At 41.3% G+C, this 69,452-nt stretch overlaps 1 protein-coding gene and 1 long non-coding RNA gene across 7 annotated transcripts; one reads left to right on the top strand and one right to left on the bottom strand.

Annotated features, from left to right (window-relative positions):
• Positions 1-10,987: 10,987 nt before the first annotated feature.
• Positions 10,988-36,983, bottom strand: LOC134347109 (uncharacterized). Of its 5 annotated transcripts, none has more exons than XR_010018079.1 (5): positions 36,526-36,983; positions 31,675-32,474; positions 28,955-29,128; positions 23,890-24,903; positions 10,988-19,304 (listed from the first exon to the last, which is right to left on the bottom strand). It is a non-coding gene; the product is annotated as an uncharacterized LOC134347109 (long non-coding RNA). The 5 variants fall into 5 exon arrangements; XR_010018078.1 differs by lacking the exon at positions 36,526-36,983 and adding an exon at positions 34,796-34,862 and having other exon boundaries at positions 24,104-24,903; XR_010018077.1 differs by lacking the exon at positions 36,526-36,983 and adding an exon at positions 34,796-34,862.
• A 295-nt stretch (positions 36,984-37,278) lies between these two features.
• LOC134347112 (gastrula zinc finger protein XlCGF57.1-like) lies at positions 37,279-52,480 on the top strand. 2 transcript variants are annotated; one of them, XM_063049259.1, is made up of 2 exons: positions 37,279-37,372; positions 48,372-52,480. In XM_063049259.1, the coding sequence occupies exon 2, from the start codon at positions 48,696-48,698 to the stop codon at positions 50,220-50,222; it is 1,527 nt and encodes a 508-aa protein (XP_062905329.1). In that variant the 5' UTR covers positions 37,279-37,372; positions 48,372-48,695; the 3' UTR covers positions 50,223-52,480. The 2 variants fall into 2 exon arrangements, with proteins under 2 accessions (XP_062905329.1, XP_062905330.1); XM_063049260.1 differs by lacking the exon at positions 37,279-37,372 and adding an exon at positions 44,382-44,397.
• Positions 52,481-69,452: the final 16,972 nt, after the last annotated feature.

Here is a 69,452-nt window from a genome sequence, read left to right on the forward strand (position 1 = left end):
TAATTCTTACCATCTCTGTCACGTAGCACTGGCAGCAATCCTGAGAACGTCACCCTTGAGGTCCTGTTCTTCAGCCTTCTGCCTAATTCCCGAAACTCACACTTCAGGACCTCATCCCTTTTCCTGCCTATGTCGTTGGTCCCAACATGTATCACGACTTCTGGTTGCTTTCCCTCTCATACCAGGATGTTGTGCACCCGGTCAGAGACATCCCGGACCCTGGCACTCGGGAGGCAACAAACCATGCGGGTGTCCTTCTCACGTCCACAAAATCTTCTGTCTGCTCCCCTGACTATAGAGTCTCCAATGACAACAGCTCTCCTCTTCTCCGTCCCACCCTTCTGCACCACAGGGTCAGACTCAGTGCCGGAGGCCCTGCCACCGTGGCTCACACCTGGTCGGTCATCCCCACCAACAGTATCCAGGATGGTAAACTTATTATTCAGGGGAATGGCGATAGGGGTGCTCTGCACTACATGTCTGCTCACCTTCGCTTTCCCCTCTCTGACTGTCACCCAACGACCTGCTTCCGACAGCCTAGGTGTGACTACCTCCCTGTAGCTCTCATCTATGACTGCCTCATTCTCCCTTATGAGTCGAAGGTCATCCAGCTGCTGCTCCAGATTCCTTACACGGTCTTCCAGATCGCCCAGCCGTATGCACTTCTGGCAGATATGACTCTGTGGGAGAGGGGAGATCCCCCAAGACTGCCACATCGCACATGAGAGGCACATCACCATCTCAGGAGACATTGTAAAAACTAACTGCGAGCTAGCTTGTCCTCCGCCTCTTCTCGTCGAAGCCTCTCGAGTCAAAGCCTCAAAGCTCCACTCCTTCACTGGCCCACTCACGCTCTGGCCGCTTCGCTTGAGCTATCCCTCTATTTATCTGTTTGAGCTTTTCAAAATGTTTGGTCACCTGACCTCGATTGCCCAATCAGCTGCTTTCTGCTGAGTCTGAGCTTATTCAAATCTTGATTGTCTAATTAACGACTTACTGCTGATCTATTCAAATCTTGATTGACTTGATTGCACAGACCAACTGTCAAAATTGCCAGAATCTCTCGAGTCAAAGCCTCAAAGCTCCACTCCTTCACTGGCCCACTCACGCTCTGGCCGCTTTCCACTGGCCGCTTCGCTTGAGCTATCCCTCTATTTATCTGTTTGAGCTTTTCAAAATGTTTGGTTTTGGTGTATTTGAAGATACTGTATGCGCGGGGTTTGGGGGCAGAAGGCGGGAGATCAAGACAGAGGATGGACGAGGTGCTGTGAGTCCGCTAACGGGGTCGGACCCCGAGCGGGACGTTCGGCGAGGAGACGGAGATGGACTAGTGTGGAGTGTCTGGTCGACCACCGTTGTTGGTCCCAGGCGGCCGGTCGAGGTGGTCCAAGGGGTCGCAGAGTGAAGAAGGTCTTTGAGCTCCAACTGTTTTGTGCACGAAGAGGTTGAACTTTGATAAGTGTGGCGCCTTTTATTTTCCTTATATGTTTTATTCTCTTTTAATTATATAGTTCCAGTAATATCTATAAACTGTATATCATTTAATTGCATCTGGTGTATTGTCTGTTATTTGGGCGGGGTAGGGTACCTCACACAGCATCCACACAAACGAATTACCCAGTTTGCCGGGGCCAAGGCTGTTTCCCTGGATGACAGCGAGCCGAGCGACCCTGAGGGTGGCCGCGGGGGGCGGGGGCGGTTACAGGTCATAGTAAGGACTAGGTCATAAGCCACAGTGTTGACTGTTGGTAGTAGCCCAGGGGGAGACGTTGGAGTTGGGTGCTCCATGAAGCGCAGGAGATGGTGTGGCATGGCACCCAGGCTGGAGTCAGTGCTGTGCCCCAGTGTTCGCTCAGCAGAAGATAAGTTGTGTTGTGTTCGACTGCAGACTGCTGCGACATACACGGACTCAGGGACTTGGATTATATTTCTTTTGTGTGATGCATGGTGGAGCTCAAATCTTGAACTTGTCTGTCACTCACGTGCTGGACCCTTGGTCTGAGTGAAAGCACACACCACCTTCCGAAGATCACTTGAAATCCATCTTGAACCAATGGGCTCTCTCATGGGACCATTGGTCCTTCCTCCTTGAAGCCATTCACCTGCACAAACCACCTTGTGCAACAGGGATGGCATCCTCCACCATCTTCTCTCCTGTCTTCTCCCAGCTCTCGCCAACCAAGACCTCTCTGCCCCACGTTCTCTAGAACCTCCCAATTCTACCATCCTGATTGGCTGACACCACATTTCTAAGTTGAAAAGCAAAGCCTCTTATCTCAGCTCAAATCCAAACAAGCTGAAAGCAGAATGGACTGCTCTTACAGAACTGCTGAAATGAAATACCTACAGCATAGCAGTAAAAATCATAACCAAGGCATTACACTTATATGTGCTTGCTACCTTATATGTACTATGTGTGCCGTGTGCTGTGTGTGACTATTGGTACTGCATTTTGTACTTTGGCCCTGGAGTAATGCTGTTTTAGTTGGCTGTATTCATGGGTTTTCAAGGACACTTGAATGATAATTAAACTTGAACTTGAACTATTATAGTGCCAGAGACACGGGTTCGGTTCCTGTTACTCAAAGGGCCTGTTACTGTACTCTAACTCTAAATAAACAATTATAATAAACTAATAATGACAATCACTAATGACAATAATAAACCTGTTTGTCCAGATGCAGCACCCAGAAGAGCCAGCAGATTGTTGGAAGGTGTTCTTCAGTTAAGAATTTGTTTGTCCAGGTGTATTTTCAGGTAGGTGCATGTGAGATTACTGTTCCTAGCAGAGTAGCTGAGATGTAAGTGAGGACGGCAGCAGGCCCTCCAGTAGGATGTGGGAGATCAGGAAGGTGTCCAATGCCCCTGATGAATATACCAATTGGAAGTTCACCAGATGCAGTTTGTTCCTGCCTTACTGAGTGAAGGAATTAGAAATAGAGCTGAATACACTTAGGATTGTCTGGGCTGAGGCATCATAGACAAGTGTTTAAGTGAGGTGCCCCCACCTAAGGTTTAGGCTGCAGATAGTCGGGGACCATCAGGAGAAGTAAGGGAAAGTTCAGCATGCTCCTGTGGCCATTCCTCTCAGCAACAAGTATTTCCCTATGGATATCACTGAGGGAGATGACCCATCAAGGCAGCAAAGTCAATGGAACTGTGGCCAGCTCTGAGGCTCAGAGAGAAAAACAAATAATAATAATAAATAAAATAAAACAACAATAAATAAACAAGTAAATCAATTACGTATATTGAATAGATTTAAAAGAATGTGCAAAAACAGAAATACTGTATATTAAAAAAAGTGAGTTAGTGTCCAAACATTCAATGTCCATTTACAAATTGGATGGCAGAGGGGAAGAAGCTGTTCCTGAATCACTGAGTGTGTGCCTTTAGGCTTCTGTATTTTCTACTTGATGGTAGTCATGAGAAAAGGGCATGCCCTGGGTGCTGGAGGTCCTTAATAATGGATGCTGCCTTTCTGAGACACCGCTCCCTAAAGAAGTCCTGAGTACTTTGTGGGCTAGTGCCCAAGATGGAGCTGACTAGATTTACAACCTTTTGCAGCTTCTTTCAGTCCTGTGCAGTAGCCCCTCCATACCAGACAGTGATGCAGCCTGTCAGAATGGTCTCCACAGTACAAATATAGAAGTTTTTCAGTGTATCTGTTGACATGCCAAATCTCTTCAAACTCCTAATAAAATATAGCCGCTGTCTTGCCTTCTTTATAACTACAAACGTTTTACATCAATATGTTGGGAGCAGGTTAGATCCTCAGCGATCTTGATACCGAGGAACTTGAAGCTGCTCACTCTCTCCACTTCTGATCCCTCTGAGGATTGGCATGTGTTCCTGCATCATAACCTTCCTGAAGTCCACAATCAGCTCTTTTGTCTTACTGACGTTGAGTGCCAGGTTGTTGCTGCGGCACCACTCCACTAGTTGGCATATCTCACTCCTGTACGCCCTCTTGTCACCACCTGAGATTCTACCAACAGTGGTTGTATCGTCAGCAAATTTGTCGATGGTATTTGAGTTATGCTAGTCCACACAGTCATGTGTATACAGAGAGTAGAGCAGTGGGCTCAGCACACACTGATGAATATATGGCTGAAGAGCTGGTGCAAGGGGCAGGTTGCTGGTTTTAAATCATTGGAAACTCTTCTGGTACAGGGGTGACCTGTTCAAAAGGGACACACTGTCTTAACTGGAGAGGAACAAGTATCCTGGCTGGAAAGTTCATTTGTGCTACTTAGAGGAGTTTAAACTACTTTGGCAGGGGGATGGAAACCAGAGAACCAGGCCAGAAGCTGGACGAATTGAGAGGAAGGGAGAGGTCAATAGACAATAGCTGCAGGAGTAGGCCATTCAGCCCTTCGAGTCAGCACCGTCATTCCCTGTGACCATGGCTGATCATCCACAATCAGTACCCCGTTCCTGCCTTCTCCACATATCCCTTGACTCTGCTATCTTTAAGAGCTCTATCTAACTTTCTTGAAAGCATCCAGAGATTTGGCCTCCACTGCCTTCTGAGGCAGAGCATTCCACAGATCCACAACTCTCTGGGTGAAAAAGTTTTTCCACAACTCCATTCTAAATGGCCCACCCCTTATTCTTAAATTGTGGCCTCTGGTTCTGGACTCCCCCAACATCGGGAACATGTTTCCTGCTTCTCGCGTGTCCAATCCCTTAATAATCTAATATGTTTCAATTACATCCCCTCTCATCCTTCTAAATTCCAGTGTATACAAGCCCAGTCGCTCCAACCTTTCAACATATGACAGTCCCGCCATCATGAGAATTAACCTCATGAACCTATGCTACACTCCCTCAATAGCAAGAATGTCTTTCCTCAAATTTGGAGACCGCAATTGCACACAATACTCCAGGTGTGGTCTCACCAGGGCCCGGTACAACTGCAGGAGGACCTCTTTGCTCCTATACTCAACTCCCCCTGTTATGAAGGCTAACATGCCTTTCTTTACTGCCTGCTGTACTTGCATGCTTACTTTCAGTGACTGATGAACAAGGACACCTAGATCTCGTTGTACTTCCCCTGTTCCTAACTTGACACCATTCAGATAGTAATCTGCCTTCCTGTTCTTGCCACCAAAGTGGATAACCTCACATTTATCCACATTAAACTGCATCTGCCATGCATCTGCCCACTCACACAACCTGTCCAATTCACCCTGCGTTCTCATAAAATCCTCCTCACATTTCACACTTCCACCCAGCTTTGTGTCATCTGCAAATTTGCTAATGTTACCTTTAATCCCTTCATCTAAATCATTAATGTCCTAGCACCAAGCCTTGCGGTACCCCATTAGTCACTGCCTGCCATTCTGAAAGGGACCTGTTAATCCCTACTCTTTGTTTCCTGTCTGCCAACTAATTTTCTATCCATGTTAGTACCCTACCCCCAATACCATGTGGTCTAATTTTGCCTACTAATCTCCTACGTGGGACCTTATCAAAGGCTTTCTGAAAGTCCAGGTACACTACATCCACCAGCTCTCCCTTGTCCATTTTCATAGTTACATCCTCAAAAAATTCCAGAAGATTAGTCAAGCATGATTTCCCCTTCGTAAATCCATGCTGACTCGGACCAATCCTGTTACTACTATCCAAATGTGCTGCTATTTCATCTTTTATAATTGACTCCAACATCTTCCCCACCACTGAAGTCAGGCTAACTGGTCTATAATTCCCTGCTTACACTTTTCCTCTTTTCTTAAAAAGTGGGATAACATTAGCTAACCTCCAATCCTCAGGAACTGATCCTGAATCTATAGAACATTGGAAAATGATTACCAATGCGTCCACGATTTCTAGACTCACCTCCTTAAGTACCCTGGGATGCAGACCACCAGGCCCTGAGGATTTATCAGCCTTCAGTCCCATCAGTCTACCCAACACCATTTTCTGCTTAATGTGAATTTCCTTCAGTTCCTCCGTTACCCTAGGTCCTCCGGCCACTATTACATCTGGGAGATTGTTTGTGTCTTCCCTAGTGAAGACAGATCCAAAGTACCTGTTCAACTCATCTGCCATTTCCTTGTTCCCCATAATAATTTCACCTGCTTATGTCTTCAAGGGCCCAACTTTGGTCTTATCTAATTTTTTCCTCTTCACATACCCAAAGAAACTTTTACTATCCTCCTTTATATTCTTGGCTAGCTTACCTTCGTGTCTCATCTTTTCTCCCTGTATTGCCTTTTCAGTTATCTTCTGTTGCTCTTTAAACGTTTCCCAATCTCCTGGCTTCTCGCTCATCTTTGCTATGTTATCCTTCCTCTCTTTTATTTTTATACTGTCCTTGACTTCCCTCGTCAGCCACAGTCACCCCTTACTCCCCTTAGAATCTTTCTTCCTCTTTGGAATGAACTGATCCTGCACCTTCTTTATTATTCCCAGAAATAACTGCCATTGTTGTTCCACTGTCATCCCTCCTCCCTCATAGCTCCATAGTTCCCTTTGTTCAACTGTAATACTAACACTTCTGATTTTCCCTTCTCCCTCTCAAATTGTAGATTAAAACTTATCATATTATGGTCACTACCTCCTAATGGCTCCTTTACCTTGAGTTCTCTTATCAAATCCAGTTCATTATGCAACGCTAAATCCAGAATTGCCTTCTCCCTAGTAGGCTCCAGTACAAGCTGCTCTAAGAATCCATCTCTGAGGCGCTCCACAAACTCCTTTTCTTGGAGTCCAGTACCAACCTGATTTTCCCAGTCTATCTGCATGTTGAAATCCCCCATAACAACTGTAGCATTACCTTTGCTACATGCGAATTTTAACTCTTGTTTCAACTTGCACCCTATATCCAGGCTACTGTTTGGGGGCCTGTAGATAACTCCCATTAGGGTCGTTTTGCCCTTACAATTTCTCAGTTCTATCCAAACTGACTCTACATCTCCTGATTCTATGTCGCCCGTCACAAGGGAATGAATTTCATTCCTCACCAACAAAGCCACCTCACCCCCTCTGACCATCAGTCTGTCCTTTTGATAGGACATATACCTTTGAATATTCATTTCCCAGCCCTGGTCCTCTTGCAGCATGTCTCTGTTATTCCTACAACATCATACTTGCCAATTTCCAACTCAGCCTCAAGCTCATCCACTTTATTTCTTGTACTTCATGCATTCATGTATAAGGAAGGAGAAGATGGCGGCGTGACACAACTCGCAGTGGCCACTCCGGTGGTGATGTCTGTTATTTGTCAAGTAGGGTGCCATGCACAATCCTGATTTGATGGAGACTGACGTGAGAGCACAGAGGAACGTCTGGTGAAACTTCCAAAATGCCTGCTTCACTGCTGCTGCTACTGTGTGGTCCAGAATCTCCGGAGGAGAAGGCCCTGGGTCCTCAGCTTTGCTTGTTGCTCAGCGGCTGGGATGGGGTCGAAACGCTCGGCAGAGGATGGTGCTCGGAGAGGCTGTGTCGGAGGGGCTGGTCGGAGGCTCAAAGTTTTCAGACGGACTCAGAGTCCGCTGCGGTCGGGTGCTTCCAATGGTGCTGCATCGGCAAGTTTGCGGCACTCGGGGGTTCATGGTGGGGAGGGTTCCTCCTTTCTGCCGCCTGCATGAGATGATGAGTCTATCGGGACTTTGAGACTTTTTTTTACTGTGCCCATGGTCTGCTCTTTATCAAATTATGGTATTGCTTTGCACTGTTGTAACTATGTTATAATTATGTGGTTTTGTCAGTTTTAATCTTGGTTTGTCCAGTGTTTTCTTGTGATATCATTCTGGATGAACGTTTTATTATTTTTTAATGCATGCATTTCTAAATGACAATAAACGAGGACTCAGTGTTCTCATAATCTAATCAAATACTTTTAATCCATTACTCCCCTCACCTTTCACATCGCTTCCTATTGCACTTGGCCATACTCTCCGATCCCTTCCTGAGCTTTCTGCCCCGTTAATTCTGTCTTTCTTATCTTTCCTTATTCTCTCTTTCCCTTTAACTCCATCCTTGTATTTCCTCTCCTCCCCCCCCCCACTACTTAGTTTAAGCACACCCATGTAGCAGTGGCAAGCCTGCCTGCCAGAATGCTGGTCCCCCACCTGTTAAGATGCAACCCATCCCTTTTGTACAATTCATCCTTACCCCAAAACAGATCGTAGTGGTCTAAGAATCTAAATCCCTGCTTCCTGCACCAGCTCCTCAGCCACACATTCAGATCCCTTGCCTCCCTGTTCCTGCCCTCACCAGCACAAGGAACTGGAAGCAAACCAGAGATAACCACCCTGGAGGTCCCTGTTTTTCGGCCTTCTTCTGTGTTCTCTGAAGTCATGCTGCAGAATTTCTTTCCTCTTCTTCCCGACGTCATTTGTGCTGACATGTACTACCACTTCCGGCTGTTCACCTTCACCCTTGAGGATGCCCTGCAATCGGTCCATGACGTTCTGGATCCTGGCACCAGGGAGGCAACACACCATCCTTAAATCCCACCTCTTGCCGCAGATTCCCCTTTCTGTACCTCTCACTATGGAGTCTCCTACTACCACGGCTCTGCCTGACTTCTGTCTCCTCAGTTTTGTTTTAGAGCCAATTTTTGACTCGCAGACCTGTCCGCCTCTCAGACTGGCAGTGTCTTCTGTCCCGACAGCTTCCAAGAGGGTGAACTTGTTTTCAAGTGGTACATCCACCGGGGTCTCCTGTACTCCAAGCATCCATCCCTTCCTCATCGTTGCCCCCTTTCTCTCTGCCGGTGTCTTCGGTGTAATGATCTCGCTGTAGGTCCTGTCCAGAAAACTCTTGTTTTCCCGGAGGTCATCCAGTTGCTTCTCCAGTGCCCTAACACGGCCCTTCAGGAGCTGAACCTGGACACACTTTTCACAGTTATAGCAGCCAGAGGCACCATCAGTATCCATGACCATCATGCAAGCATCACACTGAATCAGCCTACCTGTCATTTCTTCACTACTTCTCACCCTCTCCAACTGTGGTGTAGTCTCCTCCCTCAGCCTCCTCGCTGAAGATAATCGAGACAAAGGCACAAGGCACTTCTCTCACAAAGCACTTCCCTCGACAAGGCCGCTCCCCTAGAGCAAACCTTGCTTGTATTGGCTGATAAATTGACTAATTTGTTTCACTTGCCGCACCTCTGCCGACCTTGAAGGTATGTCTTGCAGGCTGGTCCCGACCAGTTTTTATATCAACTGCTCCTGAAAACAACAGAAAAAAAGACTCCCAAGAGCTTATCTTCTTAGCCAATCCCCGCACTCGCTCCTTCACTTGCCAAACCTCTGCTGACCTTGAAGGTCACGAACGGGAAGAACTAAAATAATAGACACAAAGGGATGGACAGGTTGAAGTATATGCTAGGAATGTTATTGGTAAGGGTGAAAAACCACATCAGGAAGGATGTCAAGGCTCTGGAGAGGGTGTATTAGAATTTACCAACATACTACCTGGATTAGAGAGCAAATACTATACGGAGAAGTGGGACAGACTTAGGTTGTTTTCTCTGAAGAGACAGGGGCCGCAAGGAGATTTGATAGAGGTTTATAAGAACTTCTGGTATCTTTTTCCCAGGGTTGAAATGTCTAATACCAGAGAGCACGCACTTAAGGTGAGAAGGAATAAATTCAAAGGAAATGTGTGGGGCAAATTTCTTTCTATAGAGCATAGTGGTCAGTGTGGCCTGTATATCTTGGGGCATCAGAGTTCGGAGTCCGAGCCTAGTGTCCTCTGTGAGGAGTCTCTGTGCGCCCTCCCCATGGGTTTTCTCTGGGTGCACCGGTTTCCTCCCACAGTCCAACGATGTACCGGGTAGGTTATTTGGTCATTGTAAATTGTCCCGTGATTAGGTTAGGGTTGAATCAGGGTTGTCGGGGTTTGCTAGGGCGGCCGGAAGAAGGGTCAGAAAGGCCTACTCTGTGCTAGATAAAAAGAGAGAGAGGCGGGTGACTAGAACGTGCTACCTGGGGTGGTTCTGGAGACAAGCATGACAGATGAGTTCAAGAGACTCTTAGATCAGCACATGAATACACAGCAAATGCAAGAATACGGACATTGTGTACGCACCAAGGCCAGGCCTAGTAAGGGGAAAAAGCCCCATTCCCTTCTGCTGGGAAAGGCCAAAAGGATAAATACACTTCTCAACTAAGAGAAAATCTGCAGCTGCTTGAAATCCGAGCAACACACACAAAATGCTGGAGGAACTCAGCAGGTCAGGCAGCATCAATGGAGAAAAGTACAGTCGACGTTTCAGGCTGAAACCCTTCAGCAGGGCTGGAGAAAAAAAAGCTGAGGAGTAGATTTAAAAGGTGGGGGCAGGGGAGAGGGGAGAGAGAAGCACAAGGTAATAGGTGAAACCTGAAGGGGGAGGGATGAAATAAAGAGCTGGGAAGTAAATTGGTGAAAGAGAATATGGAAGAAAGAGGGGAGGAGCACCAGAAGGAGGCAATGGGTGGGCAAGGAGATAAGGTGAGAGGGAAAAGGTGAGGAGAGGGGGTGGGGTGGGGGGCATTACCAGAAGTTCGAGAAATCAATGTACATGTCAAGCCAAATATAAAGTGTTGTTCCTCCAACCTAAATGTGGCCTTATCATGACAGTGGAGGTGACCATGGATAGACATACTGGAATGGGAATGGGAAATGGAATTAAAATTCTGATTCACTGGAGAACAGAGGAGAGTGAGTAATTACTTGCTCCACAGCGATGAAGACTATTCCACATATTCGTCGACTGCTTCACAGAACATGCTTAGAAACCTCTGAGTTTGAAGCAATAATCATACCTCCAACACACTTTCACTGATCGTGATCTCCCTGGCTGGTACAGAGAGGGGCTGCACTTGCTGGAGTTAATGAACAAACTGGTGAATTATTTGACTCAGTGAGTATGTCACCAGTCTCTCAGTCACCAACACAGAAAGTTATTTAAAAAGGTGTATTTTGTCAATTGAGAATTATTGATCTGGAATAATATTTACATTACTGAGCAATCAAACATGAATAACTGGGGTTACGTGCATTTATTGGGTAGGGCCGGTGTAGTAGGAGTAAATGGGAAAAAGTGAATGATTGAATTACAGCATTCTTACTTCATATACCTAAAGCTAAACATCCCCTTCATAGTTCTCATTCCCCTTTCTTTCAGTTTTTTTTTCTGATTATTTAAAACAGTGCTTTTAAAATCAAAAACAATTCCATAACAGCACATGCTGAATCATATTTTGCCTTTCCTTAACTTTATATAAAATACTCCCTCCTCTCCTGGTGTTACCTTTAGCTCGGCTGAGAACCCGGTACTGCTGTCTGGGAGCAGGCCTCACTGGTTGTCCAGACCATTTTGACCCTTTATGAAGAACTTTGTGTTGTGCAGGAAGGATCGCTGGTTAGTAAAGAATCCCAGCTAACAATTCTGTCAATGTACTTCTTTTGCCCCACAGGAAGCATGGTGCACTGATGGAGAAATGGCACTAGGTACTAAAGAGAGTAAGAGAAATCTCTTCCAAACTTTTCTTCTGTAATTTGTAATCAGCTTCTTACCAATGACCAAACTTTAGAATTCTTCTCAATACTACCTTTTGATTTGAATGAAAGAGGAACTAATGATCAAAGTAGCAGCTTCCTGCACCCACTAAGTTCCCTCTCAGAGTGTTTTAATAATATACTTGCTGAAACAATGAACTTGCTATCTAGTTACATTAATGACCTAAAAATCAAAAAGGAAAAAAAAACTAGACAGTGAAAATCTGAAATGAAGCATAAAGTGGTTGACACGACGAATTCTGCAGATGCTGGAAATTCAAGCAACACACATCAAAGTTGCTGGTGAACGCAGCAGGGCAGGCAGCATCTCTAGGAAGAGGTACAGTCGACGTTACGGGCTGAGACCCTTCGTCAGGACTAACTGAAGGAAGAGCTAGTAAGAGGTTTGAAAGTGGGAGGGGTAGGGGGAGGGGGAGAGGGAGATCCAAAATGATAGGAGAAGACAGGAGGGGGAGGGATGGAGCCAAGAGCTGGACAGGTGACTGGCAAAAGGAATATGAGAGGATCATGTCACTTACTTTGTGGTTGACTTACTTTTCCCTCTCAATCCTATTCAAAGTTCAATATACATTTATTATAAAAGTACATATATTTCACTGTATACTAACCAGAGATTCATTTTTCTGAAGGCATTCACAGTAGAGAGGAATACAATAGAACCAATTAAAAACTACACACAATGTAACATTGACAACCAAGCAATGTGCAAAAGAAGTCAAACTGTGCTAACACAAAAAACAACAAATTTAATAACAATAAATACACAGAACATGAATTGGAGAGTTCTTGAAAGTAAGTGCATAGGTTGTGGAATCAGTTCAGTGTTGAAGTGAGTGAAGTTATCCATGCTCGTTCAGGGGCCTAATGGTTGAATGGTAACAACTGTCTCTGAACATGGTGTGACCTAAAGCGAGAAGGAATATGGCCTGAATGGTGGGAACTCTTGATGACAATGGTGGCATTCTTTGTAGATGTGGTCAATAGAGGGGAGGTCTTTTTCTGTGATGGACTGGGCTTTTCTGTCTTCTCCCTGTAACCTTTGACAGCCTTACTAATCAGAAACCTACCAACTGCCACTTTAGTATACCCAGTGATTTGGCCTCCACAGCTGTCAGTGACAATGAATTCCATAGATTCACCATCCTCTTACAAAGAAATTCCTCATCACCTCTGTTCTAATGGGACATCCTTTCATCCTGAAGCTGTGCCCTCTTTTCCTACACTCTTTCATGACTAGAAACATCCACTTCATGCCCTCTTTATCCAGGCTTTCAATATTCTGTAAACCTTTGAAACTCCAGTGAGTACAGGCCCAGAGCCATTAAACACTCCTCACGCGTTAAGCAATGGAGCTTATTTCAACAGAACGTGAAGAACAACATTTTTCTCCTATCTCTGCACATTAAGACCCCAGGATTCAACACTGAAGTCAATAAAGGGCTTGTTCCCATGTTGCATAACACTATGACTCTGGTGTTGGTTGAAAACAGGATGTATTCTTAGCAAACATGAGGAATTCTGCAGATGCTGGAATCTCTTATTGGGGCTTTTGAGCAGCTGCAAAACTTTGTATCTTAGTTCCAGCACTGTTCCTTTGCTTTGCCCCCTGTCCACTGGATTCCCATCTCCTCCGGATGGATCAACTGTCATTAGCAAGTCTTCACCTTCTCCTTGAGGCCTCACCAACACCATTTGTGTCATGGATCACTCCTGGTCTTTAATCCAACATAGAGATTCCCTTTTCTCTCTCCATGGTCTCTTTTTTTTGCCATTTAAAATAGATTAGATTTCTACCTTTTGCCTGCCTCTGATTATTTGAACTAAAACATTTGATCTCACCAGGTTTCACTCCCAGATGAGCTCAATGCTGTTTATGTTCACTTTGAACATCAACACATGGAGACACCTTCATGAACTCCCACAGCCACTGTGTTTTCATTCTCTGAGCCTAACGTGAGAGCATTCTTTAGGAGGGTGAACCCACTGAAAGAATCTGCCCCAGACAGGGTACTTGGTTGAATACTAAGTTTTGAGATGATCAGCTGGCTGGAGGGTTCACTTGTATCTTTAAACTCTCACTTAGGCAATCTGGTTCATGCAGGCTTCAATTATATAGTGCCTAAGAAGAATGTGGCAATCTGTCTCAATGACTATCATCCAGTAACACTCACTGTGACATAACACTTTCAGAGGTTGGTGATGAAACGTATCAATTCCTGCCTGAGAAGTGACTTGGATCGGCTCCAGATTGCTTAACATCACAACAGGTTAACAGCAGATGCCATTTCATTGACTCTTCACTCAACCCTGGAACATTTGGACGGTGAAGATACAAACATAGAGACATAGAAACAGAGAAAACCTTTAGCACAATACAGGCCTTTCGGCCCACAAAGCTGTGCCGAACATGTCCCTACCTTAGAACTACCTAGGCTTTATCCATAGCCCTCTGCTTTTCTAAGCTCCATGTAGCCATCAAGGAGTCTCTTAAAAGACCTTACTGTTTCCGCCTCCTCCACTGCCGCCGGCAGCCCATTACAGGCACTCACCACTCTCCGCGTAAAAAACTTAACCCCTGACATCTCTTCTGTACCTACTTCCAAACATCATAAAACTATGCCCTCTCGTGCTAGCCATTTCAACCCTGGGGAAAAGTCTCTGACTATCCACACGATCAATGCCTCTCATTATCTTGAACATCTCAATCAGGACACCTCTCATCCTCCGTCACTCCAAGAAGAAAAGGCTGAGTTCACTCAACCTATTCTCAAAAGGCATGCTCCCCAATCCAGGCAACATCCTTGTAAATCTCCTCTGCACCCTTTCTCTGGTTCCCATGTCCTTCCTGTAGTGAGGCGACCAGAGTTGAGCACAGTACTCCAAGTGGGGTCTGACCAGGGTCCTATATAGTGGCAAGAATACCTCTCGGCTCTTAAACTCAGTCCCACGATTGATGAAGGCCAATGCACCATATGCCTTCTTAACCACAGAGTCAACCTGCATAGCAGCTTTGAGTGTCCCATGGACTCGGACCTCAAGATCCCTCTGATCCTCCACACTGCCAACAGTCTCATCATTAATGCTATATTCTGCCATCATATTTGAAATGAACGACCAAAATGAGCCACCTCACACTTATCTGGGTTGAAGTCCATCTGCCACTTCTCAGTCCAGTTTTGCACCCTATCATTGACCCGCTGTAACCTCCCACAGGCCTATACACTATCCACAACACCCCAAACCTTCGTGCCATCGACAAATTTACTAACCCATCCCTCCACTTCCTCATCCAGGTCGTTTATAAATATCACAAAGTGTAGGGGTCGCAGAGCAGATCCCTGAGGCACATAACTGGTCACTGACCTCCATGCAGAATATGACCCGTCTACATCCACTCTTTGCCTTCTGTGGACAAGCCAGTTCTGAATCCACAAAGCAATGTCCCCTTGGATCCTATGCCTCCTTACTTTCTCAATAAGCCTTGCATGGGGTACCTTATCAAATGCCTTGCTAAAATCCATATACACTACATCTACTGCTCTTCCTTCATCAATGTGTTTAGTCACATCCTCAAAAAATTCAATCAGGCTCATAAGGCATGACCTGCCTTTGACAAAGCCATGCTAACTATTCCTAATCACATTACGCCTCTCCAAATGTTCATAAATCCTGCCTCTCAGGATCTTCTCCATCAACTTACCAACCACTGAAGTACGACTCACTGGCCTGTAACTTCCTGGGCTAACCTTACTCCCTGGGCTAACCTTACTCCCTTTCCTGAATAAGGGAACAACGTCCGCAACCCTCCAATCCTCCGGAACCTCTCCCGTCCTCATTGATGATGCAAAGATCATTGCTAGAGACTCAGCAATCTCCTCCCTCATTTCCCCTGGTCCCGGTGACTTATCCAACTTGATGCTTTCCAAAAGCTCCAGCACATCCTCTTCCTTAATATCTACATGCTCAAGCTTTTTAGTCCACTGCAAGTCATCCCTACAATCGCCAAGATCTTTTTCTGTAGTGAATACTGAAACAAAGTGTTCATTAAATACCTCCGCTATTTCCTCCGGTTCCATACACACTCTTCCACTGTCACTTGATTGGTCCTATTCTCTCATGTCTTATCCTTTTGCTCTTCACGTACTTGTAGAATGCCTTGGGGTTTTCTTTAATCCTGTCCGCCAATGCCATCTCATGGCCCCTTCTGGCTCTCCTAATTTCATTCTTAAGCTCCTTCCTGCTTGCCTTATAATCTTCTAGATTCATATCATTACCTAGTTTTTTGAACCTTTCATAAGCTCTTCTTTACTTCTTGACTAGATTTACAACAGCCTTTCTACACCACGGATCTTCTACCCTAGCATCCTTTCCAAGTCTCATTTGGAACGTACCTACTCAGAACCCCATGCAAATATCCCCTGAACATTTGCCACGTTTCTTCTGTACGTTTCCCTGAGAACATCTGTTTCCAATTTATGCTTCCAAGTTCCTGCCTGATAGCCTCATATTTCCCCTTACTCCAATTAAACATTTCCCTAACTTGTCTGTTCCTATCCCTCTCCAATGTTACGGTAAAGGAGATAGAATTGTGATCACTACCTCCAAAATGCTCTCTACTGAGAGACTTGACACCTGTCCAGGTTCATTTCCCAATACCAGATCAAGCACAGCCTCTCCTTTTGTAGGCTTATCTACATATTGTGTCAAGAAACCTTCCTGAACACACCTAACAAACTTTACCCCATATAAACCCCCCACTCTAGAGATGCCAATCAATATTTGGGAAATTAAAATGTCCCACCGTAACAACCCTGTTATTATTGCTCCTTTCCAGAATCTGTCTCCCTGTCTGCTCCTCGATGTCCCTGTTACTATTGGGTGGTCTATAAAAAACACTCAGTAGAGTGATTGACCCCTTCCTATTCCTAACTTCCACCTACAGAGACTCCGTAGATGCTCTTCATTGACTACTGCTGGGCATTCAATGTTATCATCTCCTCAAAACTAATCAATAAATTTCAAGGCCTAGTCCTCAATACCTTCTTGTGCAACTGAATCCTCGCTTTCCTCACTTGCAGACTTCACTCAGTTTGTATTGGGAACTATAACTCCTCCGCAATCTCCATCAGCATGGGTGGACCACAAGGCTGTGTGCTTATCCTCCTGCTCTACTCACTTTATACTTATGACTGTGAGGCTAAGCCTTATTTAAGTTCACTGACACCTCAGTCAGCTGAATCAAAGGTGGTGACAAATCAGCATGTAGGAGAGAGATTGAAAATCTGGCTACAACAACACCTCACTCACTGTCAGCAAGACCAAGGAGATGTCTATTGACTACAGGAGGTGAAAACCAGAGGTCCATAACCCAGTCCTCATCTGGGGATCAGAGGTGGAGAGGGTCAGCAACTCTAAGTTCCTCTGTGTTATCATTTCAGAGGGTGTGTCCTGGATCCACCACATAAGTGGCAGTATGAAGAAAGCATTGGAACATCCCTACTTTGCAAGAATTATCCGAAGATCCGGCAAACTTCCATAGATGTGCACTGGAGAGTATATTGAGTGGTTGTACTGTACCACGGACTGGTATGGAAATGCCAATGCCCTTGAATTTAAAAGTCTGCAAAAAGTAGTGGATACAGCTCAGTCCATCATGGGTAAAGCCCTCCCCACCATTGACCACATCTACAGAGCACTGTTGCAGGAAAGCAGCATCCACCATCAAGGACGCCCACCATCCATACCTTGCTCTCTTCTTGTTGCTGCCATCAGGAAGAAAGTACAGGAGCCTTAGGACCCACGCCACCAGGTTCAGGAATAGTTATTACTCCTCAGCCATCTGGGTCTTAAACCAGAGCGGATAAATATACTCACTTTTACTCGTCCAACATTGAACTGTTCCCACAATCTACAGACTCACTTTCAAGGACTCTGCAGATTATGTTCTCAATATTTATTGTTTAGTTATTTATTATTAATATTTTGTTTTGTTTTTCTTGTTTTGTATTTGCACAGTTTGTTGTTTGTTGGCTGATGTCCATTTTATTGGTGGTGTCTTTCATTGAATCTATTGGGTTTCTTGAATTTACAGTGAATGCCTGCAAGGAAATGAATCTCAGGGTGACATACATGTACTTTAATAAAAGCCCAAAGGTCAATCAGAAGTCCAGAAGCTGAAGCTCAATGGCCGAAGCCCTGGGTCTACGAGTCTGAAGTCCTCTAGGGAAGTCAGAGGCTCATTGTCTGCAAGTCTGCGGGAAGCCTGGAGTCCTGCCCTGGGGCTGGAGGGCTGTCTGTGTGGGTGAAAGGGAGGGAGGAACGGGGCTTGTTTTGCTGTTGTCATTTTATTGCTTGTTGTGTTCTGCCAAGCATTGTGGGCATGCTATGTTGGTGCGGGAATGTGTAGGGGCTGCCCCCAGCATATCCTTAGGTCGTGCTGGTTGTTAACACAAACGATGCATTTTACTCTATGTTTTGATGTATATGTGATAAATAAATTGATCTGAATCCGAATCCTTTTAGTGCTGCAGAGGTTCAGAGTTAAATGGAAGGTACATTTTATGTGGAGATGGTATACACATTTCTGCAGGGTCTGAAATCTTTGTCACAGTGACTAGTGTATTACCTTGGAACCAGACTGACTGGATGAGTGCTCCACTCCCACATTTCTGCAAACACTCCCCTCTGTAAAATACTCCTGGCAATAGCTTTCCTGGCACTTGGCCCTCTGATATGTGATAAACTGTACTGGAAATTGCACGAAACAACTTGGCATCACAAATTGCTAATACAAATTCAGAATGCAGACACCATCAAATTAAGGCTATATGCGACACAAGGGAAAATCTGGGAAAATACATTGATAAACTAATAACAATGATTCCTGGGAAACCCATTTATACCTCACTACATCATTTGTTTTCTGGTCATGTGCAAGCTTTTATATACAAACATGTTGTCCTATATCTCTGAAAGCTGACTGTAAATATTATTTATTTAGAACGATTTATTTATTGAAATATGAAATGTCACTTAGCAATACTGTATGTCTTCTACCATCTCCTATTTATAATGTATGCTCTGGATGCACAGTAAAGACTGTTGTAACAAGCACTTCAATATATTTTTGATATACATTTCAGAGAGATAAAAATGCTCTCTCGTTTAAGATTTTCTGAATATTTAATGGCCCGGCATTCAAATGTATGCATTTTTTGGAAGTGAGTCACTTTACAATAAAGGGCATGGTACGCATTTTCAGTCTGTTTGCATCTCTCAATGACTCTCTGGATCTTAATCCTTAACAACCAGGAGAGTGAGCCGGAAGTGAACCACAAATTTAAATTTGTCAGTAGAGCCTACTGAAAGAAAGTATTTGATGCTAATGTTGCAATATGTCTATACAGGTAAAAAATTGCAGGTATTTTTACCGATCCCTGAAGTATAACATATACTTCCTCTGCTCTGTTATTGTTATTCTGATGTGCTGAAAATTAAATTGAGTCAAGTCTACATCCAATTTTTCTCCATCCATCAGAATGTTCAGTGTGTTTGGAAATGAAAATACAGTATACTTATGATACTCTGCAAGCAGAAGGAAACAATGGCTTCCACTTAAATCCAGGGGATACTTGAACTAGATGGACGCCTTTGACATCCCTGGAGAATGAGTCATATTTCCCTTCAACTGGGCGTAGTGAAGATTGCTTTCAGAACCTGGTCATTTCCTCTGCATCCTCAGCTCTGATTCTCTTCTTTTCTTCCTTTTTCAATATTCTTATTGATTTCTATATAGAAGAGTACAGAGTCCAAGAGAATACATATTATAAAATAGAAAAATATAATAATACCAGATACAGTATATTGAATCACATTAACGAACTACTTACTCTATATTCATATAGATTAGATTAATTCATATATTAGAATATAAACAATTTTATAAAAAAAATCTACACCCACTACCAAAGTCGAAGCTGTTTGGGAAAAACACCTTATCTGATAATAAAATATACTATTAACCAACTTCTGTACTTTAACGAGAAGTCAAAGATTATGAAAATAATTTTAAAATGGCCCCCACAAATTTTGAAACTCTTGGTCAGATTCAGAAATTGAGCAATGAATCTTTTCTAAATTTAGGCATGCCATAACATCCCGTAACCACTAAGCATGATTAGGTGAAACAGTATCCCTCCATTTAAACAAAAGCACCCTCCTGGACATAAGAGAGATAAAAGCCAGAATGTGCAAATCAGATGTCTTCAGGATGATATCTTTCTTTCCAACAATACCAAGTAGGGCAGTCAAAGGATTAGGCTTAAAATTTACTTTAAAGAGTACAGAAAAAGTTAGGAATACTTCCTTCCAATATTTTCCAAGAGTTGGGTATATCCAAAACATATGAATAAATGAAGCTTCTCCACTGTTACACCTATCACAGTAGGGTGATATATCCATATAAAAACGAGATAACTTATCCTTGGTCATATACTGTAAGCCCTACGAACCACTTTAAATTGTAGGAGGGAATGACGAGCACATAACGATGAAGTATTAACCAATTTAAAAATTTCATTCCAAGTTTCTTCAGAAATTCAAGTCTGTAAATCTTGTTCCCAAAGATTTTTGATTTTGTATAAAGAATCATTTCTCATTCCCAACAACGTCATAAATATTGGATATTGAACCATTATAAAATTATTTCATATTAAGAATTTCATCTAATACGTTCATATCAGGACTATTAGGAAATGTATGTAATTGAAATAGCAGAAAATGTCTAATTTGTAAGTACCGAAAAAAATGGGTCTTTGGTAAACTATATTTAGTTGACAATTGTTCGAACGAAGAAAGACTTCCTCCAACAAACAGATCCCAGAAACATGTAAGGCCCAATTCTTCCCATTGTTTAAAAACTACATCAGTCAAGAAGACTTAAAAAGATAATTTTAAAAAATGGGACTAGAAAGGGAGAATCTCAATAAACCAAAATGTTTTCTAAATTGTATCCAAATCCTCAAAGTATATTTGACTACCACATTTTCAGTTATCTTACTTAAGGATAAAGGAAGTGAAGATCCCAAAAGAGAGATAATAGAAGATTTATTAACCGAGATAGCTTCTAAAGAAACCCACTCAGGACAGTCTTCATCATTAACATAATATAACCAAGACGTGAGATTCCATATATTAGCTGCCCGGTAATAAAACCTAGAATTTGGTAAAGCTAAACCTCCATTCTTTTTAACTTCCTGGAGATTCACTTTATTGAATCGAGAATGTTTATTTTTCCATATGTAGGAGGATAAAATAGAGTCCAGAGAGTCAAAAAAGGATTTAGGAATAAAATCAGGTAAAGCCTGAAAGATATATATAAATTTAAGTAAAACATTCATTTTAATAGAATTAATTCGACCAATCAATGATAAAGAAAGGGGCGACTAATTTGATAATGTTCTTGTTATATAATTTAATAAAGGAAAAAGATTTTCTTTAAATAGGTGTTTATAATTCTTAGTAATTGTTACACCCAAATAAGTGAATTGGTTTCTTACAATTTTAAAAGGAAGGTTAATATCAGTTAATACCAAATTATTCAAAGGAAAAAGTTCACTCTTGTGTAGGTTCAGTTTATATCCAGAAAACTGACTAAAACAAGAGAGTAAAGAAAGCACAGAAGGTAACGAAGTTTCGACATTAGAAATGTAAAACAATAAATCATCCGCATAAAGTGAAACTTTCTGGATAGTACCGTTCCGTAAAATACCACCAGTGATATCACTAGATTCTTGAAAAGCAATAGCTAAAGGTTCTAAAGCCAGGTCAAAGAGCAAAGCACTCAAAGGGCAACCTTGTCTGGTTCATGTTGAAGTTTAAATGGTTTAGAATTCTGAGAATTAGTAAGAATATTAGTAAGAATTAATAAGATCCTTCTCAGCGTCTAAGGATATCACACACTCTTATATCTCCTTAGAAGGAGAATAGATAAAATGAGAATAACGATTTTTAATAAAACCAGTCTGATCATCAGAAATGACAGGCGGTAAGATATTTTCCATCCTACGGACCAGAACTTTAGATAGAATTTTAGCATCTACATTAAGTAAGGAAATTGGTCTATATGAAGAACATTCAGTTGGGTTCTTACTTTTTTTTAAGGATAAGCGAAATAGAAACTTCATAAAAAGTTTGAGGCAACCTACCCGACTTAAAAGAATCTGAAAAAACTGAACATAAATGAGGTATAAATAAGCAAAGACAAAAAAGCCTTATAAAATTCTCCAGAAAATCCATCAGGACCTGGAGCTTTCCCTGAATGCAGTGAATGTACAGCTTGGGCTATTTCTTCGTCAGAAATACATTGATCCAACTGTTTTCGTTTATCAACAGAAAACGTAGGGATATTTATTTGGTTTAAAAAATTATCCATTACAGTAGTATCTTTAAGAAGATCAGAACTATAGAGCTTAGAATAAAATTCTCTAAAAGTATCATTTATTTTTAAATGATCAGTTGTCCTAATACCGTTAGCTTTATAAATTTCTTTAATCTGTCATTTAGCACTAGAAGTTTTAATTTGTTTAGCCAATAATTTACCTGTTTTATCTCCATGTATATAAAATTGACTTTTATCCTTTAGGGGGTTGAGTTTCAATAGGGTATTTTAATAAACAATCATATTAGTTTTAAATTAAAACGCTTCTTTTATATAAAACAGGATCTGAAGTTAGAGCATATTCTTCATCTAATTGTTTCAGCTGATTGGCTAAATTAATTCTCTCTTTATTAGTTTTTTTCTCAACACTTACAGAATAAGAAATGATTTGTCCTTTAATATATGCTTTAAAGGCATCCCATATGACAAGGCTAGAGGTCTCCTCCACCGTATTCTCTTCAAAAAAGAGAGTAATTTGCCTCTCCAAGAACTTTAAGAAATCCTTGTCAGATAACAGAGTTAAATTAAAACACCAGAATCTGTTTGTCTGAGGAAAACCAGGAAGATTGATGGATAAAAGCACAGGAGCAGGGTCAGAAATAGCAATCTCTTTATATTCACAAGTTCGAACTAATGGAATCATTTGGTTATCAATAAGAAATAGTCAATTCTGGAATAGGTATGATGAACATGAGAGAAAAACAAGTATTCTCTATCTGCTGGATATAAGAAACGCCATATATCAAGAATACCACATTTCATTAGAAATGAATGGATAAATGAAGCTGATATATTAAGTGTCGCTGGTTTAGAAGAAAAAAGATCTAAAACTGGATCTAACCAGCAATTAAAGTCTCCTGCCATCACCAATGAGTACAGACTCAGATCAGGCAAAAATGAAAAAAAAAAGTGCTCAAAGAATCCTAGATCGTCTATATTTGGAGTATAAACATTAGCAAATACCGACTATTTATTATCTAAATTCCCTGATAGTATAACAAATCATCCATTAGTATCAGAAACAACCTCGTGTTGAACAAAGGGAACTGTATTTTCTATAAAAATTGAAACACCTCTAGATTTGGCCTGAAAAATAGAATGAAAGTGGATACCCCTCGATCGGCTAAAAAGACGTGAGTTATCAGAATTGTGTACGTGGGTTTCTTGTACAAAAAATAATTGGGACCTTAAATTTTCTAATATAGGCAAAAATCTTATTTCATTTCAGTGGATGATTTAATCCTTTCATGTTAAGACTAAGTCAATTAATATTATAATCCATTTTATTATTATTTGAAAGAAAAGTTAAAAGGATAATCCTTAAGAAGATTAATAAAACTAAACAATGCTCTATGAGATAAGGAAACCAAACAACAGGTTTGACTAAGAATCCCAAACAGTTTCCAAGAAAAAAAACCCAAACACCCTCCCCCCTCCCAAAGAGAGAAAGTAGACCAGAGAAAGTCGACGCCTTCAACTAATAGCAACAACCCCCCAAAAAAATCCTGCTGGCTTAGCTCCATATACATTACAAAGTTTGAAATATTCCAACCTGGTCAGAACAAAAGATAATAAAGAAACAGTTAATTCTGATATCAAAAACTCTAGAAAAGTAAGTATAATATAAAATAATATGGACACACAGAATAGTGGCTCACTAAAATCTTATTGTCAAAGTGAAACCTTAAGAGGTTCAAAAAGAAAATTGACTGCAAGGTTCACCAGAGGCAAAATACACAATTATTCATGTAAGCTTTTGTTGAACAGCTCTAACATGACACTTTTAAACTTAGCAGACAAAGTGATAACACATTAAAGTCTTATTCTCAAAATAAATCCTTAAAAAGTTCAAAAAGAAAGAGTTAAGTACAAAGTTTAGCAAAGGTAAAATAGAGCTATTCATGTAACAAATAATAAGCAATCACTTGACTGACTCTAAAAATTCCTGGGCCTGGAGACTCGAACGGAACCATTTCTGCGATCCATCCTGCAGTGTAATTCTGAGCCTCGCCGGGTACCATAGAGAAAGTTTAAAATTCTTGTTGCAGAACTCTGACATGATGCTTTTAAACTCAGCATGCTCCCTCATAATCTCTGCTGAGAGATCTTCAACAATTCTGATCTTCTTACCATTAAAATCAATCATACCTTTCTGACGAGATTCACGAATTATACGGTCCTTTGTTTGCAACTCATGAAAAGTGATTATCACTGAACGAGGTTTTCTTGCAAACATTCTGCGCTCAGTCAATCATTAGTGTTGATTTTAAAATATCAGGAAATAACTGAACCAGAAAGTTTGCAAAATATTCCGTAGGACGATCACCTTCAGTTAACTCTTCGAGACCAAGAATTCATAAGTTATTCCTTCTACTTCTGTTTTCTAAATCAGTAATCTGTCTTAGTTCATCGTTAACCTTGGATTGTTTTCCATAACGCTTTTGAAGGTTGTCCTTTTTCTGATCCAGAATCGACAGGATTTCTTCATTCTCTTTTATTCATTTATCGTGCTTAGTTAAGGTTTCTTGAATAGAATCCAGTTTTGTACTTAATTGTTTAATTTCAGAGCCAAGTTGTTGAACCTTTTCGGAGGATTCTTTTCTGAATCACTGAAATTCCTCGGACGCTTCATTTCTGTGCTTTTGTAGCAATTCGATAATAGAATCCAAAGATGTAGAAGAATTTTCCTGTTTATCTTCAGCAGTTCTTGCAGTCATGGTATCAAATCAGGTTGGAATGTAGGAAAAGTAAAGTAAACTAGGAGCGGCTATAAAATGCTGTTATTCCATCCACTGCCAGCAGGAAGTCCATATCTATTCCTGGCAGGCTCTGGTTATTCATCCACTCTAATTTGTCTCAAGACAGCAAACACCTCCTCTTCTGTATCCAGATATGTTTCATGACCTCACTCCATTTTTGTTTCAATTCTATAGACTCTGTGTCTGTCTCTGAGTAAATACAGATGCAGAGAATTAAACTAAGATCTCTCACAGTCATACGGTAAACCATTCATTCCTGGAATCATTCTCGTGAATCTTCTCTGAACCCTCTCCAATCTCAATATATGTTTTCTAAAATAAGGAGCCCAGAACTGCACACAATATTCTGTGTGGTCTCACAAGTGCCTTATAGAACCTCACCATCACATCCCTGCTCTTATATTCTATACTTCTAAAAATGAATACCAACATTGTATTCGCCATCTTCACCACTGACTCAACCTGGAAGTTAACCTTTAGGGTATCCTGCTGTGTTCACCAGCAACTTTGATGTGTGTTGCAAGGATTCCCATGCCCATTTGCATCTCTGCATTTTGAATTCTCTCCCCATCTAAATAATAGTCTGCCCGTTTATTTCTTCCACCAAAGTGCATGACTTTACACTTTCCAACTTTGTATTTCACTCTTTGCCCATTCCCCTGAACTATCTAAGTCTCTCTGCGGGCTCTCTGTTTCCTCAACACTACTCGCTCCTCCACCTATCTTTGTATCATCGGCAAATTTAGCCACAAATCCATTAATCCTATAGTCCAAATCATTGACGTACATCGTAAAAAACTGCAGTCCCAAAACCGACCCCTGTGGTACTCCACTGGTAACCGGCAGCAGCTAGAATAGGATCCCTTTACTCCCACTCTCTGTTTTCTGCCAAACAGCCAATGCTCCACCTGTAACTTCCCTGTAATTCCATGGGCTCTTATCTTGATAAGCAGCCTCATGTGCGGCACCTTGTCAAAGGCCTTCTGAAAATCCAAGTACACCACATCTACTGCATCTCCTTCGTCTACCCAGCTTGGAATTTCCTCAAAAATTTGCAGTAGGTTAGTTAGGCAGGATTTTCCTTTCAGGAAACTATGCTGGCTTTGGCCTATCTTGACAAGTGCCTCCTAGTACTCTGTCACCTCATCCCTAACAATCGATTCCAACAACTTCCCAACCACTGATATCAGGCTAACAGGTCTATAGTTTCCTTTCTGCTGCCTCCCACCCTTCTTAAATAGCGGAGTAACATTTGCAATTTTGCAGATGTCCAGTACAATGCCAGAATCTATCGATTCATGAAAGATCATTACTAATGCCTCCGCAATCTATCCAGCTACTTCCTTCAGAACCCCAGGGTGCATTCCATCAGCTCCAAGAGACTTATCCGCCCTCAGACAATTCAGCTTCACACGCACCTTCTCAGTCGTAAATTTCACTGCACATAATTCACTTCCCTGACACTCTAGAATGTCTGATACACTGCAGATGTCTTCCACTGTGAAGACTGATGCAAAATACACATTCAGTTCCTCTGCTATTTCTGCGTCTCTCATTACAATATCTTCAGCTTCATTTTCTATTGGTCCTATATTTACCCTCAACTCTCTTTTACCATTTACATACATAAAAAAGCTTTTTGTATCTTCTTTGATATTAGTCTCCAGGTTCCTTTCATAATTCATCTTTTCCTTCCCAATGACCTTCTTAGTTTCTTTCTGCATGTTATAAGCTTCCCAATCCTCTATCTTCCCACCAGCTTTGGCTTCCTTGTATGCCCTCTCTCGTGCTTTAACTTTGGCTCAGACTACAGCCACCGCAGTGTTCTTCTTCCATTAGAAAACTTCTTCCTATTTGGAATATATCTGTCTTGCACATCCTTCATTTTTCACAGAAACTCCAGCCATTGCTGCTCTGCTGTCCTTCCTGCAAATGTCCCTTTCTAGTCAACTTCGGCCAGTTCCTCTTTCATGCCATTGTAATTTCCTTTATTCCACTGAAATAACGACACATTAGAATATAGTTTCTCCTTCTCAGATTTCAAAGTGAACTCGATCATATTGTGATCACTGTTCCCTAAGGGTTCCTTAACCTTGAACTATCTTATCATATCCGAATCATTGCACAACACCCAGTCCAGCACAGCTGATCCCCTAGTGGGCTCAACAAGCCGTTCTAAAAAGCCATCACTTAGACGTTCTACAAATTCTCTCTTTTGAGGTTCAGTAGTGGCCTGGTTTTCCCAGTCTACTATCATGTTAAAATCTGTAACGATTATCATGGCATTGCCCTTCTGACACGCCTTTTCTATCTCCTGCTGTAATCTGTAATCCATATCCCGGCTGCTGTTTGGAGGCCTGTATACAACTGCCATTAGGGTACTTTTACCCTTGCCATTTCTTAACTCAACCCATAGAGACTCTGGACCTTCGGATCCTATGTCATCCCTTTCTAATAATTTAATATCATTTCTTATACACAGGGCCACACCACCCTCTCTGCCTACTAACCTGTCTTTCCGATGCACCGTATATCCTTGGGCGTTCAGCTCTCAATGGCAGCCATCCTTTAGCCAAGTTTCACAGATGACCACAATGTCATACTTGCCAATCTGCAGCTGAATTTCAAGATTATCCATTTTATTCCTTATGCTGCCTGCATTCAAATACAGCACTCTCAGTCCAGTATTTGTTGCTTTCTGTTTTCATTGTACCACGCCTCTATTGCCCTGTAACTCATGCCACTGGATTTGATTAAGCCTCATCTCTTGCCCGTTCTTTCTATAATCTGTTGCACGCTATATTTGATTTATTTCTGTTTTCCCCTTCCTCAACTCTATCACTCTGGTTCCCATGCCCCCTGCCAAATTCGTTTCAACCCTCACTAACAGATTTATTAAATGTGCCCGCTGGGATATTGGACCCCTTTGGGTTCAGGTGTTACCCGTCCTTTTTGTACTGGTCATACCTCCCCCGGAAGAGGCCCTAGTGATTCAGGAATCTGAAGCCCTGCCCCCTACACAAGTCTCCTAGGCACACATTAATACGTTCTTTAACGTTAGCACGTGGCGCAGGCAGCAATCCTGAGATTACTACCCCAGACATTCACAGGGGTCTGTGTTGGCAACGTTTCTTTTTATGTTCTATGTCAATGCATCGAATGACGGTATTGACGGCCCTGTGGCAAAATTTACGCATGAAGTCGAATATTTAAAGGACTGGATAGAGAGGTTGTGGAGGGCTAAAGTATCTGGTTATCACAATGCCATAAATACAACTTAAATATACAAATGATAGGCTTGCTCCACAGCTTGAGATACTAAATTGGAGAATGGTGCTTTATTCACAAACTCCTCATAGCCCACAGTGACTGTGCACTGATCCCAGTAATGGAACCCGCCACTGCAGCCCCACAGTGCACTATGTACTGATTGCAAAGCTATGAAATTGCATGTGAATAGCCTCCTCTCCCCCACCTCCACTATTTCTGCATCATCAGCAGACTGAGACATCTCACATTTTGCTGCCTCCGCCAGGCCATTAAACTGTGAACAACTGTGGTGAGGGACTGATCTCTGGGGTACTCCAACGCTACCCTACTTCCACTCTGCACTCATCCAGCCATACACTACCAGCAGTTTATTGATCTCCAACGAAAAAGCCTAATCAGCTACTCTTGAGGTTCAATACCATTGCTGACTCTGAGTTTACCACAGTCAAATGCCAAGAGGATATAATAATCAGAAAGTCTCTGGTCGCAGCCGTGTAAATAAGATGTGAGCTTAGTAGGTGCGTGGCGCATGTTCAGAATGTGAAGGAGTCAGACAAACTGAGCCAAGTCACAGGCTGATGAAGGGTAGGTGTAGTGTTCTCATGCAGTGTGTTGAAACTGTGACTAAACACCAAGTTAAACCGGAGCCAATGAAGTCAGAGTCGTAGTAAGGTTAACCATTTACTGTGCACTCTTCCACATTAACATCGTATGGTGAAAACGGTTGATAAAAAATACAAACATATACAGCGTCTGTTTCATTCTGGAGACCAGGCGTGCTGTCTCCTTTTAGCGAGTGTCTCCAGCCGCCCTGAGTAGCGGGCGAGGGGGGTCCCGTCAAACCGCCATCGGGCTCGAGCCCACCCCGCGTTTGAAATTGAAAAGCCGGCACGCGCGCCGCCCCAACCGCCGCTTCCTTAACAGAAACCGCGTTAATATTTTTACCTCAAATACATTCCTATGAACTTACGGCGTTGCTTCTATAATGTTTCTTTGTGGGTAGAAACGGAGCTCTTCACGATCATGCCGCACGCATGGCATCCACCTTCACACCTTCTCCGAACCGGAGGTTACACGGCGAAACCGGAGATGACGTCATCACATGCCGCGATATACCGTAGACAGCGATTTTACCTTTGTTAAACTGTAACTTAATTATCAACCTTTAACTTTAACGAGAAAATTTACAAACAAATCATTTAAAGCGTAGACCCAACAAAGTCAAATAAATGCCTTAAGGGCAACACAGTAGGATTAATCCATTTTGATACAGAGAGGGAAGCGGAGAGTTTGATATTGTCCCTGATGCCGGAACTGTAGCCAGTTAGAAGATGAAGTCTTGTTCCCACTAATTATTTTGAGCTGTGACAGTGTTTTTATCAGAAGGCACCATGGAGACTAAAATTATCTGAGTTGAAATGTTGTCCTTAAACTTTTAACAGTGTAGAAAAGTAAAAGGATCTGTGTATGGGAATCTCAAACACAACATCACGTTAGTTCCGCTGTATCTGTCAGTTCACCAGCGCTTGAATGCATTACAGTAGTATCTTTAAGAAGATCAGAACTATAGAGCTTAGAATAAAATTCTCTAAAAGTATCATTTATTTTTAAATGATCAGTTGTCCTAATACCGTTAGCTTTATAAATTTCTTTAATCTGTCATTTAGCACTAGAAGTTTTAATTTGTTTAGCCAATAATTTACCTGTTTTATCTCCATGTATATAAAATTGACTTTTATCCTTTAGGGGGTTGAGTTTCAATAGGGTATTTTAATAAACAATCATATTAGTTTTAAATTAAAACGCTTCTTTTATATAAAACAGGATCTGAAGTTAGAGCATATTCTTCATCTAATTGTTTCAGCTGATTGGCTAAATTAATTCTCTCTTTATTAGTTTTTTTCTCAACACTTACAGAATAAGAAATGATTTGTCCTTTAATATATGCTTTAAAGGCATCCCATATGACAAGGCTAGAGGTCTCCTCCACCGTATTCTCTTCAAAAAAGAGAGTAATTTGCCTCTCCAAGAACTTTAAGAAATCCTTGTCAGATAACAGAGTTAAATTAAAACACCAGAATCTGTTTGTCTGAGGAAAACCAGGAAGATTGATGGATAAAAGCACAGGAGCAGGGTCAGAAATAGCAATCTCTTTATATTCACAAGTTCGAACTAATGGAATCATTTGGTTATCAATAAGAAATAGTCAATTCTGGAATAGGTATGATGAACATGAGAGAAAAACAAGTATTCTCTATCTGCTGGATATAAGAAACGCCATATATCAAGAATACCACATTTCATTAGAAATGAATGGATAAATGAAGCTGATATATTAAGTGTCGCTGGTTTAGAAGAAAAAAGATCTAAAACTGGATCTAACCAGCAATTAAAGTCTCCTGCCATCACCAATGAGTACAGACTCAGATCAGGCAAAAATGAAAAAAAAAAGTGCTCAAAGAATCCTAGATCGTCTATATTTGGAGTATAAACATTAGCAAATACCGACTATTTATTATCTAAATTCCCTGATAGTATAACAAATCATCCATTAGTATCAGAAACAACCTCGTGTTGAACAAAGGGAACTGTATTTTCTATAAAAATTGAAACACCTCTAGATTTGGCCTGAAAAATAGAATGAAAGTGGATACCCCTCGATCGGCTAAAAAGACGTGAGTTATCAGAATTGTGTACGTGGGTTTCTTGTACAAAAAATAATTGGGACCTTAAATTTTCTAATATAGGCAAAAATCTTATTTCATTTCAGTGGATGATTTAATCCTTTCATGTTAAGACTAAGTCAATTAATATTATAATCCATTTTATTATTATTTGAAAGAAAAGTTAAAAGGATAATCCTTAAGAAGATTAATAAAACTAAACAATGCTCTATGAGATAAGGAAACCAAACAACAGGTTTGACTAAGAATCCCAAACAGTTTCCAAGAAAAAAAACCCAAACACCCTCCCCCCTCCCAAAGAGAGAAAGTAGACCAGAGAAAGTCGACGCCTTCAACTAATAGCAACAACCCCCCAAAAAAATCCTGCTGGCTTAGCTCCATATACATTACAAAGTTTGAAATATTCCAACCTGGTCAGAACAAAAGATAATAAAGAAACAGTTAATTCTGATATCAAAAACTCTAGAAAAGTAAGTATAATATAAAATAATATGGACACACAGAATAGTGGCTCACTAAAATCTTATTGTCAAAGTGAAACCTTAAGAGGTTCAAAAAGAAAATTGACTGCAAGGTTCACCAGAGGCAAAATACACAATTATTCATGTAAGCTTTTGTTGAACAGCTCTAACATGACACTTTTAAACTTAGCAGACAAAGTGATAACACATTAAAGTCTTATTCTCAAAATAAATCCTTAAAAAGTTCAAAAAGAAAGAGTTAAGTACAAAGTTTAGCAAAGGTAAAATAGAGCTATTCATGTAACAAATAATAAGCAATCACTTGACTGACTCTAAAAATTCCTGGGCCTGGAGACTCGAACGGAACCATTTCTGCGATCCATCCTGCAGTGTAATTCTGAGCCTCGCCGGGTACCATAGAGAAAGTTTAAAATTCTTGTTGCAGAACTCTGACATGATGCTTTTAAACTCAGCATGCTCCCTCATAATCTCTGCTGAGAGATCTTCAACAATTCTGATCTTCTTACCATTAAAATCAATCATACCTTTCTGACGAGATTCACGAATTATACGGTCCTTTGTTTGCAACTCATGAAAAGTGATTATCACTGAACGAGGTTTTCTTGCAAACATTCTGCGCTCAGTCAATCATTAGTGTTGATTTTAAAATATCAGGAAATAACTGAACCAGAAAGTTTGCAAAATATTCCGTAGGACGATCACCTTCAGTTAACTCTTCGAGACCAAGAATTCATAAGTTATTCCTTCTACTTCTGTTTTCTAAATCAGTAATCTGTCTTAGTTCATCGTTAACCTTGGATTGTTTTCCATAACGCTTTTGAAGGTTGTCCTTTTTCTGATCCAGAATCGACAGGATTTCTTCATTCTCTTTTATTCATTTATCGTGCTTAGTTAAGGTTTCTTGAATAGAATCCAGTTTTGTACTTAATTGTTTAATTTCAGAGCCAAGTTGTTGAACCTTTTCGGAGGATTCTTTTCTGAATCACTGAAATTCCTCGGACGCTTCATTTCTGTGCTTTTGTAGCAATTCGATAATAGAATCCAAAGATGTAGAAGAATTTTCCTGTTTATCTTCAGCAGTTCTTGCAGTCATGGTATCAAATCAGGTTGGAATGTAGGAAAAGTAAAGTAAACTAGGAGCGGCTATAAAATGCTGTTATTCCATCCACTGCCAGCAGGAAGTCCATATCTATTCCTGGCAGGCTCTGGTTATTCATCCACTCTAATTTGTCTCAAGACAGCAAACACCTCCTCTTCTGTATCCAGATATGTTTCATGACCTCACTCCATTTTTGTTTCAATTCTATAGACTCTGTGTCTGTCTCTGAGTAAATACAGATGCAGAGAATTAAACTAAGATCTCTCACAGTCATACGGTAAACCATTCATTCCTGGAATCATTCTCGTGAATCTTCTCTGAACCCTCTCCAATCTCAATATATGTTTTCTAAAATAAGGAGCCCAGAACTGCACACAATATTCTGTGTGGTCTCACAAGTGCCTTATAGAACCTCACCATCACATCCCTGCTCTTATATTCTATACTTCTAAAAATGAATACCAACATTGTATTCGCCATCTTCACCACTGACTCAACCTGGAAGTTAACCTTTAGGGTATCCTGCTGTGTTCACCAGCAACTTTGATGTGTGTTGCAAGGATTCCCATGCCCATTTGCATCTCTGCATTTTGAATTCTCTCCCCATCTAAATAATAGTCTGCCCGTTTATTTCTTCCACCAAAGTGCATGACTTTACACTTTCCAACTTTGTATTTCACTCTTTGCCCATTCCCCTGAACTATCTAAGTCTCTCTGCGGGCTCTCTGTTTCCTCAACACTACTCGCTCCTCCACCTATCTTTGTATCATCGGCAAATTTAGCCACAAATCCATTAATCCTATAGTCCAAATCATTGACGTACATCGTAAAAAACTGCAGTCCCAAAACCGACCCCTGTGGTACTCCACTGGTAACCGGCAGCAGCTAGAATAGGATCCCTTTACTCCCACTCTCTGTTTTCTGCCAAACAGCCAATGCTCCACCTGTAACTTCCCTGTAATTCCATGGGCTCTTATCTTGATAAGCAGCCTCATGTGCGGCACCTTGTCAAAGGCCTTCTGAAAATCCAAGTACACCACATCTACTGCATCTCCTTCGTCTACCCAGCTTGGAATTTCCTCAAAAATTTGCAGTAGGTTAGTTAGGCAGGATTTTCCTTTCAGGAAACTATGCTGGCTTTGGCCTATCTTGACAAGTGCCTCCTAGTACTCTGTCACCTCATCCCTAACAATCGATTCCAACAACTTCCCAACCACTGATATCAGGCTAACAGGTCTATAGTTTCCTTTCTGCTGCCTCCCACCCTTCTTAAATAGCGGAGTAACATTTGCAATTTTGCAGATGTCCAGTACAATGCCAGAATCTATCGATTCATGAAAGATCATTACTAATGCCTCCGCAATCTATCCAGCTACTTCCTTCAGAACCCCAGGGTGCATTCCATCAGCTCCAAGAGACTTATCCGCCCTCAGACAATTCAGCTTCACACGCACCTTCTCAGTCGTAAATTTCACTGCACATAATTCACTTCCCTGACACTCTAGAATGTCTGATACACTGCAGATGTCTTCCACTGTGAAGACTGATGCAAAATACACATTCAGTTCCTCTGCTATTTCTGCGTCTCTCATTACAATATCTTCAGCTTCATTTTCTATTGGTCCTATATTTACCCTCAACTCTCTTTTACCATTTACATACATAAAAAAGCTTTTTGTATCTTCTTTGATATTAGTCTCCAGGTTCCTTTCATAATTCATCTTTTCCTTCCCAATGACCTTCTTAGTTTCTTTCTGCATGTTATAAGCTTCCCAATCCTCTATCTTCCCACCAGCTTTGGCTTCCTTGTATGCCCTCTCTCGTGCTTTAACTTTGGCTCAGACTACAGCCACCGCAGTGTTCTTCTTCCATTAGAAAACTTCTTCCTATTTGGAATATATCTGTCTTGCACATCCTTCATTTTTCACAGAAACTCCAGCCATTGCTGCTCTGCTGTCCTTCCTGCAAATGTCCCTTTCTAGTCAACTTCGGCCAGTTCCTCTTTCATGCCATTGTAATTTCCTTTATTCCACTGAAATAACGACACATTAGAATATAGTTTCTCCTTCTCAGATTTCAAAGTGAACTCGATCATATTGTGATCACTGTTCCCTAAGGGTTCCTTAACCTTGAACTATCTTATCATATCCGAATCATTGCACAACACCCAGTCCAGCACAGCTGATCCCCTAGTGGGCTCAACAAGCCGTTCTAAAAAGCCATCACTTAGACGTTCTACAAATTCTCTCTTTTGAGGTTCAGTAGTGGCCTGGTTTTCCCAGTCTACTATCATGTTAAAATCTGTAACGATTATCATGGCATTGCCCTTCTGACACGCCTTTTCTATCTCCTGCTGTAATCTGTAATCCATATCCCGGCTGCTGTTTGGAGGCCTGTATACAACTGCCATTAGGGTACTTTTACCCTTGCCATTTCTTAACTCAACCCATAGAGACTCTGGACCTTCGGATCCTATGTCATCCCTTTCTAATAATTTAATATCATTTCTTATACACAGGGCCACACCACCCTCTCTGCCTACTAACCTGTCTTTCCGATGCACCGTATATCCTTGGGCGTTCAGCTCTCAATGGCAGCCATCCTTTAGCCAAGTTTCACAGATGACCACAATGTCATACTTGCCAATCTGCAGCTGAATTTCAAGATTATCCATTTTATTCCTTATGCTGCCTGCATTCAAATACAGCACTCTCAGTCCAGTATTTGTTGCTTTCTGTTTTCATTGTACCACGCCTCTATTGCCCTGTAACTCATGCCACTGGATTTGATTAAGCCTCATCTCTTGCCCGTTCTTTCTATAATCTGTTGCACGCTATATTTGATTTATTTCTGTTTTCCCCTTCCTCAACTCTATCACTCTGGTTCCCATGCCCCCTGCCAAATTCGTTTCAACCCTCACTAACAGATTTATTAAATGTGCCCGCTGGGATATTGGACCCCTTTGGGTTCAGGTGTTACCCGTCCTTTTTGTACTGGTCATACCTCCCCCGGAAGAGGCCCTAGTGATTCAGGAATCTGAAGCCCTGCCCCCTACACAAGTCTCCTAGGCACACATTAATACGTTCTTTAACGTTAGCACGTGGCGCAGGCAGCAATCCTGAGATTACTACCCCAGACATTCACAGGGGTCTGTGTTGGCAACGTTTCTTTTTATGTTCTATGTCAATGCATCGAATGACGGTATTGACGGCCCTGTGGCAAAATTTACGCATGAAGTCGAATATTTAAAGGACTGGATAGAGAGGTTGTGGAGGGCTAAAGTATCTGGTTATCACAATGCCATAAATACAACTTAAATATACAAATGATAGGCTTGCTCCACAGCTTGAGATACTAAATTGGAGAATGGTGCTTTATTCACAAACTCCTCATAGCCCACAGTGACTGTGCACTGATCCCAGTAATGGAACCCGCCACTGCAGCCCCACAGTGCACTATGTACTGATTGCAAAGCTATGAAATTGCATGTGAATAGCCTCCTCTCCCCCACCTCCACTATTTCTGCATCATCAGCAGACTGAGACATCTCACATTTTGCTGCCTCCGCCAGGCCATTAAACTGTGAACAACTGTGGTGAGGGACTGATCTCTGGGGTACTCCAACGCTACCCTACTTCCACTCTGCACTCATCCAGCCATACACTACCAGCAGTTTATTGATCTCCAACGAAAAAGCCTAATCAGCTACTCTTGAGGTTCAATACCATTGCTGACTCTGAGTTTACCACAGTCAAATGCCAAGAGGATATAATAATCAGAAAGTCTCTGGTCGCAGCCGTGTAAATAAGATGTGAGCTTAGTAGGTGCGTGGCGCATGTTCAGAATGTGAAGGAGTCAGACAAACTGAGCCAAGTCACAGGCTGATGAAGGGTAGGTGTAGTGTTCTCATGCAGTGTGTTGAAACTGTGACTAAACACCAAGTTAAACCGGAGCCAATGAAGTCAGAGTCGTAGTAAGGTTAACCATTTACTGTGCACTCTTCCACATTAACATCGTATGGTGAAAACGGTTGATAAAAAATACAAACATATACAGCGTCTGTTTCATTCTGGAGACCAGGCGTGCTGTCTCCTTTTAGCGAGTGTCTCCAGCCGCCCTGAGTAGCGGGCGAGGGGGGTCCCGTCAAACCGCCATCGGGCTCGAGCCCACCCCGCGTTTGAAATTGAAAAGCCGGCACGCGCGCCGCCCCAACCGCCGCTTCCTTAACAGAAACCGCGTTAATATTTTTACCTCAAATACATTCCTATGAACTTACGGCGTTGCTTCTATAATGTTTCTTTGTGGGTAGAAACGGAGCTCTTCACGATCATGCCGCACGCATGGCATCCACCTTCACACCTTCTCCGAACCGGAGGTTACACGGCGAAACCGGAGATGACGTCATCACATGCCGCGATATACCGTAGACAGCGATTTTACCTTTGTTAAACTGTAACTTAATTATCAACCTTTAACTTTAACGAGAAAATTTACAAACAAATCATTTAAAGCGTAGACCCAACAAAGTCAAATAAATGCCTTAAGGGCAACACAGTAGGATTAATCCATTTTGATACAGAGAGGGAAGCGGAGAGTTTGATATTGTCCCTGATGCCGGAACTGTAGCCAGTTAGAAGATGAAGTCTTGTTCCCACTAATTATTTTGAGCTGTGACAGTGTTTTTATCAGAAGGCACCATGGAGACTAAAATTATCTGAGTTGAAATGTTGTCCTTAAACTTTTAACAGTGTAGAAAAGTAAAAGGATCTGTGTATGGGAATCTCAAACACAACATCACGTTAGTTCCGCTGTATCTGTCAGTTCACCAGCGCTTGAATGCCGCCGATGCTTGAATATGGAGGTGGAGATGCTGGAGAAGACGGCGTCCCACTCTCTACAAGGAGAGCCCGAACACATGTCCGTGGCCGTAATCTGATTGGATACATTGCCGTGATGTTGATAGCAGTGAGATGTCATTCACTGGCTCTCATTTTGGAAGGGATTCAGTCGGCCATCGCAGATACACCAACAGCTTTGCACTGGGAAGCGGCTGTTCACCTGCTCCGTGTGTGCAAAGAGACTCATTCAGTTAACCTACCTTGTGATGCTCCGATGAGTTCACAGTAAGTAGAGGCCACATTTCCGTCTGGAGTTAGCAAAGAGTTTTACTCAATCTTCCCAGCTGCTGCAGCACCAGAAACTTCACAGCAGGGAGGAAGTTCAAATCAGCACTGTGTTAAGTGTTTAACCATCATGGTGACTGAAGGCAGCTGCAGGATCATGAGGGACTGTTACTGTCAGATCCTGAAGTTCTTGCGGCTGCTTATAGCACCCAGGACCGAACCCTGATCACTGAGCATTGGAGGAGTCTGGTCTGCTGATGTTAGCTTTAAACTAGACTGGTGTTTACTATTGTGGATCTGTGAAAGATCCATCAGTTCTGTATCAAATGCCATGTCGCAGGTACTTACTGTCTCTACCACACTCGCAGTGTATACTAGAGAGGCCACTCAGTCCATCTGGTCCCTGCCCACGTTTCTGTTCCATATCGGTATTTTACAATCTATCCCTGCCATTCCCCTCTCACTCTCCCTGTGATGACAAGTTGCAACTAGTCATACTCCGGGGGAGAAGATCTTTCCCTTGACTTTCATAGAATATGTCATGTGACCGGCAACAATGAATATACTAATGAGTCAGGTTCTATAAACAAATAAACATTTATTAAACTGAGCTCAAAATTTACTAATTTTAAAATGATAAACAAACGAAAAACCTCAACCGGAAGTAAACTGCTATGCGGCCATTTAACAAACCACCACTCAGTACTAGTTCTTAAAGCGGTAAATGCTAAAACAGTCCGAAAGTGGTAAATTCAAACACAGTTCTTCGAATGGTAAATTTGAAAGTCCAAGAGATTTATACAGTCAATTAGGAGAGACTTTCCTGAAGTAAAGAAATCCTTGAATTCACGATGTTATTGCTGATCCCAGCCAGAACCTGCCTTGTCCACAGGATTCACGACGACGGAAATAAAATGGTTTAAAGGCACTGACCTTTTTCTCTGTAGAATAGACTAGATACTGCACAGCCTTTTCTGCTTCTTTTGGCAGAGGTTATCTCATGCAGATCACTCTTACTCGAACGAATTCAATAATGGTCGATCCTCTCCAAAACCGCCAGATGACTCCTTCAGGTTCCCGTCTTCACTCTCCAATATTACTGAAAAGGTACATCAACAAATCTGGCAACTATTGGTGAAACTGCCGGCCCAACACTTCTGTACCTGATAATAGGCAGTAAAACTCCGTTTTAATATTAAACTGCGTCATAAGATTAATACGCAGCATAGTGGAGTATCTGACTGATGACCTAACTGAAAACTAACTGTGTCACCAGGGGTCTACAGTTATACTCCTGGTGAGAACAGGTCATCATGTGACCTCAGATCAGCGGGAAAATTACATCATGTGACCTCCGCAAGACCATTACATCATCCTCATAAGACAATCACAAGTTCCATGAAGTATGTAACACCACCCTCCAAAAAAAATTTGGTCTTTTTAGAACAAAATTTTAACAATTAACCATTTACAAAAAAAAAACAAATGTGTAAAATTTACAACATACACAGTATACACAGTATTATCACACAGCATTTTGCAAACTAATATACAGTAGGAGTGTTACAAGTATTAAAAGACCAATCCATAAAAAACTTTACATTGTACAGTTAACATCTAGATAGACGATCAGCGATCACATTATCTTTACCTTTAATATGAGTTATCAAAATATTATACTCCTGTAACATCAAACTTCGTTGCTAAATTGGAGTTTGATTTATTTCCTTAACCATTTTCTTTAACTGAGCCTGGACCTACAACATAACCAAGGTGAGTCACAGTGGCATGACCAAATTCACTTTTAGCTATGTTAATAGTTAAGTTAGCTTTTGAAAGTCTCTCAAATAGTTTCTCTACCGCAGTAATATGTGCTTTCATAGAAACATAGAAACATAGAAAATAGGTGCAGGAGTAGGCCATTCGGCCCTTCGAGCCTGCACCGCCATTTATTATGATCATGGCTGATCATCCAACTCAGAACCCAGCCTTCCCTCCATACCCCCTGACCCCTGTAGCCACAAGGGCCATATCTAACTTCCTTTTAAACATAGCTAATGAACTGGCCTCAACAGTTTGCTGTGGCAGAGAATTCCACAGATTCACCACTCTCTGTGTGAAGAAGTTTTTCCTAACCTCGGTCCTAAAAGGCTTCCCCTCTATCCTCAAACTGTGACCCCTCGTTCTAGACCTCCCCAACATCGGGAACAATCTTCCTGCATCTAGCCTGTCCAATCCCTTTAGGATCTTATACGTTTCAATCAGATCCCCCCTCAATCTTCTAAATTCCAACGAGTACAAGCCCAGTTCATCCAGTTTTCTTCATATGAAAGACCTGCCATCCCAGGAATCAATCTGGTGAACCTTCTTTGTACTCCCTCTATGGCAAAGATGTCTTTCCTCAGATTAGGGGACCAAAACTGCACACAATACTCCAGGTGTGGTCTCACCAAGGCCTTGTACAACTGCAGTAGTACCTCCCTGCTCCTGTACTCGAATCCTCTCGCTATAAATGCCAGCATACCGTTCGCCTTTTTCACCGCCTGCTGTACCTGCATGCCCACTTTCAATGACTGGTGTATAATGACACCCAGGTCTCGTTGCACCTCCCCTTTTCCTAATCGGCCACCATTCAGATAATAATCTGTTTTCCTATTTTTGCCACCAAAGTGGATAACTTCACATTTATCCACATTAAATTGCATCTGCCATGAGTTTGCCCACTCACCCAACCTATCCAAGTCACCCTGCATCCTCTTAGCATCCTCCTCACTGCTAACACTGCCACCCAGCTTCGTGTCATCCGCAAACTTGGAGATGCTGCATTTAATTCCCTCATCCAAGTCATTAATATATATTGTAAACAACTGGGGTCCCAGCACTGAGCCTTGCGGTACCCCACTAGTCACCGCCTGCCATTCTGAAAAGGTCCCGTTTATTCCCACTCTTTGCTTCCTGTCTGCTAACCAATTCTCCACCCACACCAATACCTTACCCCCAATACCGTGTGCTTTAAGTTTGCACACTAATCTCCTATGTGGGACCTTGTCAAAAGCCTTTTGAAAATCCAAATATACCACATCCACTGGTTCTCCCCTATCCACTCTACTAGTTACATCCTCAAAAAATTCTATGAGATTCGTCAGACATGATTTTCCTTTCACAAATCCATGCTGACTTTGTCCGATCATTTCACCGCTTTCCAAATGTGCTGTTATCACATCCTTGATAACTGACTCCAGCAGTTTCCCCACCACCGACGTTAGGCTAACCGGCCTATAATTCCCCGGTTTCTCTCTCCCTCCTTTTTTAAAAAGTGGGGTTACATTAGCCACCCTCCAATCCTCAGGAACTAGTCCAGAATCTAACGAGTTTTGAAAAATTATCACTAATGCATCCACTATTTCTTGGGCCACTTCCTTAAGCACTCTGGGATGCAGACCATCTGGCCCTGGGGATTTATCTGCCTTCAATCCCTTCAATTTACCTAACACCACTTCCCTACTAACATGTATTTCGCTCAGTTCCTCCATCTCACTGGACCCTCTGTCCCTTACTATTTCTGGAAGATTATTTATGTCCTCCTTAGTGAAGACAGAACCAAAGTAATTATTCAATTGGTCTGCCATGTCCTTGCTCCCCATAATCAATTCACCTGTTTCTGTTTGCAGGGGACCTACATTTGTCTTTATCAGTCTTTTCCTTTTTACATATCTATAAAAGCTTTTACAGTCCGTTTTTATGTTCTCTGCCAGTTTTCTCTCATAATCTTTTTTCCCCTTCCTAATTAAGCCCTTTGTCCTCCTCTGCTGAACTCTGAATTTCTCCCAGTCCTCAGGTGAGCCACTTTCTCTGGCTAATTTGTATGCTACTTCTTTGGAATTGATACTATCCCTAATTTCTCTTGTCAGCCACGGGTGCACTACCTTCCTTGATTTATTCTTTTGCCAAACTGGGATGAACAATTGTTGTAGTTCATCCATGCAACCTTTAAATGCCTGCCATTGCATATCCACCGTCAATCCTTGAAGTGTCATTTGCCAGTCTATCTTAGCTAATCCATGTCTCATACCTTCAAAGTTACCCCTCTTTAAGTTCAGAACCTTTGTTTCTGAATTAACTACGTCACTCTCCATGTTAATGAAGAATTCCACCATATTCCAAGTATTGTTTCCTGTAACTAAATCATCAATATAGGCATCTGTATCTTTTAACCTTGAATCACACTGATAATCATCCTCTGGAAAGTACCTGGTACATTCTTCATCCCAAAGGGAAGGACATCATATTCATATAACCCAGATGGGGTTATAAATGCAGAAATCTCTCTACCTCTAACCGTCAATGGAACACACCAATAACCTTTTAACAAATCAATCTTTGTAAGGAACTTTGCTTGTCCAACTTTATCCACACAATCATCTACCCTAGGGATTGGATATGCACCAGTTTTTGACACAGCATTCACCTTCCTGTAATCTGTATAAAACCTAATACTATTGTATGGCTTAGGCACCATAACACAAAATGAACTCCAATTCGAATTAGAAGCTCTAATAATACTATTCTCTAACATATACTTAATTTCTTGTTCAGCAAGTTCACATTTTCCCTGTTCATCCGATACGGATGTTGTTTTATGGGTTTTGCATCTCCAACATCTACATTGTGTGAAACTATGGTAGTTCTTCTCGGAACGTCTGGAAATAAATCCCTATCTTTAAAAATTAACTGTTTCATCTGCTTTCTCTGCTCTGGCTGTAAATGAGCTAATGTTTTCCAGAATTGTTGAATTTGGTAACCTGGCTGAAATAATGTTGGGTTTAAAATGAGTTTCAGATGAATCATCCATTAAGTTTTTATAAAGATCAGACTCATTATTGACCACAACAGTCATAGTAGCAGCCTCTTTCTCATAATATGGTTTTATCATATTTATATGACACAGCTGTGTTGGCTTTCTTCCATCTGGGGTCTTTATCACGTAATCCACATCATTTACTTCAGATTTAATCTCATAAGGACCATGAAATTTATCTTATGGGTTCGTTTGTACTGGGAAAAGAACCAACACCTTATCTCCAGGCTTAAGTTACCTCATTCTAGCTTCCTTATACAGAAGTTTTCATCTTTTCCTGAGCCAATTTTAAATTTTCCTTGGCCAGGCTACAATCTTTATGTAATCTTTCCTTGAATTTTAAAATACAATCCAGTAAATTAGTGTGTACCTCTTTATTAATCCACTGTTCTTTCAACAAGGCCAAAGGTCCTCGAACTCTATGCCCAAACACAAGTTCAAAAGGACTAAAACCTAATGATTCCTGTACTGCCTCTCGTACTGCAAAAAGTGGTAAATGTACGCCTTCATCCCAGTCCTTTTCATTTTCCACTCAATACATCCTAATCATAGTTTTGAGGGTAGAATGAAATCTCTCCAAGTCTCCTTGAGATTCTGGATGATATGCAGATGAGGTAATCTGTTTTGCTCCCAGTTTATAAACTATCTGCTGAAACAATCCAGACATAAAATTACTACCTTGATCCGATTGTATTTCCTTAGGCAACCCAAAATAAGTGAAGAATTTTATGAGAGCCTTCGTCACAGTTTCGGCTGTTATATTCCTAAGAGGTATTGCCTCTGGAAACCTAGATACTGTGCACATAATGGTCAGCAAATATTGTTGTCCAGTTTTAATTTTTGGCAATGGGCCTACACAATCTATAATAATTTTGGAAAACGGCTCACCAAATGCTGGAATCGGTTGCAGTGGGGCCACTGGAGTAACTTGATTCGGTTTACCCACAATTTGACAAATATGACACGCCCTGCAAAATGTCACCACATCTTTTCTTAAACCAGGCCAGTAAAAATGTTTAAAAACCTTGTTCATAGTTTTCTTTACACCTAGATGGCCACCCAAAGGCATACTATGAGCCATAGTTAAAATCTCATTTTGATAAACTTTAGGAACTACTACCTGGTGATTAACTTCCAGGTATATAAGTGTAGACCCTTGGTGACGCAGTTAGTTTTCAGTTAGATCGTCAGTCAGATACTCCGCTATGCTGCGTATTTGTCTTATGACACAGCTTAATTTTAAAACTGAGTTTTACTGTCTATTGTAAGGTACAGAGTTGTTGGGCTGGCAGTTTCACCAAAAGCTGCCAGATTTGTTGATGTATCTTTTCAGTAATATTGGAGAGTGAAGACGGGAACCTGAAAACTCCTTTTTCCCCTGCTCTTTTCAACCTTTTGGTTCATTTTCACTAATTTCAAAAGACTGTGCCTCAGACAGCTGGGTCATTGCCAAGCACAGCAGACTAGGTAGGAAGTGAATCTTTGATGGAGCAGATTCTGAAGCCAAAGAGTTGCCAGCATGAGTCAGGGCCTTGGGGCTCCAGAAAGAGATAAAGCCTAGAGTTTACAAGGAGGAGGAAGAATCAGACCAACAAGATATGGCTACAAATGGAAGATCAGAAACATTTGGAAATCGGTTGCTTGAAAATGGGTGGTTAATTTCTGCAAAATACTGCAGGAAATCAGTAGATCAGGCAGCAAATGTGGAGAGGAAAAAATAGACAATTGTTGGGCAGAGCCCCTTCAACATGCCCAGACTGTGTACTCCTCTTTTTAGTTGCTGCATGAACTGCAGAGTTCCTCCAGCATTTTGTGCGTATGCGTCCACATTTCCAGCAACAGCAGAATCTCTTGTGTTTTATATCTGCATTTGTAAGAAGGTTTTACTTTGGCATTAAACACGCGGAAAGTTTGCTGATATTAAGTGCTTTGTTTATGGAAGCTGCATTCTGCGTTAAAAGCTTTCTAAACAAAAACAAACTGTGGTATATACTTGAACCGGTGGTTGCAGAGACTTTTAATGGCACCGTGATTACCCAGAAAACTCTGCGTGGCAATTTGCGCTGTCGCTGAAGCACCGATCGAATGCGCAGGCGTCAGGGTTGCGAATGTTCCCGAATATCGCGCATGCGCGCAGTACTCAAAGGCCTCGGAAGGATCGGTAAAGGTGAGAGTTGAATTCCGGGTGTGAGTTTTCAACACCGACTGATGGAAAATTGCAAACTCGGGACAGGCCGGGTCTTTTCCCTCTCTCTTAGCCCCACGCACCGTACACGGGCCGCGGGGAGCTTCAAGCTGATGAGGGAATGGGAACTGATGGATCTCTCAGACAGAGCTGAGCTCCAGCTGTCTAAATGCAAGGATTAGGAACTCGGAGAAAGGGAACAAAGTCTTTTACATCAGCTGTTAAGAAAATCACCTTTGTTGTACCTCCAATCACAAACGAGAAAATCTGCAGATGTTGGAAATCCAAGCAACATACACACAAAATGCTGGAGGAACTCAGCATTAGTGCTCTTTTCCATAGATACTGCCTGGCCTGCTGAGTTCCTCCAGCATTTTGTGTGCGTGGGTTGTTCCACCCCCTCCTGTTCTGAATTTTTCTACCTGTGAGAACATGTTTTGTCCCATTCTCTCTTGGTACATACACCTTTGCCCTGGGCAACAAGTAGTTTTCACATCACAAATGTGCCAGACTCCAATAAGACAGACTACTGCCCTTCCCTTCATATTTATTGGCATTGTCATCAATGAGTTCACCACCGTCAGTCACCTGGGGGAGGGTTCAGGGGAAATATTTATGTACAATACCTGTTACCTGTGTGTATTGTGGCAATGCAAAAGTTGCTGGAGAGGTTGCAAGTGGGAGTGGGAAGAAGTGGAGTAACATTTGGAAATTTGACTTTTTAAAGCGTCATTTAGCAAGCAAATCAGACATGGATGGTGTACAAGTGCTCTGGCGAGAAACTCCTTCATTATCTGCTACAGGCCTGCTACATAGGTTGTGTGAGAGTGTAGATGAACTCGATCAAACCCAGAGGAGATATAAGTTCTTATTGACAGTGATTTGCTAGCTGTTAAAATGAATACCTCTCTATATAAAATACAGTGTGCACGTTGTCACTGGGTCAGAATTGCACAGCACAAGATTTTTGCGCACACTGGTCATTACAAATTAGAGGGGACATTGTTGGGAAGGTGGGGAGACCTCCAGTGTCCCTGACACCCTCACCTACAAGATGTGCATCCAGCTGCAGCTTGTAACCCTTCGCTTTAAGGAGTTGGAGCTGGAAATGGATGAAATCCGGATCAGCCAGGAGCCGGAGGGGGTGATAGATATGACCTGAAGAGAGGCGAGTTACACCCAAGGTGCAGGACACAGGAAACAGGGTGAGAGTCAGGAAGGGGAATGAGGTTCAATAGCCATTGCAGAGTACCCTTGTGGCTGTCCCACACAACAACGGGTAGTCCACTTTAGAAACTGTTGGGGATAATTAGCTGGCAGTGGAAGGTGAAAGGGGTGATACAGGATTTGTCGGTTAGGGAAACAGAACTAGAAGGGGACTAATATTCTCGTGGTAAGGCTTGCTAGTGGGAGGGGGAGGGGGTTAAACTAAAGTTTTGGGGGGGGGGTTGGGGGGCCACAATGCCAGAACAGATAGTGGAGAGGGTGAATTTAATAGAATTGACTTTATTACTTACATTCTTCATATACATGAGGAGTAAAAAACCTTACGTTACATCTCCATCTAAATGTGCATTGTGCAATTTATAGTAATTTATAATAAACTGTATGTACAACAGCACAGTCAATATAACATAGAAATATAATTGTTTCAGCATTGAATTAATCAGTCTGATGGACTGGTGGAAGAAGCTGTCCCAGAGAGGTTGTTTTATTGACACCAGACAGATGTTGTTCAGACCGCAGACAAAATCAGCAATCAAAAGGTTGAGCATGGTGTGACTACTGTCGTGAGCTGTGTATATCACAATGCAAGAAGGTTCGTAGGAAAACCAGATAAGCTCGGGACAGGGAATTAAGATATTGTAGCCATTACTGGGACTTGGTTGCACCCAACAGTGAAGGATTGAGAGGAACAAATTGTAGAGAGATTGCAGACTATGTCAAGAAATAAAGGTTATTGTTGTAAGTGATTTTAAGTTTCCAGCTATTGACTGGGACTCCCATACTGTAAAAGGACGAGATGGGGTAGAGTTTGTCAAACGTGCCCTTAATCAGTACATAGAATTCCTGATGTAGAAGAGTGCAATAAACTATCAGGAAATGATCTGGTGACAGAAATTAGTGTATGGGAACACTTTGTATCTAGTGATCATAATGCCATGAAATTCCAAGTAAATTTGGAAAAAGAGAGGTCAGGACCATGGGTTGAGATTCTAAGTTGGAGAAAGGTCAATTTTGATGGTATCAGAAAGGATCTGACAAGTGTGGGTTGGGACAGGCTGTTTTCTGGCAAAGGAGTGCTTGGTAACTGGGAGGCCTTCAGAAGTGAAGTTTTGAGGGTGTAGAGTTTGTATGTGCTTGTCAAAATAAAAGTTGAAATGTAACTGGTGCAGGGAACCTGGATTTTCAAGAGATATTGAGGCCCCGGATATTTTGTTCCTCTAAATGCCTAAGACTGTTGGGTGCTACCAAGACTCATTAATAACTACAATATCATAATTTCACACCCTGAGCTCATCTGACTTCTTTATAGTCATCTTCTGTTGGTTTCTAAAAGCTTCCCGATAGTTTTTGCTCGTTTGTTTGCCCTCTCGTTGGCTTTTATGTTGGCTTTGGCTTCTCATTTCAGCCACGGTTGTGTCCTCCTGCCTTTCCAATGCTTCCACTTCTTTGGGATGTATCTATCACTCAGCTCCCAAATTGCTCTCAGAAACTCCAGGCACTGCCACTCTATTGTCACTCCTACCAGTTTTCCCTTCCAAACAAGTTTGTCCAGCTTCCTTGTCATAGAAATATGGAGAAGTTCAGTTCGGAAACAGGCTATTTGGCCCATCTAATCAATGCCGAACAAACATTTAAGCTGTCTAATGCAACTACCTGCACCGAGACCATTGCCCTCCATACTCCTACCATCCAGGCTCTCATCCAAACTTCTTTGAAATGGTGAAACTGTGCTTATATTCACCACTTTTGCTGACATCTCATTCCACACTCTCATGACCATTTCAGTAAAGAGCTTTTCCACATGTTCCCATTGAATTTTCACATTCCCCACTTACCCATGACCTCTGGTTGTCATCCCACCCAACCTCAGTGGAAAAAGCTGCTTGCATTTACCCTATCTATACCCGCATAATTTTGTATACTTCTAACAAATCCTCAAAGCAATGTATAATTTCCTTGTTTATGTTTAGAGCCGTTTTAGGTGTATAAGATGATGAGGGGCATTGATCATTTGGATAGCCAGAGGTTTTTTTCCCAGGCTGAAATGCCTAACACAAGGGGGCATAGTTTTAAGGTGCTTGGAAATAGATACCAAGGGGATGTCGGGGTAAGTTTTTCTACACAGAGAGTGGTGAGTGCGTGGAATGCACTGCCAGCTATTTGTGTGAAAGTGTGTCAGTTACTGTGGGGCCAGGAACCCATGCAGCTCAGTGGGAACAGGGAATAATAGCAATGCAGAGAGTCAAACTGAGCCAGGTCACAGATTGGAGATGGCAGAAATGCCCCATTCTTATAGAAACAGGAAGAGCATCAGAGAATTTGATGGTCATTCCAGATACCAGCACTGTGCCCAGTTAGAAACGCAAACACCAGGAAATCTGCAGATGCTGGAATTTCAAGCAACACACACAAAAAATGCTGGTGAACACAGCAGGCCAGGCAGCATCTATAGGAAGAGGTACAGTCGACGTTTCGGGCTGAGACCCTTCGTTAGTCCTGACGAAGGGTCTCGGCCCGAAACGTCGACTGTACCTCTTCCTGTAGATGCTGCCTGTCCTGCTGTGTTCACCAGCATTTTTTGTGTGTGGTGCCAAGTTAGAAGATGATTTCTCTCTCCAACTTGGGTTGAACTTCGCTGTAACAGTGTGATGCCGGATCACACCTTGACAACTCAAGTGATCTCTTCTGAAATGTTGTCCTACACATGGATTTTGTAAATCTTTTTACAGGTTAAAAATGACAAGCAATTTGTCTACGGGAATCTGGAGAACAACACGCCAGGTTTGCTGTCTCTGTGCAGATATTTAAGAAGTGGAGCAAGGGATTCATTCGATCATCCTTCCTGCTCAGACTGTGGGAATGGATTCACTCGGTCATTTTAACTGAAGGTACGTCAGCAAGTTCCCACTGGAAGAAAGCCATTCACCTGTTCTGTGTGTGAGAAGGGATTCAGTCGGTCTTCCCATCTGTGGACACTCCAGTCAGTTCACACTGGGTGGAGGCTGGTCACCTGCTGAATTTATGGGGAAGAATTCACTTGGTCATCTGACCTAATGGCTCACGAGCGAGTTCACACTGGGGAGCGGCCTTTCACCTGCTCGGACTGTGGGAAGGGATTCACTTGCTCATCTAAACTGAAGGTACATCAGCGAGTTCACACTGGAGAGAGGCCATTCACCTGCTCGGACTGTAGGAAGGGATTCACTCAGGCATCTCACCTACTGAAACATCAGTCAGTTCACACTGCAGAGAGGGATTTCACTTGCTCAGATTGTGGGAAGAGATTCCCTCACTCTTCCAGCCTACAGAGACACCAGTCAGTTCACACTGGGGAGAGGCCATTCACCTGCTCAGTCTGTGGGAAGACATTCACTCAGTCATCCCACCTACAGAGTCACCAACGCATTCACACTGGGGAGAAGCCATTCACCTGCTCAGACTGTGGGAAGGGATTCACTCGGTCATCTCAACTGAAGGTACATCAGAGAGTTCACACTGGGGAGAAGCCGTTCACCTGCTCAGTCTGTGGGAAGACATTCACTCAGTCATCCCACCTACAGAGTCACCAACGAGTTCACACTGGGGAGAAGCCGTTCACCTGCTTGGACTTTGGGAAGGGATTCACTTGCTCATCTCCACTGAAGGGAGTTCACACCGGGGAGTGGCCGTTCACCTGCTCAGACTGTGGGAAGGGATTCACTTGTTCATCTAAGCTGAAAGAACATCAGCGAGTTCACACTGGGGAGAAGCCGTTCACCTTCTCAGACCGCGGGAAAGGATTCACTCAGTCATCCCACCTACAAGCACACCAGTCAGTTCACACTAGGGAGAGGCCGTTCACCTGTTCAGACTGTGGGAAGAGATTCACTCAGTCATCCACCTTAATGGCTCACCAGCGAGTTCACATCGGGGAGTGGCCATTCACCTGCTCAGACTGTGGGAGGGGATTCACTTGCTCATCTAAACTGAAGGTACATCAGCGAGTTCACACTGGGGAGCAGCCGTTCACCTGCTCAGACTGCGGGAAGTGCTTTGCTCAGTTATACACCCTAGTGGCTCACCAGCGAGTTCACACTGGGGAGAGGCCATTCACCTGCTCAGTCTGTGGGAAGGGATTCACTCGGTCATCTCAACTGAAGGTACATCAGCGAGTTCACACTGGGGAGAGGCCGTTCACCTGCTCAGTCTGTGGGAAGGGATTCACTTTGTCATCTCAGCTACTGAGTCACCAGTCAGTTCACACCGGGGAGTGGCCATTCACCTGCTCAGACTGTGGGAAGGGATTCACTTGCTCATCTAAACTGAAGGTACATCAGCGAGTTCACACCGGGGAGAAGCCGTTCACCTGCTCAGAGTGTGGGAAAGGATTCACTCAATCATCCACCCTAATGGCACACGGGTCAGTTCACACTGGCGTGTGGCCGTTCATCTGCTCAGTGTGTGGGAAGGGATTTGCTCGGTCATCTCAACTACAGAGACATCAGTGTTATTTACCAGCAGCAACAGATCACAACCGGAGTCAGGTTTTAATGTTAAAACCACTATTTTTATTAGTGTCTATTCAAAATATAAAAGATTAAACGAATAAACAGGGTGTTAACAGTGTTGTGCGTGTGCGTGCCCCTAACCGTCAAGCTTAGGAACACTTCTTAAAGTCTTAAGATTGTAAAGTAGAAAGGCCCAATAATCCACAGAATAGGTGAGCGAGGGGAGAGATTTGTAAATCCACGTTAATATGTAGAGAGAAGGCGATTACGAAGACTTCCACAGAGTCCACCCTGAAATGATGTAACAGTCGCTGAAGATCATATTCGTCGAGTTGTCCCAAAATCCACACAGAAACATCATAAAGTGACAGCCACTGGAATATTCATCAGCACAAGTGGTTACCACATAATACTTTCTTTTTAAATCTTTATTAATTATTATTGAAAATCAACAACAGAGAAAAATACATCAAAATAATCAAGATAAAATATCCATATATAGAGTAAAAGTTAAACTATCAACCAAGCTAAACAGTCTATCAATAATAATCAAAAAACAAAGTATTAAAGCTTTTTTTAATGGAAAAAAAGAAAGAAGGAAAAAAAGAACCCCAACTAACTAAAACGGAGAAAACTGCCTAATAACTAAAAAGAAAAAGGGGGAAAAAAACCCATTTGGAGCACAAACCCGGAGCTATGTGCCATACAAGCTTCCATTAAAAAAAAGACATCAAACCGCCAACCAAAATTCTTTATAAGAAATTCATATAACCAAGCATCAGAAATGGACCATCTTAATTAACTCAAGTCAAATGATAATAACGGGCAAAAGAGCGCCACCTTTTCTGAAAGTCAAACTTAGGATCAAAAGTTCGACTTCTAATTTTTTCCAGACTAAGACATAACATCACCTGAGAGAACCATTGTATCAAAGTGGGAGCAGAGGCATCTTTCCATTTTAATAAAATAGCCCTTCTAGCCAATAATGTGACAAATACAATTACATATTGGTCAGATATAGAAATACCGTGAATATATTGAGGAATTATACCAAACAAAACTGTCAATTTATTAGGTTGTAAATTGATTCTTAAAGATTTAGAGATTATAGAAAAAATAGATTTCCAAAATTGTTTCAATACAGAACACGACCAAAACATGTGTCAATGTAGCTATCTCAGTTTTGCATCTATCACACTGATTATTTACATTAGGAAATATTTTAGATAATCTCTCCTTTGTCAAGTAATAATGATGTACAATTTAAAATTGAATTAGAGAATGACTGGCACAAATTGAAGAAGAGTTAACCAGCTTCAAAATTCGCAACCAATCCTTTGTTATCAAGGTCATATTAAGCTCTCTTTCCCAATCTTGCGTGATCTTAAGTAAAGGATAATTGTCCTATTGTAATAGTAAATTATAAATTTTCCCAATAAAGCCTTTCACTGAAGGGTTCATTTTTAAAATGATGTCTAACAGGTCAGAATCTTGTATATATGGAAAATTACTTAAATATTCTTGTAAAAAATGTCTGACCTGAAGATCTTGCAAAAAATGTGAATATGAGAGAGAGTATTTAGTTACTAATTTCTCAAAGGACATCAATCGACCTTCTTGAAACAAGTCCATAAAGGAAAAAATTCCTTTATTCCTCCAAAGAGAAAAGGTAGGATCATTAAGTGAAGGTTTAAATAAATAGTTTCGATAAATTAAACTAAGAAGGTTAATTTTTTTAAGATTAAAAAACTTATGAAACTGATACCAAATTCGTAATGATTGATTAGTCATAGGATATATATTTAGAATAGAAATTTTGGCTAATTGTACAGGTAAAGGAGCTCCTAATAATGAAGCTAAATGAAATTGTTTCACAGTTTTCAATTCCAAGTCAACCCAAGATGGTCGTTCCTTTTTATCGGTCCAATACAACCAAGAACATGCATAATGTATATTAACTGCCCAATAATACATTCTTAAATTAGGCAAAGTAAGACCTCCATCGTTTTTTAATTTTTGTAAATGACATTTTCCAATTCTTGGTCTTTTATTATTCCAAACAAAAGATGAAATAATAGAGTGAACTTGATCAAAAAACTTCTTAGTTAGAAAAATAGGAATGTTTTGAAATACATATAAAAATTTTGGTAAAATCATCATTTTAACTGCATGAATTCAACCTACTAAGTGTAAGTGGATTCCATCTAGAAAAAAATTGCTTCATAAAATCCACTAAGGGAACTAAATTAGCTCTATAAAGGTCTTCATAATTTTTAGTAATGGTAATACCTAAATATTTAAAAGAATCCATAACTTTTAAAGGAATGTTATCATATATAGAAGCGGAATCATTTAAAGGAAATAATTCACTTTTATGCAGGTTTAATTTATATCCTGAAAACAATCCAAATTCATTTAATAATTTCAATAAGCTAGGAATAGATTCTTCGGGATTCGAAATATAAACCAAAAGATCATCTGCGTAAAGGGAGATCTTATGAATAGTCCCATTTTTAGAAATTCCTTGAATATTTTTAGCTTCACGAAGTGCAATAGCCAAGGGTTCCAACATCAAGTTAAATAACAGAGGACTTAACGGACATCCTTGTCTCGTACCCTGAGAAAGTTAGAAAAAGGGGGATCTACAGTTATTAGTGATAACAGTGGCAATAGGGCTTTTATATATCAATCTAATCCATTTATTAAAATTAGTACCAAAGCCAAATTTCTCTAAAACTTTAAATAGATATTTCCATTCAACTGCCTTTTCAGCATCTAGAGAAACAACACATTGGGGAGTCTTAGAGAGAGATGAGTATATAATATTTAACAATCTCCGAGTATTAGAAAAAGAATAACGGCCTTTTATAAAACCCATTTGATCCTGAGAGATAATTTTAGCTAGTATTTTCTCCATCCGATAGCCATTATTTTTGAAAGAATTTTGACATCCACATTTAATAATGAAATGGGTCTATATGAAGCACAATCAGTAGGATCTTTATCTTGCTTAAGGATTAAGGAAATAGAAGCTTCATAAAATGTGGAAGGTAACTCTCCTGTCATAAAAGAACCTTTAAGCATTTCCAACATATAAGGAGTAAGCAAATGTTCAAATTTTTTATAAAATCTTACAGTAAAACCATCCAATCCAGGAGCTTTACCAGATTGCATTGAAAGAATAGCTTTCTGAATTTCACTTTCAGTAAAAGGAGCATCAAGAATTTGCTGATCTTCAGCAGATATTCTAGGAAAATCAATCTTTTGTAAAAAGGCATACATATTAGAAGGGTCAGCTGGAAACTGAGATTTATAGGGTTCACTGTAATGGTCTTGAAAAATTTTATTAATATGTTTATAATTACAAGCTAAACTACCATCTCTCTTACAAATTTTTAAAATTTGTCTTTTAGATCTAACTGCTTTAAGTTGAGATGCTAATAGCTTGTTACTTTTATCTCCAGACATATAAAATCGACTTTTTAATTTAAGCAAATTTCTTTCAATCTGATAAGTTAATAGTAAATTATATTGAAATTGAAGTTCAACCCTTTGTTTAAATAGATCAACATTAGGAGAAACTGCATAAGTATTATCTAGATCTTTAATTAGTTTGGAAATTCTATCTAATTCTACTTTTGTCTGTTTCTTAAGTTTAGCCAAATAAGATATTATCTGATCTCGCAAATATGCTTTGAGTGTATCCCATATAATCAATTTCGAAACATCTCCCGTATTATTAAAAAGAAAGAAATCTTTTATCTGAATCTCTATAAATTTAACAAAGTCTGAACTTTGTAATAAATTTTCTGGAAAGCGCCAAGGCAAGTTTACATTACTAACATCATTTAACTCAAAAGTTAAACTTAAAGGCGCATGATCCGAGACTGCAAAAGCATCATATTCATATTTCTGAACTTTGGACAAAAATCGGAAATCACCTATAAAATAATCAATTCTCGAATACTTATTATGAACGTGTGAGTAAAAAGAATAATCTCTGTCATTAGGATGTAAATTTCTCCAGATTTCTATCAAACCATAATCAGTTAATTAATGAGTGTTGCCGAACGACCAGAAGCTGCTGATTGGTTGAACTGTCAATCAAAGGATTTAAGCAACAGTTGAAGTCACCTCCCATCAGCAGCATATATTCATTTAAGTCTGGTAATAAACCAAATACATTTTTAAAAAAAAGAAGGATCATCTATATTAGGTCCATATAGATTAACCAGGACAATTTTTCTATTATAAATAGTTCCTTTAATAATTAAAAATCTACCATTATTATTTGAAACAATTTCTTCTTGAATAAATAAAATATTAGATTTAATAGAAATAGATACTCCCTTTGTTTTATTATGACAAGTAGCATGATATTGAAGGTTTTAAAAAATCTATTTTGATTGCCTGTTCTGATATGCGTTTCTTGAGCAAAAATTATATCGGGCTGGAATCGATTAATAACTTTAAATGTCTTTCTTCGCTTAATAGGGTGATTCCAGCCACGTACATTCCAACTAATAATGTTTATCAGAATAATTGGATATTATTCTGAACACGACAATACACGCATACCATCGCGGGCTAATCAAAGATGGCGGTGATGAACATAACCAAATAGAAAATGCGCATGCTCCGGAACTCCATAATGGGGAAAAATACAAAAAGTGTGGGGTGTGAAACAAAAATCCCACAATAAACCCCAAGATACAAAAATACCCCCGAACATCCCACCATCCCCAAGGAAGAAAATCAGGTGAAAGAAAGAAAAAGCTGGAACGCATCCCCAAGAAAAAAGACATAAGAACGGGGTTCCGCGTGCCGCTCAGTTTAAATAATGATTAAAAGTTTTTTTCTCCCAATTCCCCCCTCCCCCTTACAAGGAAAATACATAACCTTAAGATAAAAAAAAGCCCAGCAAAGAAAAAAAAATGTTTATACTTAATCAATAAACATAAACTAAAGGAATGTAACGACAGTCTCCAAAGGCGCCAAAACAATACTGTTAACCCAAACAGTTTAATCTCCAAAGAGAGAAAAGCCGCGCCATTATTCTTTAACTTACTACCTTATTTAACAAAAGAATTAAAGCTAATTATCTATTACTAAACACTCCAAAAAATAAAAAAAAGATCTATATAAACTGCAAGCAACCTATCACTTAATTAATAAAGAAAAGGAAAAACAGAAACAGATATTCAAACCAGTTCACAATCTATCCGTTGTATTAATTCACTCCGTGTACTAAACAGTCTTCAAAAAAAAGTCATTCTTTAATTAAACCAAGAAGACCACCTCTTCTTTAAGTAATCCATCGATCAAAACATATCTTCAGCATACCGAGATCTTCAAAAACCTGTTTTCTTTCGGAGAATTATTCAGAGACTCTAATATCTTTCATACATCAGACGATTCCACAATAGAATTGACAAAATCCAATGCCGCTTGGGGATCCAAGAAGACAGGAGGAGTTAGAGTCTTTAGGGAATAGCTTTAATCTCGCTGGGTATCTCAGGGATGGAAACAGAGTTTTTTCGTAAGCAATCTTCATGACTGGTATGAATTTAATCCATTGTTGCATAACTTCCCGAGGATAATCTTCATAAAAACGGATCTCGGAACCGTTAAATTTAAAAACTTTCTGTTTTCTTGCACATTTTATAATTTGGTCTTTAACTTTAAAGCGAAGAAAATTGACTAAAATTGGTCAAGATTTACCTGATGCAGTGGAAGTTCTGTGAGCTCTTTCAATATCGGGAGGCTGAGATAGAATATCCGGGAACAGAGATTGAAACATATTGGCAAAATAATCCAATAGATCTCCAGATTCTGAACCTTCCGGAAGACCTAACATGCGAATGTTGTTTCTTCGAGACTTTGCCTCTAATTTGACAATTTTGCGTTGAGCCTGTTTCAGTCGGGTTGAAAAATCCGCAATCTGACATTTCGATTCTTTAAGCTCAGTATTCAGGGAAAGAATATTTTCCTCAATAGTCTGTAAACTCTGCCGGAACGACTTCAACTCAGAAGTGTTATTATCCATTTTATTATAGAGATCCATCAACATACGTTCCAAACGCTCAGCCCAGACAGGCATGTCTTCTGATTTTTCTTTCGAAGTTTTCCCCTTTCCATTACTGGGTTCAAAAGACTGTTTTCCACTTCTTAAAGGATACGACATTATAACCGCTATTTCCCTCCAAGATCCAGAAAGAGAAGTTGAATAATTCAAGGATTAAACTGGGGAAAAGGAGGAACTAAAGGCAGCCACAAATCCATGGAAGGGTTAACGAAAGTGGTCACCCACAGGATACTCCAGCAAAATCCACGAAGGATCAAAGTGACAGTCAAACATTCTATGTGCACAGTGCCGTTGATCAATCCAAAACCCGTAGGGACATAACGCTTTCCCCCAAAAAAGGAAAATTTTGATCTGTAAGAGCAAAATTTTTACTGCAAGCTAGAGCATGTGAAACAATACATATACCGTTATCATATAGCATACTACAGACTAATACAACATCTCGCAGGAACGTATAGAAATAGTAAATTCCACTCCACTAATATAAAAAAATACATTGCAAGCTTAACATCTAGAAAGACAATCAGCAATTATATTATCCTTGCCTTTAATGTGAGTTATCATGAAATCATACTCCTGCAAAATCAAACTCCAATTTAATATCTATTTTTGGTTTTCAGCTTACTCAAGAACACCAACGGATTATGATCTGTATAAACCACAAGTGGTTTCTGAGCTGTGCAAACATAAACATTGAAATGCTGCGAAGCTAAAATAAGTAATAGTTCTTTCTCTATGGTGGAATAATTTCTCTGGTGCTCATTGAACTTTGAAAAGTAAGCCACAGGATGGTTAATGTCATCATAATCATCCCTTTGTAGCAACACTGCTCCTGCAGCTTCATCACTAGCATCCACGGCTATAGAGAATGTCTTTCCAAAGTTAGGTGACCTGAGCACAGGTTGATGACATAAGATGGCTTTCAATTTATCAAATGCCTCCTAACAGGCTCTGTCCAAACAAACTTTTCACCCTTCTTCAGGAGATTAGTCAATGGGAGAGCAACATCAGCAAAGTTCTTATAGAATTTGCAATAATATCCAATCATTCCCAAAAATCTTCTAAGTGTCTTTTTACCAGTTGGAATGGGAACCTCAGAAATTGCCTGAACAGGAGCCAACCTGCCTTGACCTACAACATAACCAAGATAGGTCACAGTAGCATGGCCAAATTCACTCTTAGCTACATTAACTGTAAGGTTGGCCTTGGAAAGCCTTTCAAACAGTTTTTCCACTGCAGAGATATGGACTTTGCAAGTGTTATTCCCCGTGACCAAATCATCAATATAGGCATCTGTGTGTTCTAACCCTTGAATTACGGAATTAATCATTCTCTGAAATGTTCCTGGAGCATTTTTCATTCCAAATGGCAGAACATTGTATTCATACAACTCAGAAGGTGTTACAAATGCAGAGATTTCTCTACCTCTATCCATTAATGGAACACACCAATACCTTTTTAACAAATCGATTTTTGTGAGAAATTTAGCTTTTCCAACCCTATCTATACAGTCATCCACTAAAGGGACTGGGTAAGCATCTGTTTTTCTTACAGCATTCACCTTTCTGTAGTCAGTGTAAAACTTGATACTACCATTTGGTTTAGGTACCATGACATAAGGTGAATTCCAATCTGAAGTAGAGTGCTGCTTAATACTATTTTCTAACATATACTCAATTTCTTGTTCAGCAAGTTTACATTTCTCAATATTCATGTGATACGAATGCTATTTTATGTTTTTTTTTAAGCATCACCAACATCTACATCATGCGAGGCTACTGTGGTTCTTTTTGGAACATCAGGGAACAAATCCCTAAATTTCATCATTAACTGCTTCATTTGCTGCCGCTGCTGGGGCTGTAAGTGAGCCAACTTCTCATCAAGGTTTTCCAAAATAGTTGAATTTGTCAATCTAGTCAAAACAATGTTTGTTTTTAAATGAGCTTCAGATAGATCAGCTAGTACATTCTCAGAAAGGTCAACTTCATTATTATTGACAACAGTCACAGCTGCTGTTTGCTTTTCAAAATATGGCTCAAGCATGTTTATATGACAAAGCTGGGTTGACCTTCGTCTGTCTGGTGTTTTGACTATATATCCACATCATTGATTTTAGACACAACCTCATAAGGGCCATGGAACCGAGCTTGTGTGGGAAACAACACAAGCACTTTATCTCCCACCTGGTATGATCTCATTCTAGCTTGTTTATCATACCAAGTTTTCATTCTTTCCTGGGCTGAATTTAAATTTTCTCTTGCTAAGTTGCAAGCGCTTCTCAATCTGTCCTTGAATTTTAAAACATAGTCCGACAAATTAATATGCAGTTCTTTGTTAATCCACTGCTCTTTTAACAATGCCAAAGGTCCTCGGACCTGGTGTCCAAACACAAGTTCAAAGGGGCTAAAGCCTATAGGGACTCTTGCATTGACTCCCTTACTGCAAATAAAAGCAAGTGAACTCCCTCATCCCAATCCTTTTCATTTTCAATATAGAATGGCTTAATCATAGTTTTGAGAGTAGAATGAAATCTTTCTAAGGCCCCCTGGGATTCTGGATGGTACGCAGACAACATAATCTGTTTGGCTCCCAGCCCATAAACTACCTGCCGGAATAATCCTGACATAAAATTACTTCCTTGATCAGACTGGATTTCTTTAGGCAAACCAAATAGAGTGAAAAACTTTATGAGCGCCTTTGACACAATTTTAGCTTTTATATTCCTGGGAGGTATGGCTTCTGGAAATCTAGTTGCCGTACACATGATGGTTAGCAAATACTGATGGCCAGCCTTAGTCTTTGGCAATGGGCCAATACAATCTGAAATAACTTTAGAAAAAGGTTCACCAAATGCAGGAATAGGCTGCAGTGGGGCCACTGGGGTGACCTGATTAGATTTACCCAAACCTGACAAGTGTGACAAGTTTGACAAAATGTCACAACATCTTTCCTCAACCCAGGCCAAAAGAGCCACACATTTTAATCCCACGTCCCATTCCCATTCTGATATGTCTGTCCACAGCCTCCTCTATACTGTCAAGATGAAGCCACACTCAGGTTGGAGGAACAACACCTTATATTCCGTCTGGGTAGCCTCCAACCTGATGGCATGAACATTGACTTCTCTAACTTCTGTTAATGCCCCATCTCCCCTTCGTACCCCATCCTTTATTTCTTTATTTATTTATTTATATTATTTTAATTTTTCCCCTTTTTTTCTCTCTTTCTTCTCCCTCAGTCCCTCTCACTATAACTCCATGCTCATCCTCTGGGCTCCCCCCCCCCCACTTTTCTTTCTCCCTAGGCCTCCCGTCCCATGATCCTCTCCCTTCTCCAGCCTCGTATCCCTATTGCCAATCAACTTTCCAGCTCTTAACTCCATCCCTCCCCCTCCTGTCTTCTATCATTTCGAATCTCCCCTCCCCCTCCCACTTTAAAATCTCTTTCTATCTCTTCTTTCAGTTAATCCTGACGAAGGGTCTCGGCCCGAAACGTCGACTGTACCTCTTCCTATAGATGCTGCCTGGCCTGCTGTGTTCACCAGCATTTTTTGTGTGTGTTATCAGGATCTTATCCAGTTTTACTCACACCAAGATGGCCACCTAAGGGCACACTATGAACCAAAGTTAAAATCTCATACCTATAGACCTTAGGAACCACAACCCAGTGAACAACTACCCATTCTTCACTTGCAGGAATATCAGGTGGTCTCCACTTCCTCATTAACACTCTATCCCTAATATAATATCCCACTGGCACTTACACAATCTCATCACCTGGGAGGGCTTTTTCTCTCAAGGCTGCAATCTCAGGGTCCTTGCTCTGTTCTGCTATAAACTCCTTCCTAGACAGAGACAGATCATTATAGTCAGACCTAATACAAGGATCCTGCTCAAATAGTGATGGCATTAAAGTCCCTGATAGTTCATCAAAACTCGAGTCCTGACTTGGGCTATCATGGGTAACAGAACCATCTGCAAACTTCATCATAGCTCGAGTCACTGCGCAGGAGGAATAAACGTTAGAATCTATCTTTGGATCATCAGTAATTGGTATAGTCGTCAACTGCACTGCAGGAACAACCCTGCCACCTTCTAGGTCATTTCCTAACAACAAAGAAACACCTTCCACTGGTAAACTGGGTCGTAGCCCTGTCTTAGCAGGTCCTGAAACTAACTCCGACTTCAAAATTACATTGTGCAGAGGTACAGAAGCAATGTCTTCTCCAATGTCCTGTAAAAGATTCACTTCACCAGTAGCACTCTCATCACTAAACTCTAGAACATTGTCTAACAGGAGTGACTGAGAAGCCCCAGTATCTCGAAGAATTTTCACTGGCACCAGGAATGACCCCTCCTTCATTGACACAAACCCATCTGACATAAAAGAACTAAATCCTTTCTTAACTGGGTCAGACGCCTTAGCCTCTGACAGAGGTTTTTCAGCATGTCTGGAAAGCTGTGGGTTCACAGGTGTTTCAAACTGCTGAATACAGGCAGCAGGAACTGCCTCCTTTTCCTTCTTTTTCTTTAGGATGGAACAATTAGCCATAACATGACCAGGTTTCTTACAATAGTGACAAGTAAGACCAGAATGTTTTTCCTTTAATTCCTTCCCTTCATCCTTACCTTTGTTACTAGTCCCGGATTTGAATTCTGGTCTACCCTGACTATCAATACTATTCTTTTGGAAGGTCTTACTTGGGGTAAACTTAACCTTGTGGGTGAGAGCAAACTCATCTGCTAATTTAGCAGATTCTTGTAAAGTGACAGCATCCTTTTCATCTAAATATGTCTTTATGTCATTATGAATGCACCTTTTAAACTCTTGAATTAAAATCAACTCTTTCAGTTTGTCAAAATCACCATCTACATTTTTAGATGTGCACCATTGTTCAAAACACACAAACTTTTAATAAGCAAATTCCACATGAGTCTGGATCACAGATTTTCTCAAATTCCTAAACCTTTGCCTATAGGCTTCTGGTACTAGTTGATAGGCTTTAAGCACAGCCTGTTTTACTGTCTCATAATTAGCTGCATCATCAACTGATAGGCCAGAATAAGCCTGCTGAGCCTTACCCTTAATTACACTCTGTAACAAAAGAGACCAATGCTCTTCTGGCCACTTAAGACTCCGAGCAACTTTCTCAAAATGCTGAAAGTATTTATCAAACGCGGCCTCATCAAATGGAGGGACCAATTTAACTTCCCGACTGGCAACAAACCTCTCACCGGAGTCAAACGTTGGACACCTTTGCTGCAGCTTCTCTAACTTCTCTCACTCAAACTGCCTTTGTCTTTCATTTTCTCTTTCAGCAGCCTCTAGCTGTCATCGTTGTTTTTCTATCTCTAGTCTAAGTTTCTCTAAACTTCTGTGTATCAGACAGAGTGATCAGCAGCACTGGGGCACCACAGGGGACTGTCTCGTCTCCCTTTCTTCTTTCTCTTTACCATTTACACCTCGAACTTCAACTACTGCACAGAGTCTTGCCATCTTCAGAAGTTTTCTGATGACTCTGCCATAGTTGGATGCATCAGCAAGGGAGATGAGGCTGAGTACAGGGCTATGGTAGGAAACTTTGTCACATGGTGTGAGCAGAATTATCTGCAGCTTAATGTAAAAAAGACTAAGGAGCTGGTGGTGGACCTGAGGAGGGCTAAGGCATCGGTGACTCCTGCTTCCATCCAGGGGGTCAATGTGGACATGGTGGAAGATTACAATAAACTGGTCAAAGAACACTGAGGCTGTCTACAAGAAGGGTCAGAGCCGTCTCTATTTCCTGAGGAGACTGAGGTCCTTTAACATCTGCCGGACGATGCTGAGGATGTTCTACGAGTCTGTGGTGGCCAGTGCAATCATGTTTGCTGTTGTGTGCTGGGGCAGCAGGCTGAGGGTAGCAGACACCAACAGAATCAACAAACTCATTCGTAAGGCCAGTGATGTTGTGGGGATGGAACTGGACTCTCTGACAGTGGTGTCTGAAAAGAGGATGCTGTCCAAGTTGCATGCCATCTTGGACAATGTCTCCCATCCACTACATAATGTACTGGTTGGGCACAGGAGTAAATTCAGCCAGAGACTCATTCCACCTGAGATGCAACACAGAGCGTCATAGGAAGTCATTCCTGCCTGTGGCCATCAAACTTTACAACTCCTCCCTTGGAGGGTCAGACACCCTGAGCCAATAGGCTGGTCCTGGTCTTATTTCCTGGCATAATTTACATCTTACTATTTAATTATTTATGGTTTTGTATTTCTATATTTATACTCTATTCTTGGTTGGTGCAACTGTAACGAAACCAAATTTCCCTCGGGATCAATAAAAGTATGACTATGACTACTATCTAACTTCATTTGTTCCAGCTTTACCAGGAGCTCAGGGTTATCTGGTGTACTTCCAGGAAACCATTCTAACACATTCTCTTCAAACTCCATCGTAGGTACATAGTACGCAGCTATTCTCCTCTGAATCTCTACCTTCCTCATAACCTGCCTTACCACAGTAAGTTTCAGCTCTTTAGCAATAGCCACCAAATCATCTTTTCTGGTTTCCACTAATGTCTCAGGGTTTGGCAATGCCAGAAATTCATCGATATCCATTACTGCTGGTTTCCACACACAAGTCGATCAAAAGGGAAATAACCAATCAGATCGATAATCAATCGATCAATAAGCTCCATTTGTGTTCATATCCTGGACGAGCCCCCAATTATGTTATGTAGGAGCAGCAATAGATCACAACCGGAGTCAGGTTTTAATGTTAAAACCACTATTTTTATCAGTGTCTACTCAAAATATAAAAGATTAAACGAATAAACAGGTGTTAACAATGTTATGCGTATATATGTGTGTGTGTGTCTCCCAAACTATCAAGTTTAGGAACAATTCTTAAAGTCTTAAGATTGTGAAGTGGAAAGGTCCCAGTAATCCACGGAATAGATGAGCGAGGGGAGAGATTTGTAAATCCACGCTAAGATGTAGAGAGAAGGCGATGATGAAGAATTCCACGCTGAAATGATGTATCAGACGCTGAAGATTGTATCCGTCGAGTCGTCCCGAAATCCACGCAGAAACATTACAAAGTGACAGTCACTGGAATATTCATCAGCACAGGTGGTTACCACATAATACACCCGAATCCCATGGAAGGGTTAATGAAAGTGGCCGCCCACAGAATACTCCAGCAAAATCCATGAAGGATCATACAAAGTGACAGTCACACATTCTATGTGTATGGTGCCATTGATCAACCCAAAACTTCGGGCATTACTGTTGTGAGCTCCTGCTCACTGTCCAAAAAGTCTCTCTCTCTCCCCCCGTCTCTGTGTGTGTCTCTCTCTCTGTCTGTCTCTCTCTCCCTCCCTCCCTTCCTCTCTCTCTCTCCCCTCTCTCTCTCTCTGTCAGTCTTGTTCTGAAAGTTCCAGCGCAGCTTGTCACTGATGTCATCTAGGTGTCTTAAAGTGACACTCACAGTAACTGAATCCCATAGGGACTTAACACCAGTGAGTTCACACTGGGTAGAGTCTGATTACCTGCTTAGAGTTTGGGAAAAGATTCTCTCAGCCAAATCAACCAAATGTGCATCATTGAGTTCACACTGGGAAAAGGCCATTCACCTACTGTGAATGTGGTAAAGGATGCATTCAGTTATCTATCCTTGTGACACGCTACCAGGGTCACACTGGAGAGAGGCTGTTCACCTGCTGTGAAATTGGGAAGCGATTCCCTCAGTCATCTTACCTTATGTAACACTTGGTTCCACTAGCAGCTGAATATAGGGGGTGATAGACCCCCAGTCCGGCCAAACTTAAGAAATTTCGTTTGGGTGGATGCTGCGCAATGTGTCCCCTATTACAAATCAGTACCCCAAAATAACAAACAGTACACAATATGTGTTTACATGATTGAGGTCCTCTTGTTTCCCAGATACTTATATTTTTCTAGAAAGAACAAGCCAAGAAGAAGCTGGTCGTGTGGTTGTGTGGCTCTGTTGGTAAAATATTAAATAAAATCATTAGAAAGAGGTGGCATAGGGTTGGAATGTGTAGAATCTGTGGGTAGAAATAAGGAACAGCAAATGTAAAAAAGAATTCCCTGATGAGAATTGTATAGAGATCTTCAAACAGTAGTAGTAAGTATGTGGTCCACAAATTACAATGAGAGATAGAAAATGTGTGCCAAAAGGGCAACGTTACAATAGTCATGGGGGATTGCCATGGTGTTGGTCTCAAGCGGAGGAATTCCGAGAATGCCTACAAGATGGTTTGTTAGAGTAGCTCGTGGTTCAGCCCACTTGGGGATCAGCTACTCTGGATTGGGTGTGGTAATGAACTGGAATTAATTAGGTCACTTAAGTTCAAAGAACCCTTAGGGGCAAGTGATCTTAATATGATCAAATTCACCCTGACATCAGAGAAGGAGAAGCTAAAGTCAGATGTGGAATAAAGCGAATTAGAGAGGTATGAGAGAAAAATTGGTCAGAATTGATTTGAGAAGAACACGGGCAGGGATGAAAATAGAGCAGCAATGGCTGGAATTTCTGGAAGCAATTCAGAAGGCACAGGACATGTACATCACAAAGAGGAAGTAGAATTCTAAAGGTAAGGTGACAAAACCGTGGCTGATAAGAGAAATCAAAGACAACATAACCAAAGAGAGGGCATGGAGCAAAAATTACTAGGAAGTTAGAGGGTTGGGAAGCTTTTAAAAACCAACAGAATGCAACTAAAATAATTAAGAAGGAAAAGATGGAATACACAGGTGAGCTAGACAATAATATTAAAGAGGATACCAAATTTTTCTTCAGGTATATATAGTGTAAAAGAGAGGTGGAAGTGGATATTGGACCACTGAAAAATGATGCTGGAGAGGCAGTAATGGGGTGGGGGTGCAAGGTGATGGCAGATGAACTGAATAAGTATTGTACATCACTCTTATCTGTCGAAGGCACTGGCAGGAATATGGAAGTCCCAGATGTCAGTGGTCAGAATGTGTAAAGTTATGTTACTTGGGAGAAGGTTCTTGGGAAACAGAGATGGTCTGAAGGTAAGTAGGTCACCTGGGCCAGATGGTGTACACCCCAGAGATCTGAAAGAGGTGGCTGAAGAGATGTGGAGGCATTAGCAATGATCTTTCGAGAATCGTTAAGGAAATTATATCCTAAGAAGTTTTTTCCTTCACCCCCTCTCCCAATTTCACCTATTACCTACAACTTCTTCCACCCCTTTCACCTCCACACTTCTTCCTCTGACGTCTCATCTTTTTTCCCCAGTCCTGATGAAGGGTCTCGGCCCGAAACATCGACTGTTTTCTGTTTCCCATATATGCTGCCTGGCCTACTGGGTTCCTCCAGCATTTTGTGTATGTGTTGCTTGGATTTCCAGCATCCACAGATTTTCTCCTGTTTTTGACAAAAGCAAAAGTGGGGTCAGATAATATAGCAAGAAAATAGTGGGAAGTTAGAGGATTGGAAAGCTTTTACATACCAACAAGAGACAACTAAAACAAAAACAGAGGAAAGACAAGATGAAAAATTAAGGTAAATGAGCCAATAATATCAAGTATCAAAAGTTGTTCAGATATATAAAGAGTAAAAGAGAGGCAAGAGTTGATATTGTACGGCTGGAAGATGATGCTGGTGAGTTAGTAATGGAGCAAAGAAATAGCGGCCGAAAGTAATAAGTATTTTGTGTCAATCTTCACTGTGTAAGACACAAGCAGTATAAAACCATAAGACATAGGACCAGAATTAGGCCATTCAGCCCCATCAAGTCTGCTCTGCCATTCTATCATGTCTGATCCTGGTTCTCACTCAACCCCATGCACCTGCCTCCACAACATATCCTGTAATGACCTGACTGATCAGCAAACTATTAGCTTCTGCCTTAAATGTACCCACAGATTTGGCCCCCACCACCATCTGTGTCAGAGAATTCCGCAGATTCACTGCTCTCTGACTAAATAAAATCCTTCATAACTACTCTAAAAGGTTGCTGCTCAGTTTTGAGACTGGGACCTCTGTTATGGCTACACCCACCATACGAAAAGTCCTCTCCTCATCCACCCTATCTAGGCCTTACCACATTTGGTGGGTGTCAGTGAGATTTAACACCCCCCCTCCCCACCCGCATTTATTAAATGTAGGTCAGTGCAGGAGTACAGGCCCAAGGCTGGCAAACACTCCTCATATCTTAACCCCTTCATTCCTGGAATCATCTTCTTGAACATCCTCTGGACTCTCTCCAACGACAACACACCTTTTCTGACATATGGGTCCCAAACACTTTAAGTGTGGCCTAGTAGTATTTTATAAAGTATCAGCAATATCTCCTTGCTTATATGTTCTACTTCACTTTGAATTAATGCCAGCATTGCATTTGCCTTCTTTACCACAGACTCAACCTGTAAATTAACCTTCTGGAAGTCTTGCCCGAGGACTTACATTTCCTTCTGTACTTCTGTTGTTTGAACCTTCTCCCCAATCAGATAATAGTTCACTATTGTTCCTTTTGCCAAAATGCATTATCGTACATTTCCCAATATTGTATTCCATCTGCCACTTTTTTGCTCATTCTTCAAATTTGTCTGTGTCCTGCTGCAATCGCTTTGCTTCCTCAGCACTACCAATGCCTCCACCTATCTTTCTATCATCCGCAAACCTTGCCACAAAGCCATCAGTTCTATTATCCAAATCATTGACAAACAATGTGAAAAGTAGCAGACCAAATACTGACCCCTGAAGACCACTAGTCACCGCTAGCCAACCAGAAAAGGCTCATTTTATTCCCACTCGCTCGCTGTCTCTTGGCTGTCAGCCATTCCTCTATCAATACCAGTATTTTTTCTGATTTTTATCCTGTAAAGCAGTCTCATGTGTGACACCTTATAAGATGCCTTCTGAAAATCCAAGTAAATGATATCCACTGCCTCTCGTTTGTCCATCCTGCTTATTACTTCCTCGAAGAACTCTGGCAGACTTGTCAGGCAAGATTTCCCTGTACAGAAGCTATACTGTCTTTGACCCATTTTATCATTAGTCTCTGAGTACCCCAAAACCTCATCTGTTATAATAGACACAAACGCTTTCCCAGCCACTGAGGTTAGGCTAAATGGACAATAATTTCTTTCTTTTGCCTTCCTCCCTTCTCAAAGAGTGGATTGACATTTGCAATCTTCCTGTTCTCTGGGACTATGCCAGAATCAACCTCTCTCAGTACTTTGGGATGTAGTCCATCTGGTCTAGGTAGCTTATCCACTTTAAGAACCTGAATTTGACTAGCACATTTTTCTTTGTAATAGCAATGGCACTCACTCCTGCTCCCTGACACTCACAGATCTCTGGCACACTGCTAGTGTCTTCCACAGAGAGGTTGGATGCAAAGTACTTATCAAGTTCATCTACCATCTCTTCCCCATTTCTACTTCGTGAATATCATTTTCCAGTGGTCCAATATCAACTCTCGCCTCCCTTTTGCATTTTTTATAATGGTTTATATTATTGTCTAGTTTGCTCATATTTCAGCTTTCCCCTTCATATAGCTTTTTTTTTTATTTGCCTGTTGTTGGATTTTAAAAGCTACCCAATTATCTAACTTCCTGCTCACTCTTGCTACCTTATAAGCACTTTCCTTGGCTTTTATACAGTCCTTAACTTCCTTTGTCAGCCACAGCAGCCTAGCCCCGCTGTTTGAGAACTACTTTTGGAGGACATATCTATCCTGTACATTATGAACTATTCCCAGAAACACCAGCCATTTCTTCTCTGGCGTCATTCCCACCAGTATCCTTCTCCAATCCACCTGGGGAATCACCTCTGTCATGTCTCTGTAATTCCCTTTATTCCATTGCGATACTATGCATGTGACCTATGCTTCTCCCTCACATATTGCAGTAGGAATTCAATCAAATTATATTCACTGCCTTCTAATGCTTCCTTTGCATTAACCTCCCTAATAAGATCTGGGTTATTATATGACACCCAATCTCAGATAGCAGTTCCCCGAGTAGGCTCAACCACCAGCTGCTCTAAAAAGCCATTTCGTAAGCATTCATTACATTCCACTCTCTTGTGATCTCACTCCAATCTGATTTTTCTAGTCCTCCTGCAGATTGGAGTCACCCACTACAATTGTGTCATTAAATTTATTACATAAATGCCAAACATTCAGGAGTATCTGGGCAGAAGTGAGGATAAATGTTTTTACCAAGGAGAGAAGGTGTTTTGGAAGCTGAAAGGCCTGACGGTGGATAAGACTCCCGGACCAGAAGGTGAACACCCCAAGGTTCAGAAAGTGGTAGCTGAAGAGATTGTGAAGACATTAGAGTCATAGGACACCAGGTGGCATGGATCTGTGCCTGGAAAGTCTTGCTTCAGTCTATGTTGGTAGAGCAGCGGCTGTAGAGGCCCACACGGGAGTGACAGTCTTGGCTACAGTGACTGCACTTGAAGGCACTGTCCTCTGGTGTTGTCTTGGTGCTGTTTTTTTGGCAATTATGCTTTTCTTCAGCAGCAAGCCCCAGCTTCTCTTTTTAGACCTCTGCGTAGTTCCAGCCTCCAGCAAGAGTGATCGCTTACAATGACCTCCCACCTCTCGACGTTCATGTTCAGTGACTTCATGTCTGTCTTGCAGACACCTTTGAAACGAAGTTAGGGCTGTCCTTGTGCTCTCTTGCCGGAGGCCAGTTCCCTGTACAGCAGGTCTTTCGGGATCCTCCTGTCTGACATGTAGTGTACGTGACGCAGCCAGCGGAGACAGCATTGTTGGAGCAGGGTGAAGAGGCTGGGTATCTGGGCATGGGCCAGGACCTCATTGTTGGTGACTCGGTCAGTCCACTGATGTCCAGGATGCGTCTCAGGCTGCGGAGATGGAAGGTGTTGAGATGCTGCTCTTGTCTGGAGTAGAGGCTCCAGGTCTCGGTGCCATAAAGCAGTGTGCTGAGGATGTTGAAAAAAGGACGTTAAGCTGGAATGAGTGCAGTGGAGATTTACGGGAATGGTGCCGGTACTCGAGGGACTGAGTTCTGGAGAGAGGTTGGGACTTCACACCTTGAAGTGCAGGAGATTGAGGGTGACATTACGCAGGTGTTCCAAACTCTGAAAGTACAGAAACAGGGAATGTGCAGTGTCCTTTTCCCCACTTTTGTGGAATCAACAACCAGAGGACATCGCTTTAAGGTGAGAGAGGTTTGATTTTATAGGAATGCCAGGGGAAAATTATTAATCCACTCTCTGTTCT

The sequence above is a fragment of the Mobula hypostoma genome, chromosome 5, assembly GCF_963921235.1.
Source record: "Mobula hypostoma chromosome 5, sMobHyp1.1, whole genome shotgun sequence".
NCBI classification, from domain to species: Eukaryota; Metazoa; Chordata; class Chondrichthyes; order Myliobatiformes; family Myliobatidae; genus Mobula; species Mobula hypostoma.

What these genes read in the sequence shown, in the direction of transcription:
- LOC134347112 (XM_063049259.1), top strand. Translation starts at nt 48,696, where the DNA reads ATGGCTCACGAGCGAGTTCACACTGGGGAGCGGCCTTTCACCTGCTCG.